The 57,942-nt window shown below is 37.4% G+C and overlaps 1 long non-coding RNA gene across 2 annotated transcripts; it reads right to left on the bottom strand.

Moving 5' to 3' along the window:
- Positions 1-23,899: 23,899 nt before the first annotated feature.
- LOC116125951 lies at positions 23,900-26,715 on the bottom strand. 2 transcript variants are annotated; one of them, XR_004127417.1, is made up of 4 exons: positions 26,702-26,715; positions 26,499-26,623; positions 25,679-25,943; positions 24,288-25,565 (listed from the first exon to the last, which is right to left on the bottom strand). It is a non-coding gene; the product is annotated as an uncharacterized LOC116125951 (long non-coding RNA). The 2 variants fall into 2 exon arrangements; XR_004127418.1 differs by lacking the exons at positions 26,499-26,623; positions 26,702-26,715 and adding an exon at positions 23,900-24,248 and having other exon boundaries at positions 25,453-25,565; positions 25,679-26,374.
- Positions 26,716-57,942: the final 31,227 nt, after the last annotated feature.

Below are 57,942 nucleotides of genomic sequence, written 5' to 3'. Positions count from 1 at the left end.
CTCAAACATGCAGTCAACCACACAAACAATTAACTAAAAATAAAGAGAACTGAAGCAAAAAAGATGAAAAAGTTTCACAATCGGTTCACGCTAAAACTTTAATGCACACGACACACTGCAGTATTTTCCCAATAGCAATCTTCCTATAAAATAAAAACAAACACGAATTAAACTGTCCTAATGAAAATTAAAGAACGTAGAAAAATTAAACATAAAGTATTTACAAACCCAAACACACACAAAATCAAAAGCACGTTGCTCTCCGATAATGGCACCAAATATTGTCGAACTAGTCATCACAGCCACAAAATAAAACCTAAGTATCGTAGTTAGCGGTAAGCATGGTCGAATCCATAGGGAGCAAGATTAACAACCTAGTGTATATTTGACTTAAGCAATGGGAAATTGGAAAATTGATTAATTAAACTAATTAGGAAACTGACTAGTAGCAGAAAATCAAAATTACTAACTAAAACACAATAACAAAGGCATTGCCTTTACGGATTCGGTTTGACCCAAGACTAAGTCCCACAATTCCTCTCCCCGCACTTAAACTTCCTAAACCTACAAGGCTAGGCAAATCACATAAAATGTTTTTCCGACAATTTAGGTATAATCTATCTGGTCTCTCCCTATCGTCTTAGTTATAGATCGATTGGTTAAAGATTATCATCGACTAACGAAAAGCTCTAACAATTAAATAACACTAGTTGGTATAAAGCCAACAAGTAAAACCTATCAACTTTGTATCATCCAATCAACCTATTACACAACAAATGCATTCCTAGTAGAAATAATATTAAACGCTAATACAACTTGATTGCAATCAGCATCGAAGCAATTTAAAGTCATAATCAACATTCAATAATCTCAAACCGAAATTCAATTATACAAAAAGTTGTATATCAACAAACGTTCTCAATAGACATTATCAATTTAGCACGTTAAGCATTAGAATAATATTAAAGCATTGCAAACAAACTGAAACAAAAGCAAATATAATCTGAATACAAGAAACTTAACCAAATGTCCAACATTCGGGCTCATCCAACTAGTCAAGAACTGCTGAGAAGATCCGTGAGTGTCGATCCTGATCTCGCCTACACATAACAAGCAACCTGGAGCTCAACCGCTCATGGTGGCGTTGACAGAAGCTGGAAAGTCAAAAGTAGGGTTGGTCATGGCAAAGAGGATGGAACCGACAACAAGATGGTATGCTTTGTGGCTGGAGAAGATGAAGAGTCACGACTTGTCAGATTCTGGTGGCTTCCAATGGTGGTCGTTGGCGATCGGTGGCAAAATGATGATCCAAGGGTATGGAGAGGTAGTTCTCGAGCTGTGGAGTGAGGATCGGTAGCTGGGGAGGTGCAACATCACAGAAAAGTGAGCGAAAACTCATCTGGAAGGTGAAGAATCACAATATGCAAAGTGATGAAACTTGTCAAAAAAACAGCCAAATCGATGGCAATGGAGCTTGACGAAGATGGAAGGACCCTAGGGGAAGATGACCCAAAACTTGGAGAGCTCAAACTTCACCGAAAAATGGCAAAATGTGGCTAGAAATCGAAGGGATGCGAGTGGGAGGCGAAACGTTGTCAACCGGAAGTCGAATCGACGCCAGGATGATGGAGAGGAAGATGAATCGAACCAAAGGTGGACCTAGGGTGGTCAGAAATGGCTAGAATCCTGTGAAGGGTAAGGGTTTTTCAGCTGCGCCCCTCCATTTTGCAATTTCATTTTCTTTTTATAGTTAAAATGGCAAATAGCATTTTGGTCCTTGCATGATTGAAAATCTACAAAATCAACCCCAAATAAATATGACAATGTAACCCCTTAATAGCATAAATGAACAAAATCAACCCTAATTAATAAATCACACCTAATATCAACTTATATACACAATCCCAAAATTCATTCCAAACATGCACAAATTGTAAGGAAAAATTAAAATGTGATTTTTCATGAATAATCCTATAAATTCTTTAATTGCCTTACTACGATTTCATTATTAAGCACAAATAAGTATTTTGATCATCTTAATAAAGTCATTTTCATGAGTCTAACAACAACCCACTGCCACGGTCCCCCACTTAAATCGGAGATGCTCAGATGAGAATTGAACTTGAGACCGTACGTCTATTTACATTATCCTCAATTCACCCTAACCATCTAAGCTACCCATAAATAGGTTTTTTTTTTTATTTCAACTATACACTTTTTGATAGATACATATTCCGAATTCACCATCAAACTACCAACAGTATCTATCTACCAGATTTTAGTTTTGACCTAAGTGACAACCCTTTACTCAGAAAAGCTAAAGGTCCTCCTTCTTGCATAAGTGCAGCCCCTAATCCAATTCTTGATACATCACTTTCAATCACAAACTACTTAGAAAAGTTGAGCATGGCTAAAACCAATACACTAGTCAAGATACGCTTCAAGACTTCAAAGGCTCCTTGAGTGACTTCATTCCATAGAAATGAGTCTTTTTTTTAATAAGGCTGTGAAAAGAAGTGTTAGTGTATATTAGTGTATGCCCTAAAACCATTCATGTTGTCGGTTTTAGAGCATTTTGTCTTGTATCAATATATCATAAGTAATAGAAGAAAGAGTTTTTCAATTCATATATATAAATTGCTTCCTTTATTCAGTCATGCATTTAAAATAAAGTATGTATATGAATTGTCCAGATGATTCATTTAATCGGTAAATGAATTATCGAAAAGGGTTCCCTACGGAAGCAATATAATTTGGGCAACTATATTGCATAGTAGGCATACTAGATGTTTTCGGAAGATATCATGAGTTGATAAGTACGGATGACGATGATAGTCATGTCACTAGGGCATTGGTATGGATTAGCGGTTGGTGAACTATTTTTTGAATGTGACCGAATAACCACAAATCACTTGGAAAAGCATATAGTCAATGATTTATCCTTTGGTTATATCAGTGCACGATGTAGTCCTTTGATTTGAGACATTGTGGTCGAATCCGATACGAATGTGTATGGTTCATACGGTGTATGAGTAGGAGACTAGTCATGTTTCGTATAATAAAGCCTATTTGGTCATGCGTTGTTCATATGCGAAAACAAACAATGTTCAAGAAGGGATCCATTGACTCGAAAATATAGGATCAGGAGTATCGCTGACTCCATGTGAATTCAAGTTCCTGGATGAACGTTGATAAATGTCGGAAATCAGAATCTCTGGCCAGAGTCTATTATTAGTCATAAGAAAGTAAGTTCATGATGACGAGTTCCGAACATATTGATGAACGATTCGGTAGAAGATCGAGTTTAGGATTTTGGCATTCCATGAATCTGTACTCGATCAGGATATATCAATGCAGGGACTTTACCTGCATGGTACATATGATCTAAAATGGGTTCGATGAAGTATTTCTTCATCGTGGTTTAGAGACTATGGCACATTGCTAGATGTTTACCACAGTCGTTGGGCCTCCGGACAGGTTTTCGGATTCATCTAGAACCGCTCACGGCTAATCCACGGTGTACCTACATGGTCACACTAATAGCCTTGAAAAGTTAGAGAAGAATAAAAGAGAGAAATGATTATTCAAAGGGTAAAATAATAAATACTTGGGCTCCTTTCAAAATAAGATTTTATTGGGGCATAGAAGTGAAAAACAACTAATTACAAAATGGTCCATGTATATATAAATGCAAATGGTTGCATTTTAGGTTAAGGATTCATTTTGTTCACTCAAAAGAAAATCAATCTCCCTTTCTTAGGGTTTAGACTCTCTCGCTCTCTCAAGATGGTGTTAAGTGTGGAGGATTCATCCCTTTGAATCTTGGCTTCATCAACCTTAAGCAAAGGAAAAGGTACAATGTTTTCAAGCTTTGTTTGAAATTTTTTTGAATCCTACTAATCCAACCCTCTCATGCTTTCAATCTACATTTTCCGCCACCTCTTCATGTTATTCTTTCAGGAAGTGCCAATTTACCATAATCTTGGACAAATCTTTTGTAGTACCTAGTTAGCCCAAAAGACCTCTAAGAGCTCTCACATCTCTCGGAATTGGCCAATTGATTATACTTTCGATTTTCGATGGATCCACAGCCACCCCTTCGATTGAGATTATATGGCCGAGATACTCTAACTTTATTTATTCAAAGAAGCACTTTTCTGGTTGGCTACTAAGTGATGTTCCACCAAGGTTTGAAGGGTGATTTGGAGGTGTTGTACATGTTCACTCATTGACTTGTGTATACTAGGATGACATCGAAGAATACAAGTATAAATTTTCTAAGGTACGACTGAAAGATCTCATTCATCAAGGCTTGAAATTTTGAGGGTACATTGGTCAAACCGAAGGGCATAACCATGAACTCATAGTGCCCTTCGTGAGTTCTAAAAGTTGTTTTGTGGGTATCTTCAGACCGCACTCAAATCTGGTGATAGCTCGATTTTAGATCGAGCTTCGAAAATACAGTTGCTCCCCCTATTTCATCGAGCAACTCATCAATCGCTGGAATAAGGAACTTATCAAGAATAGTCAACTTGTTCAACAATTTGTAATCAACACAAAATCGCTAGCCCCCATCGTTTTCTTTACTAATAGAATTGGGCTCGAGAAGGGGCTCACACTAGGCTTAATATGTCCTGTCCTAACATCTCCCCAGTGATCCTCTCAATTTCATTTTTTTGGTAATATGGGTACTATAAGGTCTAATATTTGGTGTTTCAGCTTCGGGTAACAATCTTATGGCATCATCTTGTGGTCTGCAGAATCGTAATTCGGACAACAGCTTAAAAATGATCTGAAATCTTTCTAACACTAGCAACAGTTGGCTATCCACATCTTTCTTATACTCAGATTGCTTTTGTAGCTGACCGAACTCAACCATACATCTTTTCCCTTCACTTTGCAGTATCTTGATCATTGCTTTCAAGGACACCATCGTTTTGCTAAGGGATGGGTCACCCACTAACTTCACAGCATCATCACCAAGCCTAAACTTCATAACTTGTTCCTTCCAATCCATAGTAGTTTCTCCAAGAGTCTCTACCCAAGCAGTTCCTATCACAACATCTATGCTACTCATTTCAAAAGGAACAAAATTATGCACGACAGCAACCCCTTGAAGCTTCAAACACACCTCTCAACACTCACTGTCACTCTTCACTCTGTACCCATCTCCTATTTAAGCCCGATCAATTGAGTCTTTGTAACTGGAATTCCCAATTTTTCAATTATCTCCTTTCTAAGAAAATTGTGCGAAGCCCGACTATCCACCAACACAATCACCTATTCATCTCGTATATACCCCTTCAATTTCATCGCCTTCGACCCTTTAATCCCTACGATGGAACTAAGAGAAAGCTCAACACCCTACTACGGTGGCTTTTTCGTATTTTCAAGACTATCCCTCCAATATTTTGCTCTGTAACATCTTCATCTTTGTCAACCAAGATTATTTGATATTGCTTGTCCCCACATCAATGGCTTGTAGCAAATTTTGCATCACGCCGAAAACATAAACATCTTTCCTTCTTCCTCTAAATTTTGTTCTCTATCATATGCATGAAGGAAATATTTCATCGAAAATAGAGATTGAAATCTAGGGGTCTTTGGACTGATGCACTACTGCCACGTTGATTGGTGGTCAAAGTCGTGCTTTGTGGTCTTTCGTTCCATGAACAAAAGTGCTTGTGAAAGGGTGGAGGAGATCCTCAGTTGTTCATTGAAGGAAGTTTGCCTGGAGTTATTTGCAAACTGGAATGTATTAGAATGAGTCCTAGACCCTATTTCAACTTACCCATGTGCTCTACCCTATCCAAACCCAGTTGAATTAAAAGCTTGACCCAGTCCACCTTCAAAAGACCCTAGCCCAGGCTCATCTTTCAATTCCTCCAAAGCCTAGTTTTTCTGCTCTATCCTTTGGGCCAAATCCAATAATTGAACTAAATTTTTAGGTTGGGCTAACCTGATTTTGACCCGAATTTTAGCCTTTAGTCCATTAAAAAAAGTTGTCATCAATACTTCTTCTTTCTCTTCCACCAATTTTGCAAATATAGCCTCAAATCTTTGCCAGAATTCTTCCATTATCCCATTTTTCTAGATTCCCATTAGAGCTTCATAAGGGCTACCCTCTTATGAACCACTAAATCGATGAAAGAAGCTCTTGTTTGAAGGTCGGCCAAGTGGTGATCGGAGCTCTCGCTTCCATCCATTGAAACCAGCTGACAACATTGCCAACACATACATGGCTACTGCTGCCAATCTTTCCAGTTCTAGTATTCCATTCACAGTAAAGTAATGCTCCATTCTAAACACCCACCCATAAGGGTCATCACTCATGAAAATGAATATTTCCAATTTTTGACCACCCACTTCTATTCGATTATGACCTATGTTACCGGAGTTTCCATTTTCATTCTAATTTGGTTCCCTATTGTTTTGGTCGTCAACCCTCCCTGAATTTCTCGACACCTCTGTCGAACCATCTTTCTCCCCTTGTTCAACTTATTCTTCTTCTTTCCTCCTCATCCAAGCCTGATCTTAACCAGATGTTCTTTGATGGTACCCATTTCAACCCCAAGTTTTGATATCTCTCTTTCAACATCTTCAACTCTTGCCTTCATTCTCGTAACCCCCAATTATGCTCTGATACCAATTGATAGATACCTATTCCGAATCCACCATCAAACCACCAACAGTATCTATCTACCAAGAACAAACACAGAAATACACACCAAAAAACTCACACAACCCAAAAGATAAACAAAATATGAGGATATTTGTATTGATGTCAATGAAACTACACCAATTAACACAATTTCAATTCATCAAGAAATAGAAAACAGAACAATGAAAATAAAATCAAAACAATAAAGAAAACATAGTCTGCTGGACTATTAAAGTCATGAAAATGACTCTATTAAGATGATTAAAATACCCATTTGTGCTTAATAATGAAATCATGGTGAGGAAATTAAAGAATTTATGAGATTATGAACGAAAAATCACATTTTAATTTTTCCTTACAATTTGTGCATGTTTGGAATGAATTTTTAGATTGTGTAAGTTGATATTAGGGTGTGATTTATTGATTAGGGTTGATTTTGTCTCATTTAGGCTATTCAAGGGTCAAATTGTCATAAATATTAGGGGTTGACTTTGTCACTTTTCATTTGTGTAGGGACTGGAATGATATTTTCTAGATTTAGTACAAAAAGAAGGTGAAAGCTCGCATTTGGGCGCAAGTTGCCACCCTCACCTCCCTTGGCCGCCAGCTGGCGACGTTTCACCTTCCCTCATGCTGGCCAAGCTATAGTTTCCATCTCCTCCACGCCGTGACTTTTCATCTCCTGCCGCTGACGACGTTTCACCTTCCACAGCCACGACTCTTCACTTTTTCGACAATGTTGATCCTTCCTGGTAGCGGGTCGACCTTCCCCGATCTCCACAGAAGTCGATCTATCACTTTTCGGTGAGAAATGGCACAACTCTTCACATTCCCATTTGCAACTCCTCACCTTCTTCACCAGTTTTCGCTCCTTTTCCGGCGTCATCTCGACTTCCCATCTGCATAGACAGACTCCCCAACTTGTAGCTTTCCATCGGTACCTTTAAATCGCATTTTTGCCATCGTTCGTTGAAAAACCCATCAAAATCTAAAGTTTTCTAGTGACTTGCTCTTATTCGTCTACCGGGCATTACATTGGTCGTTTTCACCCCTTCATCACATCATCCTACCGTCGGTCACCTCCTCTCCACCATGACCAGCTTCNCGGTAAAGTCAATAGAATATGTTTTTTTCTCTACATATCATATATGCAATATTTATAAAATTGGGGAAAACCCAAAAGTTGAGTTGTTACACAAATCAATAAAACTTTGACACATTGTGTTGAGATTTCAGCAATATTTCTTGAATATTTTAGGGTCTTCCTATTTTATCAGTTTTAGGATACTCATAATATTCTTGATGTCCTGTAATCTCTTAATTATGTCTGTATATTATAAATGACATAATTAGGAGATTCCGTAGATTGTATCTTCCCTATATAAAGTCTGTAACTCTTACTGAAATATCAATGAATTGAAACAAACAATTCTTTAAACAAATATGGTATCAGAGCCACTCTCTGAACTAAAAAATTGCTCATTGTAGAGCAACCGTCAGAAAATTCACCGGCAAGTAAACATTCATCCCATCATCGTCAATCCGAAAAGGAGAAAACAACCACAACCAAGCAACCCACACAACCAAACCACCATTGCTATTTTCGTCTCAATACCATCAAATTATCCCAACTAAAAATCTACTCCAGCCATCAACACCAATTATCCAATGGTCTCCACCCATATCAACCACCAAGTAAGCGAATCTCTAAAATTTTATTTTATTTTATTTTATTGCACCACCAAAATCAACGCAAGCAAATCAACCTCAAACCACACCATCAAATTGACATCTCAACATTACCAAATTCATCCAATCAACACAAGCAAATCAAATTCAAAATAGCAAACAAAAACACCAAGAAAAAAAAAATCCCCATCATCACCAATTCAAACAAATACCAAACCCAAACCCAAACCCAAACCCAAACTCCACCTCATCTGATTTTCTAGAAAAACTTTGTCACCAACGCTGATGCCGATTTGCCTCAGCTACTGCTATTGTCACCTGTCCAGCAATAGAAGAAGTCGACTGATCGCGGAAATCCCAAAGCTGATGACGAAACCCAATCTTCTTTGAGATCAATGACATGACTCAACAAAACCCGAGCATAGACAAAACCTAATCGTTCTCGCTAACTAATCGTCAAATCAGAATAATGATCTGCTCCAGGCGATGCCAAGACAAAATGCGATCAATCAATCGTCGCAACTCATCCACCTATTGCCAAAAAGTGATTGCCAATTGTCATCGTTGCTTCTTTCCTATGCCAATTTGCTGCTATCGAAAGTTGACATTGTTGATCTGAACCCGGCTGGCTACTGCCAAGAGGAGACATTAATGAACTTTTTCTTTTCTTCTTTGAAAGTACCTTTTCTTTTTTTAAATTCTGTCTTTTTGCCCTTTTTGTTTTTTACACAAAAAAAAAAAAAAAAAGAGTGAAAAAAAGGGTCAAAGAAGAAAAAGAGAAAGAAAAAGGTCAAAAAAAGATGTGTGAAGAAATTCTACGAAAAAACCTGGTTTTAAATTTGGAAGCAAGTTACTCAGAGATTAGACGAGAAGAGGTAAGACAAACTAAACTCGGCATGCCCAACAATGACAAAAAGAGAAGTTTTATTCCTGCTATTGTGGAAAAGAAAGCAGATGTTGAACAGTCCTCATCATTTATAGCCACTATTGAAAATGATGGTAAATCTTTACACATGTGTACATCTATTTCTAATAGTGCATGGATAATTGATTCTGGTGCTATCGATCATATGACATTTGATTTTAAGCATGTTTCTAACCTTAAACCATCCTTACAAAACTTTGTTTCTACTGCCAATGGTGAATCTAATTGGGTCATTGGGGAAGGATCATTAACCCTTAGAAACTCTTTGCACTTAGATTTTATCTTAGTTTTCCCATCCCTAAATTATAACTTGTTGTCAGTCTCCAAAATAACTAAATTCTTATCTTGTGTGGTGATTTTTTGGCCTAAATTTTGTGAGTTTAAGAGCATTCAAACAAAACAGAAGATTTGTCATGGTATTAGACGAGGACAATTGTATTACTTGGATTTAAAGTAAAAAACCTCTTCCATATTACAGTAGGCTTTGAAGGTTGATTACTCTAAAAGGGATAAACAAAAATTTGACATTTGGTTATGGCATCGACGTCTCGGACATGCTTCGTTTGATTACTTGAAGACACATTTTCCAAGTTTGTTTGAAAAAAAATGATATCAGTAACTTCCGCTATGACATTTGTGAACTATCAAAAAGCCATCAAGTCCCGTTTCCAATAATATTAAACAAAAGTCTAAGTCCTTTTATGCTTATACATCTGGATGTCTGGGGGCCATCACAAGTTACTACTTTAGATGGATCTCACTGGTTTGTTATTTTTATTGATGATTGTTGTTAGAGTCATGAAAGTGACTCTATTTTAATGATAAAAAGACCTTATGTGTAATTAAATTGAAGTTATATTGAGATAATTGAAGAAATTATGGAATTATTAATGGAAAATCACATTTTAATTTTTCCTTACACTTTGTGCATGTTTGGAATGATTTTTGGGATGTTGTGAGTCAATACTAGGTTATGATTTATTGATTAAGTTTGAATTTGTCTCATTTACTTTGTTCAGAGGGTAAATTGTTATATTTTTGGGGTTGATTTTGTCAGTTTTCATTCATCTAGGGATTGAACTAAGTTTGCCAGACTTAGTATAAAAGAAAATGAATAGTTCTAGAATACGAAGCGCTGCTCACCCCAAACCCCAGCTCTACCATCAGTGACCCTACTCCCATTTTCAGCGACTCCCCAACTTCCCCTTGCACCGATCTCCACCATCCACCACCCTCCCTGCTACACGACGCTTCACCTCCCCTCACCGGTGACGTTTCAGCTTCTAGTGGCTTTTTCTCCATTTTTCAATGACAGTTCATCTATCCAGGAGCCGATGCACATTCCTCAAGGTCTGATCTATCCTTTCCAAGCTTCAATTGCTGCCAAACTCGTTAGAATCACATTGCCTCCACCACGCCTCTTCAACTTCCCGACATGTTTTTGCTCCCTTTACGATGACGTTGAACCTCCCCAACTACCAATCCTCACTCCCTAGCTTGAGAGATTTCTTCCCATACACTTGGATCTCCATTCTGCCACCACTCGCCAAGAACCACGGCTAAACACTAACATTTTTCAACGAGCTGCACCCCTTCATCTTCTGGGTACTTTCAACGTCTTCTCCAGCCATGAAGCACACCATCTCGTTGTCAGTTACATCCTCTTCACGATGACGAGCCCCATTTTTGTCTTTTTAGCCTTTATCAACACCACCATGAGCGATTGAGCTTCTGATTGTCTGTTACGGTGTAGGTGAGATCGAGATTGACACCCATGACTCTTCTCAATATCTCTCAACTTGTTGGATGAACCCAATCGTTGGACATTTGGTTTAGTATTATGTATCGAATTATATTTGTTTTCGTTTGATTACGATACTTTAATATAGTTTCATGCATGATTTGTGATTATTGGTGTTGCCCATTGAGATTAGTTGTTGATATAAAACCTATTGCATGATAAATGTTGGTTTGAGATAATTAAATGTTGAGTATTGCTTTAAATTACTTCACATCGATTGTAATCGAGTTATATTCGCATTTAATGCCATTTCTACTTGTGTTGCATTGATTATGTAGTTGGTTGATTGGATGATACGTGTTGACAAATTGTATTTGTTAATTGCGTACCAACTAGTGGTATTGTCTTGCAGTGTTGTCGGTATTCAATGATAGTCTTTAACTAATCGAACTTGAGTGATAGGGTGCGACAAGATAGATTATACCTAGAGTGTCAGAAAGTGATTTCATTGGTATACCTTGCCTTGTAGGTTTAGGGGATCGTAGAGTATGGAGGAGAATTATGTGAGTTGGTCTCTTGTTGAACCAAAACCGTAGCAACAACGTTTTTATTATAAAGTCTTAATTCATTTTAATTTCAAGCTTTTATTATTTGCATTTAGTTTTAACCAATCACTTTGCCATCTTACGTTTGCTTACTCAAATACGCATTAGGTTGTTAGTCTTTGTTCCATGTGGATTCAACCACCCTGCTTACCATCAACTACGGTAATTAGGATTAATTTTGTAGCTATGATGACTGGTTCAACAAAATTTTGGCGTTGTTGCGAGGGAACAAACAACATGCTTTTGATCTTGTGTGTTTTTGAGTTGTGATTAATTCTTTTTACTTTAAGTTTTTTGCATTTTTATTTTATTTTATTTTACTTCATTTCTTTTTCATCTTAGTTTCAATCGAATAGATTCATTTGTGTTTTTTTTGTGTTTGCCAGAAGTCTGCAATTGGGGAAACACTACAGTGTGTCGTGTGAAGTGAAGTGTTGGCGTGAACCGATTGTGAAGTTCTTTCATCTTTTTAGTTTTGGTTAATCACTTGTGTGGTTAATTGCATGTTTATACTATTAGTTAGTAATTGTTAGTTTTCCTATTGTCTTGGCATATTTGTTTTTATTCCTAAGATCTAATTTTTATTCTTAGTATTTATTTCTTTTAGGTTGCATTGATAGCTTTAGTTTTGATTTGTTGGGTAAAGTTTTATTAAATTTTAGTTTTGTTTTGTGTGTTTATTGAATTTGCTTCTTAGGGTTTGCATTTAGTTATTTTTCTTTGAAATTGTTGTTACAGTTGTTTGTTGAGCCTTTTGTATGTTTGATTGATGAATGCAAACTAGAATGTCTTGTAATGAAGAGTTATTACCTTTGAATCTTGAAATTGAACACACTTGTAAGAGGAATAGAAAACAAGCATGTAGGATGGTTGACCAGGATGCATCCGCACATGTACCCCTTAGCCAACATTTCGCACCCACCACCTACACTTCAGCCTCATGTATCTATATTCCCAACGTCCAGACACGACACTGTAAGATCAAAACTAGTGTCATCCAATTGTTGCCAATTTATTATGGGAATTTAAATGAGGAGCCATACAAACACTTAGATGAATTTTTAGAGGTTTGCTCCACAGTTAGACTTTAAAATGTGAATGAGGATGTCAAGCACTTAATTTTATTCCCATTCTCACTTAAGGATCGAACCAAACAGTGGCTCAATTCTTTGGCCGTAGGGCCCGTTACCTCTTAGGCCCAAATGCAACAAGGATTCCTCAAAAAGTATTATCCCATTGCTAAAACCAACAATATAAGACGGGTCATCACTAGTTTCACTCAACTAGGTGGTGAGGAATTTTATGAGAGTTGGGAACGTTTGAAGGAAATGCTTAGGAAGTGTCCCTATCACACAGTCCCTAAGTGGCAATTAGTTCATAGTTTTTATGACGGACTGACTGAGAGGCATAGGAATATGGTAGACCTTTTTATGGAGGAACATTTATGCACAAGGATGAGAATTAGTTATGACAACTCTTTGAGACCTTAAGTGAAAATTCAATGCACCATATTTTGCATCTAGAATGTCTATCTTAGGGTAGACATCCAAGAAGGGTGGCGTGTATAAGGTGTCACGGTTAGATGACATTAGTTCCAAGCTAGAGGTGTTGGCCCACTGGTTTGACAAGTTTGTATCTATCCAAAGGTAGCCCTCTACACAATCATCTGAGAATAAGGCGAACCGGTATATTTTTGCCATGCACTCCACTTTTGACCATCCAATTGAGGAACCCGTCCTCAACCATTTAGAGGAGCAAGTGTAGGTTGCATAAGGCTTCCAAAGATGGAACGATTCATAGTCGAACACGTACAATCTTGGGTAGCATAACCACCCTAATTTTTCATGGAAGCCATAACCACCTTAGAATGTCCCTAATAATATATCATACAAGAACAATCCTTCCAATCAGCAAGACAATTATAAGGAGCAACCTTCAATCCAACCACCCACCAAACCTAATATCCTACCTCCCGTTCAACAACCCACTCTAGTGCCCAGTTCACTAGAATAAATGATGGCTCAAATGCTCCAAACCATGCAAGAACAAAAAGCCGACATGAATGCTAGGTTCCAAGATTTAGAGCAAAATACCTAACTACTACATTCTCATTCCCAATCCATTAGTAAGCCAGAGACCTAGATTGGTCAAATAGCCGAAGCAGTCAATAGGAGGGAATAAGGCCAATTGCCTAGTTAAGTCGTAGGCAACCTAGTGGTTCTTCTCAGCAAAGAGGGTATTCCCAACAAGCTAAGGTCGTGATGACTCTTTAGAGCAACTGAGAGAGAAGTAGAAGTCTATGGTAGAGAAGAGGAAAGTCTACGTGGAGACCAACCCAAAGAGACTGAATGTGAGCCACTTGTAGAGTCAAGTGTTCAGAGACTATGTAAGGAGAAAGTTGGGGAGAATGAACTATCCCTTGTATCATACATTACGAGAGCACATTTTCCTCAGTGCTTAAAGCCCCAAAATGTTCTCATTGCTAGGAAAAGCGTTGGAATGGAGGAAATGGTTGAGTTGTTTAAGCAGGTACAAATTAACATTCCACTTTTAGATGTCATTAAGCCAATACTTGCTTATGCCAAATTCCTCAAAGACTTGTGCACGCAAAAGAGGTGAATGAAGCCTCACACACCTAAGACTATACATTTACCAAAAAATGTAAGTGCAGTTGTCTGAAATCGCCTCCCCCCAAAGTTAAAAGATCCTGGAGCTCCTATTATTTCATGTGTGATAGGTAATGTCATGATTGACAAAGCACTCTTAGACTTAGGGGTGAGCGTGAACTTATTACCTACTTATGTGTATGAACAGTTTAACTTAGGTGAGCTTAAGTCTGATGAAGTGATCCAGTAATTAACTAACGGATTGGTCAAAATGCCTAAGGGCCTAATTAAGGACATGTAAGTTAAGGATGATGAACTATATTTTTTGGTGGATTTTCTTGTCTCAGACATGGAGTGTACCAGCAGTAATGCCATTGATTATTTTAGGAGACTTTTTTTAGCAACAACAAATGCTTGTATTAACTGTGGACTGGCAGAGATGGAAGTGTTCTTTGGGAATAGGAAACTGAGACTTAATGTGTTTAATGTTGGTTCAGGGCCGATGCATGAGGACGATAATGAGTTTTTCATGCTTGATGCTATTGACAGTCTAATAGAGGCTCATGCCCCACAACTGTTATATGATGATGTGATTTACACTCTTATAAATCTGTCTATTGAGAAGATATGTAACTTGAGTGTTGTGTCTAAAATTCAGGAGGTTAGTGCATATAAAGATTACTCTAGAACGTAGACCTTGGACCATCAGGCATGAACCTTTACCACATTTGTCTTAGACGACACAATCGATGTCAATTGAGTCTTCAACAGTGTTAGAGTTGAAGGCCTTACCTAATACTCTCAAGTGTGTTTTCCTAGGACCCAACAAGGCCTTACCTGTGATCATTGTCGCCAACTTAGATAGTGAGCAGGAGAAGAGATTAGTAGCAGTCTTGACAGAACATAAGGAAGCAATCAATTGGTTGGTAGCCGATTTGCTAGAGATTAGCCCTTTTTGTGCATGCATTGCATATTTTATGAAGAGAATGCCAAATCGGTGCATGAATCTTAAAGAAGGTTAGACCCGAACATGAATGAGGTGGTGAAGAAAGAGGTAATCAAATGGCTTGATGCAGGTATCATCTTCCCCATATCCAACAACCAATGGGTAAGGTCGACCCATGTTGTACCTAAAAAGAGTGGTCTCGCCGTTGTTGAAAATGAAAGAGGTGAGCGAATTCCTACCCATACTCCCACTGGATAGAGAGTTTGCATTGATTATAAGAAGCTCAATCTAACCACTGGGAATGATCATTTTCTACCCCTATTTATCGACAAAATCCTAGAAAAACTTGCAAGGCAGACTTTCTATTATTTTTTGGATGGCTATTTTAGATATAACCAAGTACCATTTGCCCCTGAAGACTAGGAAAAAACAAGTTATGCAATGCACTGGCAACGTTTTAAAGGTGCATGTTATTGATATTTTCTGATATGGTGAATCAATTCCTTGAAGTCTTCATGGATGATTTTTCTGTATTTGGTATGCCTTTTGATGATTGTCTCAAAAAGCTTGCATTGGTGTTGAAACAATGTAAAAAGACAAATCTTATTCTTAGTTGGGAGAAGAGTCGTTTCATGGTTCAAGAAGGAATTGTCTTAGGTCATGTGGTTTCCATGAAGGGGATTGCAATGGATAAGGCAAAGGTGGAGTTGATTTCTCAACTGCCACCGCCTTCGTTGGTCAAACAAATTAGATCTTTCCTCGGCCATGCAGGATTTTATTGACGATCCATCCAGAATTTTAGCAAGATCTCTAAGCCTTTGAGTGATTTGCTTGCTAAAAATGTGCAATTTGTATTTGAGGATTCTTGTATGATTGCCTTTACCATTTTGAAAGAAGCACTGATAACAACACCCATCATGCAACCTCCTAATTAAAATCTACCTTTTGAAGTGATGTGTGATGCGTCGAACTATGCCATTGGTGTAGTCTTTGACCAATGGGTGAATAAAAAGCCCGATGTGATCTACTACGCAAGCAAGACCCTCTCCGATGCTCAATGCAGTTACACCACTACCGAGAAAGAGTTGCTTGCAGTAGTGTTCTTCCTTGATAAGCTCCGGTCTTATTTGCTTAGATCTAGGATAGTTGTCTTTACAGACCACGTTGCAGTTAGGTATTTGTTAGACAAGAAAGACACTAAGCCTAGACTAATTCGATGGATTTTGTTGTTGCAAGAGTTTGAACTATAAATTAAAGATAAAAAGGGTAGTGATAATATGATTGCTGACCACTTGTCTAGACTTTTTACAAAGTATGTCCTCGGTCAAAGTTTGAATGACTTCTTCCCTGATGAGCAATTATTTGCTATATCCAAATCCAAAACACCTTGGTATGCCCATATAGTTATTTGGTTGTAGGACAATTACCATTAGGGTGGGCCAAAACTTAGAAAGATCATTTCTTTCCAACCATCAAGCATTATTATTGGGAAGACTTGAACCTTTAAAGTGTGTGTGCGGACTAAATTGTTAGGAGGTGTGTTCTCGACCACGAGTTTAGTAGTGTATTTGTATTTTGTTAGTCTTATGCTTGTGGTGGTCATTACAGTGGCAAGATGGCCGCTTTAAAGTTACTTCAGTGTGGTTTTTATTGGCCTAATCTTTTTTGCAATGCATTCTTTTATTGCCTTGCTTGTATTTCATGTCAGAAAGTAGGAAATATTGGTAGACGAGATATGATGCCCTTTAATCCTATTTTGGTTATGGAAGTGTTTGATGTGAGGGGTATTGATTTCATGGGTCCATTTCTCTCATCTTTTGGCTTTGAATATATCTTGCTTGTAGTGGATTATGTGTCTAAATGGGTAGAAGCCATTGCCACTAAGACGAATGATCATAGGGTGGTCGTCAACTTTGTCCAATCGCACATATTTAGTCGTTTCAATTACCCGCATGCCATCATCAACGATGGTGGTTTGCATTTCACTAATAGGCAATTTGGCTCACTATTGAAAAAGTACTCAATCACCTATAAAGTTGCCACACCTTATCACCCTCAAACTAGTGGAAAAGTGAAAAGTGGATCGTGCTAATAGGGAAATTAAGACTATCTTAGAGAAAATGATACAGTTCGATCATAAGGATTGGTCGATGCGTCTGAATGAAGCACTTTGAGCCTATCAAACTGCTTATTATTCCCCTATTGGCATGTACTCTTATCAGTTAGTTTTTGGGAAAGCATGTCATTTACTTGTAGAACTTGAACATTGAGCATATTGGGCCACAAGGAAATTCAATTTTGATATAACCATGGCCGGTGAACATATAAAACTTCATTTTTCGGAGTTGGGTGATCTAAGACACAAAGCTTATGAGAACTTTCGCATCTCTAAAGAAAGGGCTAAGGCTTTTCATGATAAACAAAAAGTGTTAGGAAGTTATTCTCTCTTAATCAAAAAGTGTGGCTCTTTAATTCCAAGCTTCGTCTCTTTCTGGGCAAGCTTGGGTCACGATGGGATGGCCCTTTTATTGTTGTTAATGTTTTCCCTCACGGAGCTGTTGAAATCAAAACCCAAAAACAAGACTAGTTTTTAAGGTGAATGACTAAAGATTTAAACCTTATGTCGATGGCAATAATGATGGAGAGGTGATTGAGGAGTGTTCTTTGTTAGATTCACATTAGCCATTTAAGTGTACTAAGTCTAGTTGAAGACTCTAAACTTAGTGCTTGTGGGAGGCAACCCACCTTTGTAAATATGTCTTTTTTTTTTTTTTTTTTTTTTTTTGCTTTGATGTTTTTGTTTTTGCAGGAATTGTCATGTTTGGAAACTCATTAACTAGTCGAAGGTTACGCCTTAGCATTCTCCACATACTCCGTTGGAGACAACCCAACCATTGTTCCTCAAGTTGTATCTCTCCACCTTATATGCTATTATTGTTAGATATTTTCTCAAATATGTTGGATGATTTTAATGTTATTGATCATATTTTCATTTGAGATCATTTGATGCTAAGTTGGGAAGGATGATATGTTTTGTGAGTCATTGAGGACAATGACATATTAAGTTGGGGAGTGTTGATAGATTTTTGATTTTGTGGAGTATGTATGTTTTTTATTGAAGTGTTGTTGATCATATTTTTGTGGAGATTGTTTTGATGATGTGTTTTGTCATGGAGAATGCATGCTTTTATGATGGTTGTGTGATTGAATGGATTATGCTTAAATTTTGTGGCATGTTTATGTTCTTGTTGAAAATATGTTGATTCCTACTCTTGTAAGTTCAAAAGTGGTAAAAGTGAGCATTTTTTTTTTTTTAATTTTTCATGAATTCATGTATAATCACCATTTTAGAAGCAATTAAGGTGATAGTTGGAAGGTTTTTCGAGGTTTTTGAAAATGGTTGGTTGCAACATGGTTTTAAACATTGAATTATTGTTTTTGTTATGTGCTAAGTTTGTCCATAATTGTGGTTAGATACCGTTTTGTGTGAATGACATGTGCTTTAATGTTTATGCAAGTCTCCCACATACGTTACATGCCCATGAAGGAAATTTTCATTTATTATCTTGCATGTGCTAAAAATGCTAATCTTTGTCTTTGGAAGTGCTTAAATGTTGCTTGATGATTTGGTTTTGATTTGTATCATAGTTGACTTGAGTAAGTACGCCCGAGGGGTGTTCTACACCTAATCCCCTAAAGCTATCTAGCTTGGGAGTGGTTGGCCCAGAGCTCGTTACACAGGTCCTCTAGAAAGCTTAATAAGTCATTACATAGATCAAGGGCTATGTATATATATAGTCTTGACTTGTAGCCTAGTTGGTTCGGGTGAGTAAGTTCGAGGAGTGTTCTACACTTAGTGCCTTATAGTTGTCTAGTTTGGGAGTCATTGACCTAAAGCTCACTTCACAAACCTTCTAGAAAGCTTAAGAAGTTAAGGCAAAGATAAAGAAAAGAAAGAAAAAGAAAAGAAATCAAGTGATAAATGAAAAAGAAATTATATGTCAAAATCTTGTATGGAAAATGAGCATTATGTTGCATGCACATGAGTTGGGGATTTTTGCATGACACTTTGGCATCATGATATGAACATAAGATGTGTGTTTGAGAAGCTTGAATGGAGATAGGCAAATCTTGACAGAAACTTTAGTTCTTTATTTAGGATTGTGTTATTTACTTGTTATGTTCAAATTCTTCACTTTACCTTTTGATGAATGTCTTGATTGTCGATGAATATGGTTGTGTATGGTTTTGTGAGAATGTTGAAAGAGTTCCTTTAACTTTACTCGAGGACGAGCAAAGAGTAAGTTGGGGAGTGTGTTAGAGTCATGAAAGTGACTCTATTTTGATGATAAAAAGACCCTGTGTGTAATTAAATTGAAGTTATATTGAGACAATTGAAGAAATTATGGAATTATTAATGGAAAATCACATTTTACTTTTTTCTTACAATTTGTGCATGTTTGGAATGATTTTTGAGATGTTGTGAGTCGATATTAAGTTGTGATTTATTAATTAAGTTTGAATTTGTCTCATTTATTCTGTATAGGGGGTAAACTGTCATATTTTTGGGGGTTAATTTTGTCAGTTTTCATTCATGTAAGGATTGAACTAAATTTGCCTAGACTAAGTATAAAAGAAGATGAATAGTTCCAGAATACAAAGCGCTGCTCACCCCAAACCCTAGCTCCACCATTGGCAACCCTTATCCTCCCATTTCCGGTGACTCCCCAGCTTCCCCTTGCACCGATCTCCACCATCCATCACTCCCTGCTACCGCACGACGTTTCACCTCCCCTCATTGGTGACGTTTCAACTTTCGGTGGCTTTTCTTCCATTTTTTGGTGATGGTTCATCTACCTAGGAGTTGATCCACCTTCCGCAAGGTCTGATCTATCCTTTCCAAGCTTTAGTTGCTGCCAAACTTGTCGAAATCACATTGCCTCCACCATGCATCTTCAACTTCCCAACATGTTTTCGCTCCCTTTTCCAACGACGTTGCACCTCCTTAGCTACCAATCCTCACTCCCCAACTTGAGAGCTTTCTCCCCATACCCTCGAATCTCCATTCTGCCACTGCTTGCCGAGAACCACCACAAAACACTAACATTTTCTAATGAGTTGTGCCCCTTCATCTTTCGGGTGCTTTTGTTACGATGAAGCACGCCATCTCATTGTTGGTTACGTCTTATTTGCGATGACTTACCTCATTTTTTACCTTTCAACCTTCGTCGACCTCCCGGTTATCTGTTATGGTGTAGATGAGATCGAGATCGGTACCCACGACTCTTCTGAACAGCTCTCGACTAGTTGGATGAACTCGATCGTTGGACATTTGGTTTAGTATTGTGTATCAAATTATATTTGTTTTTGTTTCATATTTGATTACAATACTTTAATGTAGTTTGATGCATGATTTGTGATTATTGGTGTTATCCATTGAGATTGGTTGTTGATATAAAACCTATTGCATGATAAATGTTGGTTTGAGATAATTAAATGTTGAGTATTGCTTTAAATTACTTCACATTTGTAATCGAGTTATATTCGCATTTAATGCCATTTCTATTTGTATTGCATTGATTATGTAGTTGGTTGAATGGATGATACGTGTAGACAAATTGTATTTGTTAATCGTGTACCAACTAGTGGTATTTCTTGTAGTGTTTGTTAGTATTCAATGATAGTATTTAACCAATCGAACTTGCGTGATCAGGTGAGATAGGATAGGTTATACCTAGAGTGTCAAAAAGAGATTTCATTGGTCTACCTTGCCTTGTAGGTTTAGGGGATCGTAGTGTGTGGAGGAGAATTGTGTGAGTTGGTCTCCTGTCGAACCAAAACCGTAGCGGTAGCGTTTTTATTATAAAGTCTTAATTCATTTTAATTTCAAGCTTTTATTATTTGCATTTAGTTTTAACCAATCACTTTGCCATCTTACATTTGTTAACTCAAATACACAGGTTATCCTTTGTTCCCTATGGATTCGACCTTGCTTACCACTAACTACGACAATTAGGATTAATTTTATGACCGTGACAACCAATTTGACAATTGTACATGGATGACTTCGGTATGTCTAATGAAATCCAAAGGAGAGGTTAATTTGCTCTTTCAAAGATTTCACAAAATGGTTCATATGCAGTATAATGCACAAGTTCAGGTCCTCCAAAGTGACAATGCAGAAGAATAACAAAGTTTAGATCTTCAGTCATATTTGGAAACACATGGTATCATTCATCAAACTACTTGTCCCAACAAATCCCAATAAAGTGGTTTTGTTGAGCAGAAAAATCGGCACTTATTGGAGGTTGGTAATGCCTCATTAATAGAAGCTCACATGCCATTATCTTTTCCAGGAAAAGCACTCACTTCGATTACCTACCTAATCAATCGGGTACCCTCTAGTTCTATTGAGTTTTAGACACCTTTTCAAGCTCTTAGTAAAGTAGTGAATGCTCCAATGGTCACAAACTTATCGCCTCATGTTTTTGGTTGTGTCGCCTTTGTTCATATCCATAAACATCAATGCAACAAGTTGTCCCCTTTTCCATTGAAATGTGTTCTCATTGGGTATGGTGTTCATTCATAGGGGTATTGATGTTATCATCCTCCAACTCAACAAATTTTTATGACGATGGATGTTGCTTTCCATGAAGATTTAATATATTTTTCTTCTAAGTCTAAACTTCAGGAGGAGTATTGTCAGGAAGAAATTTAGACTCTTGACTATACTATTCAAGATATGGAAGTCCGTGACTCATAAAATAGGCATGTTGATCGACAAGAAGATCCAATGGATGATGAAAATATTGAGGTAATTCCAAATTCGTCTGAAGAATCTTCACCTCAGTCCAAGTCCCTCATACCTGATATGCCAAAACAATCTCTTATGCCGCAACCATCTCTTGCTGAGAATGTTCGTGATTTGGAGTCTAAACCAATTAGGAAACAATTGCCATTACGTAGTACTAGAGGGATTCCTAAACCAACATATCAACCTGAACTATCTAGTAAGGTAAAGTACTCATTATATGTCTAACCATCGTTTATCAGAATCAAATTTTTCATTTGTAAATCAATTATCTGTTATATCTATTCTTAATAGTGTGTAGGAAGCCTTATTTGATCCAAAATGAAAAGCTGCTATGAATGAAAAAATGAGGTCTTTACAGAAGAATGAAACTTGGGAACTTGTTGATCACCCACCAGGAAAGAAGACTGTTGGATGTGAATTGGTTTACACTGTGAAGTATAAAGCTAATGGTACAATTGAGAGATTCAAAGCTAGACTAGTAGCAAAAGGGTACACCCAAAACTATGGGACTAACTATACATAGACATTTGCACCCATAGTTAAAATCAACATGATGCATATCTTATTATCTTTAGCTGAAAACGTAGATTGGCCCTTACGACAATTTGATGTGAAGAATGCTTTCTTCTATTGAGAATTGTTAGAAGATATTTATATGGATCCTCCACTAGGGTGTATTTCAGTAGAGAAGCACAGCCAAAAGGTATGTAAGTTAAAGAAATCTCTATATGGGTTGAAGCAATCTCCGAGTGTATGGTTTGGGAGGTTCACAAAAGTTATGACGTCTTTTGGATACCATTAGAGCAATTCAGATCACACATTGTTTCTTAAAAAATAACAATGAAAGATCACTACACTTATTGTATATGTGGATGATATGGTGGTTACAAGAAATGATTCAGAAGAAAGGAAAGCTCTACAAAATACTTGTCAAAGGAATTCGAGATAAAAGACCTAGTTTCTTTAAAATATTTTCTTGGAATCGAAGTGTCTTGATCTAACAAAGGTATCTTTCTATCACAAATAAAATATGTCTTGGATGTGTTGTAGAAAACTATTATGTCAACATGTCAAGCAGCTAATACACCAATCATACACTACAACAAAAATGGCTTACAGTAACATGCAAAAAGTGTTACCGTAGGTAATTTGTAGCATTTATAAGGATGCTATGACAACCCATGTTACTAAAAAGCAGACATTGGTAACACTTTTTGCATATTACTAATCATTTCAGTAACTGTCATAAAATGTTGTTGTTAAGTATATTGTAGCACTTATTCATAGTTACGAATGATTTTTGGTAACATTGCATAAATGCTATAAATAAGTTTTTTGTAACATTCTTAACGTGTTACAGTTTAGTTTTCTGTAACATTGTCAAAATGCTATAAATAAGTTTTCTATAACATTTTTAACCTGTTATTGTTTAGTTTTCTGTAACATTCTCAAAATGCTATAAATAAGTTTTCTGTAACATTCTTAACCTGTTACAATTTAGTTTTCTGTAACATTCTCAAAATGCTATAAATAAGTTTTCTGTAACTTTTTTAACATGTTACAGTTTAGTTTTCTGTAATATTCTCAAAATGTTATAAATAAGTTTTCTGTAACTTTCTTAACATGTTACAGTTTAGTTTTCTGTAACATCTCAAATTGCTATAAATAAGTTTTTTGTAACATTCTTAACTGGTTACAGTTTAGTTTTCTGTAACATTGTTAAAATGCTACAGAAGAGTTTTTAATAACATGTTAAAAGTGCTACCACAGTATCATTCATTGCATTTAGTAAACGTTACAAAATTATTTTCCATAATATTTTGAAAGTGTTATCAATGTGTCTGTTATAACATATATAAAATTGTTATCGTTGTAATTTAAATAATACAAATTATAAACAATGATACACTAATTTTCCAAAGAACATTTCATTGATGGTGAACCTTCATATACAAAAAGTTTGCATATATGCCTAATCAATAGGCACCCAACATTCTTTACATCCATAAAATCTAATATGCTTCATATACCATATCACATTTTGTAACATATAAACCTTCATATACAAAAAGTTTTATATATGCCTAACAAATATGCACCTATCATTTTTACATTATAATATCTAGATGATTAGAAAATTAACTATGAGCAATAGTTAATACCTTCCACTCATTCAAAAAATTCTAACAAAAACCATCATGCAAACCATCTTCCATTCCAAATTGTACTTTAGCAAAAAAGTAATTTTGCATTTTCACAACCTACAAAACCATTAATACAAAAAAATCTTCAAATCCCATGTATATTCTCAAAGATAACAACACATATATATTGTAAATTCAAAAAAAGATCAAGACAAAAGCACCCCAAATATTTAATGCAAAACAAAGAGGAAAAGAACATGCTTATATCTCCAACTTCACAAGCATACTATGATAACATACTATGATAATAGTTCCAGCAGAAAAACCTAAAGCCTTGTTAATGAAATATTGTCAACATAGGCACAAAAAATGGTCATGAGAAATACATATTTTACTGTATTAAACAAGAAACAAACCTAAAGCCTCATTAATGATATACTGTCATCATTGGCACAAACAATGGTACAAATTACAAAGTTAATCACGTTTCTCCACCAGCAAAGTCTCATTTATCAAACCCCAGGTTTAGAGGCTCATCAAATTTTAGTTCTAAAGAATAAGTTATCACAAAATCATTCCTAGCCAATAAAAGAGTATAAAGCAAAAAACTATTCCATCTTTGGAAACTGTGGTTACTTCACTACATACTGCAAGATGACCAAAGTTAGAACCATACAAGGAAACATAAGGATTATTATGGCAAGAGAATTGCAGAATGCAGTATGCAAAATTACATACTGCAGTATGCAATTCTGCATACTGCAGTATGCATACTACAGTTTGCAAACTGCAGTCAAAACTGTGGTTACTTCACTGCATACTGCAAGATGACCAAAGTTAGAACCACACAAGGAAACATAAGGATTATTATGGCAAGAGAATTGCAGACTGTAGTATGCAAAATGTAGTATGCAAAACTGCAAACTGCAGTATGCAAAATTGCAGTATGCAAAATTGTATTCCACCTGTAATCTCATTGCAACAATTATAACATGATTATTTGCTCATCCGTTACCAATCATATGAAACGGAGTTTTATGAATCATCTTTATGATTAAGTTATTAAAATGACAGTCACCTAATCAATATTATTCCACCTCTAAACTTGCTTTTCAATTTTTTAATCAACAACTAAACTGGTATCGAACCCTATATGATTATGTTGAAAGAGAGAAAATGCCAAACCCACAAGAAAAGAAATGCATAATGTACATCTGTTCACCATAAACTGTTAAATGGTCTTGCCTCAACGAGAGAATTGATGATTTCTTTGCCAAAGTACCAAACACCAAACGTAGATTCTTAAGTTAAGCTAACACACCCTTAACTGGAAAACCCCAAAAAGCAAAGATGGGGGTCTCGAATGCTAAAAAGAGTCTGCAATTTTGCAAATTGTAGATTGCATATTGCAGTTTGCACACCATCAAGAATCTCCTAGTAAATGAAGAAAAAGAGAAAATAAGTCTCACTTGCAACATAAACCAACTTCACTAGTTACTAGACTCAAAACAAAAACGTATTAGTTGCTAAAATGGAAAACAAGTTACCTAAAATTGTTTTCGAAAAGGTAGGACAACTTTGTTAGAAGGCCAAGCAACTGTACTCCCAACAACATCTTCAACAAAAACCATTTCGGATGCAGACCTCCACAAAAACACATTAGGGACATTGGCTATATCAATCCAAACTCTCATAGCATTAGGTCCAATAGGAACATGATGAACAAGTGCTTTTGGATCATCTGGTGCATAGTGTACACATCAAGTACACTACCACCAATTAATCTATTAGTGTTAAAAACTCCAGAAATGTCTATCAAGACACCAAGGTCCAATAAGAATCAAACACAACAATGAGAAACTTAATAATAAAGTACCAATCATCCAACTACAATAAAACAAGCCTTATAGTCAGGAAATTTTTTTATAATATCATGGCGATAATATCATTTTCTAGCAAATAAAATTGAAGTAACTCCTCTATGGAAAAGTCTGTGCAGATTCCTGTTAGATGCCTCTGAGAATTTAATTAATCCCAATTCAACGGCTATAGCTATTCATCAAACATCAAAACTTGCCTAGAAGAAAACTACTTCAAATTAATTAATTTAGATGTCCTTGTATCAATTTATGGAAGTGGTAGCAGCTATCTAACCTAATGTCTCAAACTACATCTTCAATCATTATGCAAACATGAAGAAAAAAGACAAGTGTATCTTCATTGCCAACTTTAATAAAACAAAACTCAAATTCCCAAGGTAGACAATATTTTCCTTATTAAGGGGCTCGTGTTGAGGTAAAATGTTGTTGAGTCTGCAAGCACACAAGCTACAAATTGAAATTGCATAGAGATGTACAATACTGGTACCTTAATATAGTTGTTTGTATCCAATGTAAAGTGGTGATAACAGCCAGCAGGTAAAACGATCATTCCCCCCTTCTTTACCCATACACGAATCCATTTGTCATTACGGTCCCTGATATCAAAGTAACCTTCACCAGAAAAAAGACCACTAAGAACTTAAATTAAGGTAAGTACTAACAGCAAACCAAGCACCAAAGTAATCCTACCACTTCCTGCCACACAGTAGCGTATCTCTTCATCAGTATGCAGATGTTCTTCAAAGAAATTTTTTATCTTCTCTTCATAATTTGGCAGCTTATTTGGGCAAACCTCACAAAAGTCCTGCAGAAAACTTATCTGGTTAAAATTCCAACACACTTGCAACTCACTGTCAGATGGCAAACATAGTTAAGAACTTATCAAATTCATAATTAAAATTAACTGACTTTTCTTTCTGTAGTCTGCAAACTGCAGACTGTAGTTTGCACTGCAGTTTTGCAAGCTGCAGATTGCAAACAGCAGTCTTCAGTTTGCAAACATGGTCTGCTTTGATTACGGGTTATTCTCAATATGGAGATTATGAAAAGGCATTGTACTATTTCAGGAAAATGCATATTGAAGGCAAGAAGGCAGATCCTATTTTGATTGCCAGTGTGCTGGTTGCTGCTGCTCAATCAACAAATGTGTGGGCTGGTAGTGTGGTGCATGGTTATGTTAGACATCAACTGATCTCATGCCATCTATAGCAAAATCTGAATAGATACTTCTTTCACACGTCACAAAATATGCCTGAACTTTGTGATCTGCTTATTGTCTTGTACCAGATTCAAAACTCATGTTAATGATTATATCCTGATGGGTCATTCATCACTTTTCAAATTACTTTTAATGTTATCTGGTCAATTTATCTTTGTTATTATTGTTTCATATGCTGTAACTGCTCACTTTCTTTTCTTTTGATGGTATGTGTTACATTTATAAGGATACTTAGATCAACTTCCCAAAGGACATGGAGTGCCTCTTAAAATCTGGATGATTCCTTAACCTTGTGCTTTATGCCTATACCTCAAATTAATGTGGAAAAACAGAAAGAACATATGACTAATATTGTATAGTGTTAGTAAATTATTAGATTTCAAGCGACTTGGGCTTTTTACAATTTATTCACTGGCTCAATAAACTAAATTCCTATGGTGATAGTATTTGTATGATGTTGCTGATCTTTTCTGGGAAGGAAGGCTGTTAGATTGACAATTATGAACTTGCAAATGAGTCGCAGTTTTGCAAGCTTAGAAATCTAAGATTTTGTGTTAAACATGTAGGATTTCCCAAAAGCACACAGCAAAAAGCTTGCTTTCCCAAAAGCACTTAACTTTCCAAAACAGAAAGTAGAAAAGAGCACCACAATAATTCATATCACTAAGTTTAGTTTAATGTTAAGTAAAACAACTTTCAGCACCAAAAAGAATAAATCAATCTTATTAAGCACCACAATCATTCATTCAAACAGTTCAATCATTATAGAAATCAAATCATTGATTTGGCTGAACCGTAACTTATGAAAAATGCAGAGCAAAAAACGCAGAGAAAAAATGCAAGAAAATGATTCACCTGAACCGTAGCTTCACTGATTTGCCTCTTAAAGGATGAGGGCTTCCATTTAGGGTTCAATAGGTTATGGGTATTGGAGATTTTAAGCTAAAATTTTGATGAAACCAATGATTTTCACTAGATTTTTACTGAATGAAGATGATTAAGTGTAGGGTATTTTGTTTGAATGAGTAGGTTGGATGAGTTGAAAATGCTTTAAGTGTAGGGTGGCTTTATTGACATAACGAAAATTGTGTTAGAAAGAAGCTTGGAGCTGAAATTTTAGTAAAGAAGCAAAATTGAAAGTGGCGTGAATTGGAGAAGATCAGTGAATAAGGACAAAGGTACTTGGTATATTTTATTTTTTTTTGGGGGGGGATTTTTTTTCTTTGGCGGGTAGAGAAATTTTTTCCCGGTTAAAGTTTAGGAAAATAAAATTTGTTATTATATTTTCATTTAGTAACACTGTTAAGTGTTACAATATTTTAATTTAATGAAATCAACATTATTTCAATACACGCAAATTGCCTACGGGCCGGGATGTGCTGCCCCTTGCACCCCTACCCATTAACCAGGCAACGAGACACCCAAATGCGTACATGTGACAACTTATTGTTGAAATGATGGACAACTGCAACACTTGGGAGACGAAACGACACAAAAAAGTGACGAAATCACACCGAGAATTAAGGTGAAGAGTCAAGATAGTGAAATGACTTTTTCAAGTGAGATTTTGAGTCAACCAAGCTTACGAAAGGTGGATCTGACTTTAGGGAGTATAGACCAGCCCCTAGGATGTCTAGAAGTTGCCAAAAAACTAAGAAATTAAAGTCGTCGAGAAGATGAATGGTCACAGATGGAGGAAGCTTAATGGTCGTTGGAATCCAGGAATGTCTTACGTGATGATGGCCAGCCATTGGAGAAGGAAAATGCTCGTTAAAGGTGGAAGCTGGACGATCTCTAAAAAATGGATGAAGATGGGTGGACGTTTTTTAGCTTTGCATTTAACCTTCCATCTTCCTTTTATACTATTTGTAAAAACATTTGTTTGGTCCCTACATGAATGAGATCTAACAAAGTAAAGCCCAAATAGTAAATTTGACCCCTAAACAATAAAAATGAGACAAAATCAACCTCATTTCATATTAGCGGGAATAATATTTTATTTTCCGATAAATAATTGGGTTTATAATAACACTTATAAAATGTTACTGTATTTTTATTATATGGTAACATTATAAAAAAGTTACTATATTATTAGATTTATTGTAACACTTTAAAAATGCTACTGTAGATATATTTTCCATAACATTTACGAAGAAAAGTTACCATTGATATAAAATGTGTTACAAAAAGTTAAAGTGTTACATATAAAAATTGTTGTCGTAACATTTTAACATCAAGTGTTACTATAGATAGTCTGCAGTAACACTTTAAAGAAAAGTGTTACTATCCAGTGTTGCCGTAGGCCATTTTTGTTGTAGTGATAGAAGGTTTGAAATTAGGAGTTGAGACTGATCACGTACCAGTTGATAAAGGGAGATACTAGAGACTTGTGGGAAGATTGATGAACTTATCACACACTAGGCTAGATCTTGCTTATGCATTGAGTATAGTCAATCAGTTCATGCATAACCTAGGGAACAACATATGAATGTAGTTATGCACATCTTATGATATTTAAAACATGCTCCTAGAAAGGGAATCATAGTTACTAAAAATGAGGACTACCAAAATATGAATGCATATACTGATACTAATTCAGCTGGAGCAGTAAATGACAGGTAATACACTTCTGGTTATTTCACTTTTGTAAGTGGTAATCTAGTCACTTGGAGAAGCAAAAAACAGAATGTTGTAACACATTCAAGTGCTAAAGCAGAATTTAGGGGAATGACACTTGGGATTTGTGAAGCTTTATGGCTAAGATTTCTCCTGCAAGAGTTGGGCCATAATCTAATCAACCAATCCAATTATATTGTGACAATAAAATAGCATGTGACATTGCTCACAATCTAGTTTAACATGTACGAAGCATGTTGTAGTGGATAGATTTTTCATCAAAGAAAAACTAGATGACAGGATTATTGAATTGCCCAAGATTCAATCAGAGGATTAATTGGCCGATATTCTTACCAAGACTATCTCCAAACATATTTTCTCACAAGTTTTACACAAGTTAGGCATGTGTGACATCTACATATGCACCAACTTGAGGGGGAGTGTTGAGATTTCAGCATTATTTCTTGAATATTTCATAATCTTCTTATTTTGTTAGTTTTACGATCCTTATAATGTTCTTGATATCCTGTAATCTTCTAATTATGTATGTAATTGACATAATTAGAAGATTCTATAGATTGTATCTTCCATATATAAAGCCTGTAACTCTTACTGAATATCAATGAATTGAAACAAACAATTCTTCAAACAAACACATTAAAATTAAATGATAAAATTGAGGATTAAAATCAAACGACATTGATAGTGTTTTTTTAATTGATTTTCCAACAAAAAGAAAATGGCATAGGTAAATTAAGTGGTTCGTTGCTGATAGCAATGAGTGGCCGCGTGAAGCCCAACATCACTGCCTAACAGTCAACCTAGTATTATACTACATTGTGTCTCATGTTGGCGGCTAAGCGTGACTAGGTTTCTCAGCCTAAGACTAACGTCCTAGTATGGTTGGGCTTCATTTCGTATTTTGCTAGCCACCACCAAATCTCATCCTTCCATCATTGAGCACAATGCTTGCAACCTATATGACCCCTACAACCACCACCATCTAATGCAACAGAATAAGATAGGCACTAGATACACTCTAGCATAGCGGCTCAAATCCACAAAGAATAACTCTCGAATCCACCAGAAGATAACAAATCCATAGAATCATTTGAGAAATTTTGTTAATAATTCATTGATAATTGGTTGTAGGATAACAAGCATATTTATGGTAAACTAATCCTAGTATTACTAGAACAAGAAATAAGAAAATCCTAATACTACTAGAACAACAAATTATAAAATAGGAAAATCAAACTTAACTGAAAAAGATTCTTCCTAATTGATTTAACAGAAATTCTAATAAAAAACTAAACTTCAAATTAAAATCTTAACCAAAATTAGAAAATATAATTGACAAGAAGGAAAATAAAAACTAATCCTAATTTAGGAAAATCTGTCCTACATCATACTCCCCCTCTTAAAATGTTATGCCTAGGAAAACAAGGGTTGACGTGGAAAGTCACGTGATGCAGTGTGACCTACTCCCGTCAGAACGGTAGGTACACGTCAGGCCTGCCAAGCACTATGGAGCTCCCACGCGTCCATTTCCCTGCAATAAATCGCGTGAAATCAGCTTGGGAAGGGGGCAATGGGACGTAAAGCCGGATTATGTCCTGACACTCACACCAACTCATGGATTTAATGATGACTACACGCCCTCATCTGGTTATAAAAAGAAGAAGACCCCTTCATTAAGGGGATTCGGCCATTTTTTACACTGGAACTCTCTCTCTCTCTTGCAAACTCTGTATTTACTTTTCCTATTCATATGTAAGTTAGTCCGCTGTTGCGACCTGACCCACATTACTAATACAAATCAGTGGACGTAGGACTTGCTACCTTAGCATCCGAACCACTTTAAAAAGCTTTTATTGCATTTATTTCACATTTTCGGTCCATAATCACGTGTGTCTCTTGACCAATCAACGTTACACACATGTCGATTAGTTGGTGTCAGAATCACGCATCAATAGTTTGGCGCTAGAAGGAGGGCTGATTGAGTGTCTACCCTTCATCAGGAGAATCTTCGACCTACTGGTCCTACAGCAACAAATGGCCCGCCAATCTGAGCCAGAGCAAGCTAATCAGTGCGCTGAAGGAGTCCCCTTGATCCAAAGGGATACCCCCTCTAGGGTACTTCCAGTTTCGCAAAATGCTACGGGGGATATCCCGGCAGCTTCGCAACTCGACCCCGCCATCAGAAGCTACCTGGAGAGGTTTGACAATACTCTCCAGACGGTCAACTAAAGGTTGGACCGTTTGGACCAAGGCATGTCATCTATAACAGCTGGGGTGGTGCAACCGCCCTGCAGGTCGCGCGAAAGCGCGGCAAAGGGCAATAGCCCATGTCGCGAGCACTGTAGCGCGTAGACGTAAGGGTAAGCAAGTGGCAAAAGGTAAGCCTACGGGCTCCCAAGCACCAGCGAGCACAAATCGTGCCCCAAGCAGGGTGCCGGTAAAGCTGAGACTCGGCGAAAAAGTGAATCCCGAGCTGTCCCATGCCACGTCGCAGGCGAACCCAAGCAAAAATGTCGGGCGCGATGATTCCTATCACCGCTAGCAGAACGATCCCGATCATTATCATGCGGGTGGCCCCCACACCTCGCGGGGCGGTTCGTACCACCGCGAGGGTCGTGAAAATGCCCCGCGTAATCCATCCCCTTCACACGCCTCTAGCCAGCGTGTGTCGAGTGCGGTCGGAAATGCTGGCCGAGGCAAAGAGGAATCCAACCTCCGGACTTTCCTGAACCGTAATCAAGAAGGCCGGACTCGCATGGTTGAAAGCAACCCCCAATTGGCTCCGTTACCACAAATTGAGGAGCTACAGCGAGCCCTGGATAGGTTAAGGAAACAGCAAAATGAACAGGCACAGGTCACCTCTGCATCCCCTTTTTCTCCCGAAGTGCTAGTTGCTCCACTCCCACTGGGGTTCAGAATGCTCGATATGCGGCCGTTTGATGGGAACCATGACCCGCAAGATCATTTGTATGAGTTCAACGACCTGATGGAGCTCCACCAGGTTTCGAACCTTGCAAAATGCCGTTGTTTGGCCGTGACTCTCACTTCTCATGCCAAGCAGTGGTTAAGGTCGCTCCCAGCGGGATCGATCAGTTCGTAGCCTCAGATGAGCACGACGTTCCTCCGGCATTTCCAAGCAAATCGAAAGTTTTCAATGCCTTTGAGCTACCTCAGCAACATAAGGCAAGAAAGAGACGAATCCCTGCAATCTTACATCGACCGTTTTCGCAGGGAACTCAACAAGGTAGCTCACGCTCTAGAAGAGTCCATCCGAACACTTATAATAGCTGGAGTTCACCCGCAAACCGACCTATAGAAAGAACTGCAGGCTGAGGACGATGTTTCCCTCACTAGATTTTAAACCTTGCAGAAAAATATCTCCGAATAGAGAATTAATTGGCGGCACTCCGCCGTCGCGATCACAGCACTTCCAGCAGTATGTTTGGTCGGGGAGAAAATAGGAGAGCTGATCGCAAAGGAGACATTGATGATCAGCGAAAAGGGAAGAAACCACGCTACGAGCACAAAAAGTCCTATGCTCCTGTTCCTCGTCGCGACCGTGACAGAGCTCAATACACTCCGCTGAACGTATCCATATCTGCAATCCTTGACAAATCCGAGAAGGCCAGCCTACTCGGTGAGCCGAAACCAATGAAAACTCTTGCTACGACCAGAAACAGCAAAAAATATTACCGTTACCATAGGGATAACGGGCATCACACTGATGAATGCCGAGCCCTAAAGCAGGCAATCGAGGAGCTCATCAAGAAATGGCACTTCAAGGAGTATATTGATGACTCTCCAAAAGAGAGCCAAGGGGAGCAGAAGAAAAAGCGTCGTGATCGCAGCGGGTACAGCAGTGTTAACATAATCTTCAGAGGTCCGCACCTCGCCGGAAACATGCGAGCAGCGTAGGAAAGGTGTGCTCGCGAAGCATATCACGACCCGATCAGGGTAATGAACACTTTGCAGCGACCGTAAAAGGCTTGAAAGGAGGAGCCGATCACCTTCTACGAGAAGGAAGCAGCTCGCTTGCACCATCCCCACGAGGACGCCCTAGTAATCACGCCCCTAATAGGGTGCCACAATGTCTGCAGAATGCTTGTGGACAACGGAAGCACTGTGAACATCCTGTTCAAGACCGCTTTCGATAGAATGAACCTAGACGAGGCCGACCTGAAGCCAGCCTGGATGCCTCTTTAAGGTTTTACAGGGGATCACCTGATCCCAAAAGGAATGATCCAGCTACCAGTCACGCTCAACAACTACGACGAGGTGACTAGGGTTACTGAATTTTTGGTCGTGGATTGCCCATCGGCCTTTAATGGAATCTTGGGGCGACCTCTGTTGAGAAGCTTCAAGGCAGTCACTTCCATATATCACCTCAAGATGAAGTTCCCCACTCCAACGGGGATAGGGGAAGTGAGCGGATCGCAGAGCGCATCTCGCAAATGCTACATAAAAGCGGTGCAGATGCCAGGCAAGGGCATTATGAGATGTGTGCCTCACCAGGCTATGGCGATCAGCCAGATCGAACCACAGCCTGGTCCAGCGGAGGATAACATAGATCCGCGAATCCAGGAAATCCCTCCCAGCGGCCCAGTTGAGGATCTGTTCGAAATTTCAGTTGATCCAAAAGAGCCGAGCCGAGTGTTGAAGATTGGAAGCTGTCTCAGCCCTCAGCTCGCTTCCGAGCTGATGAGCTTCTTAAGGGAAAACATTGACGTGTTTGCCTGGTCGCATGCAGATATGGTCGGGATCATCCCGAACATTATTTGCCACTTATTAAACGTCAGCAGTGAAGCTAAACCGGTTCACCAGAAAAGAAGAGCATGGATCCGGAGCGGTACGCCGCACTAAAATCAGAAGTGGAGAACCTCCTCCGAAACAGGTCCATCCGAGAGGCATTATACCCGACCTGGGTTGCCAACCTGGTCCTGGTAAAGAAGCCAAACGGCAAGTGGTGGACTTGCATAGACTTCAATGACCTCAACAAGACTTGCCCGAAAGACGGCTTCCCTCTATCGAGAATCGACCAGCTCATTGATGCCACCTCAGGGCACGAGCTACTAAGCTTCATGGATGCGTACTCAGGATACAATCAAATCCCGGTGTATGGGACAGACGAGGAGCATACATCCTTCATTACGGACCGGGGGCTATACTGTTACAAAGTCATGCCTTTCGGCCTCAAGAATATGGGCGCGACCTATTAGAGGTTAGTCAACCAAATGTTCTCCGACCAGATCGAAAGGACAATGGAGGTCTATGTGGACGACATGCTGGTCAAATCCTAGGTCGCCTCAGAACACATTGCACATCTCGCTGGGATGTTTGACATCCTCCGACTGTACAGAATGAAGCTAAACCCTCTCAAGTGTTTGTTCGGGGTGTCATCAGGAAAGTTCCTGGGGTATATGGTTAATAAGCGGGGCATAGAAATAAACCCCGAGAAGATTCAAGCTCTGCTCGATATGGAGAGCCCGACCAACAAAAAGCAGGTCATGAGTCTAAATGGGCGGATAGTGGCACTTAGTCGCTTCATATCGAGATTAACAGACCGCTGCTTACCATTTTTCAATGTTCTGAAGGCCAACAAGAAATTCGAATGGACTCCCGAATGCGAACAGGCATTCTGGAGTATAAAAGAACACCTTGGGAAGCCACCTCTCCTCTCTAAGCCTTTTCCACAGGAAATCCTGCTCATCTACCTGTCCGTATCTCAGTTCGTAGTTAGTACAGCTCTGGTACCGGAAGAGGAAAAGGCGCAATGGCCAGTGTACTATACGAGCAAGCGCCTGTCGGATGCCGAAATACGGTATCTGGAAATGGAGCGACTAGCCTATGCTCTGCTGATCGCATCAAGAAAGCTGCGACCTTACTTCCACTCCCATACGATCCACATAATGACTAATTATGCCCTAAGGCAGGTCCTCCAAAAACCAAAAGCCTCGGGTAAACTGCTCAAATAGGCCATGGAATTAAGCTAGTTCGACCTGAAGTACAAGCCTAGGTCGACCATTAAAGGGCAGGCTGTTGCAGACTTCATCTCAAAATTTTCCTATCTCCCAAGCGAGCAACAGCCTAGCGAAGTCGTGCAAGAAAGTATTCAGAACCTGTCGACCTGGAATCTCTACGTCGACGGGTCATCAAACAGGAAAAGAGCTGGTGCGGGTCTTCTCCTTGTAAGCCCCGAGGGGGCTCGAATTCATGGTATTCTGCGGTTCGGGTTTAAGGCGACCAACAATGAGGCAGAGTATGAAGCCCTGCTCGCCGGGTTGCGACTTGCCAAAGAAATGGGTGCAACCATGATCAGCATTTACAACGACTCTATGCTGGTCGTCAACCAAATTCTAGGGAATACCAAGCCAAGGAAGAGAATATGATCCGCTACCTAAAAGAGGCTAAGACCGCTCTGGGGTCGTTTAAGCACTTTAAAATCACTCAGATCCCCAGAGATAGCAATTCTATAGCGGATGTCTTAGCAAAGATAGCCTCGTCGTTGGACTCAGAGGCTCCAGACAACATTCCTGTTCGTTTCGTGGATGCTCCAACTATCAGATCAGTCGAGCAGGTCGTAAATGTGACTCAACAGGATTCCTGGATGATTCCCATTGTCCAGTACCTCAAGGACGGGACCTTGCCAAGCGACATGGTTGAGGCAAGGGTCCTGCGAGCAAGATCTGCTCGTTACACACTCATCGGGGACCAGCTGTACAAGAGAGGATTCAATGCCCCTCTCCTCCGATGTGTAACCAGTGAAGAAGTAGACTACATCATGAGGGAAATTCACGAAGGGATCTGCGGAAATCACACAGCCGCTCGATCTCTTGCGAACAAGGTTGTTCGTCAAGGATATTATTGGCCCCGAATCCAAGAAGATGCGCACAATTTTGTCAAGAAATGTGACAAGTGCCAGCAGTTCGCGAACATTCCGCAGCCCCCTTGCACGAGCTGATAACAATATCTAGCCCCTGGCCATTTTCCATGTGGGGGATCGACCTTATCGGTCCCATGCCAGTTGGAAAGGGAGGGGTCAAATATGCCGTGGTCGCGGTAGATTATTTCACAAAATGGGTGGAAGCTGAACCGCTAGCCGCGATCACGATCAGAAAGCTGAAAGACTTCGTTTTCAAGAACATAGTGTGCCGCTACGGAATTCCCTACACCCTCATCTCGGATAATGGAAAGCAATTCGATAACGAGGAGCTCAAGCAGTTCTGCGACGAGCTGGGCATTCATAAAAAATTCGCCTCAATCGCCAGACCGCAAGCGAATGGCCAAGTTGAAGCTGTCAACAAGACCATCAAGCACACTCTGAAGGCCAAGCTTGGGGCAGCCAAAGGAAATTGGGCTGACGATCTCCCCGAGGTCTTATGGGCGTACAGGACAACTCCAAGAACCTCCACCTCAGAAACTCCCTTTTCGCTAGCCTATGGCTGTGAAGCAATGATTCCTGTGGAGGTGGGAACTGGTTCTCTTCGGAGGGACTTGTACAATGAGGTCGAAAACGAAGCACTTATAAGGGCAAGTTTGGATCTCGTTGAAGAGCACCACAGCAAGGCTTCGCTAAGGATAGCAGCCTACCAGCAGTGTGCAAAGAGGTTTTTCGATTCAAAGGTCAAGCGAAGAAACTTCCAGGTCAGAGACCTTGTGCTAAAGGAAGTTCTCCTTGGGACCAGAGAGCCGAGTGCGGAGGTACTAGGACCTAACTGGGAAGGACCGTACCGGGTCGACAAGGTGATCAGACCGGGGACTTACCATCTCAAAAGATTGAACGGTTCTAAAATACCCTGAGCTTGGAATGCCGAGCACCTCCGGCCATACTATCAGTAATATAGATCAGTTTTTGATTTTGTTAGTTCCCCCTTTGTTGTAAAGTATTGTTCTGTTCGCTTAACTAGTTCGTGTTTATTCTGTTCGCTTATGCAGTTCGCATTTATTCTGTTCGCTTGTAACGATTCACATGTAATATTGCTTATGTAAAACTGAATTGTAAACTGCACTTATGTATAAAAGAGCGAGCAGCAATTAAAAGCAAAATGTATTTTCATTTATGTACAAAAAAATTAAGACCCTATCTCCATGGAGTCAAGACTCGTTATACTATGGCTGGTCGGGGGGATCCTTCGAAGCAGGACCAGAACTCCTTGCCTGGTTGGATCATCGGGAGGCCGCTGCTGCTTGGTCATCTTCCTCCGCCAGAACCCGCAAAGTCTCTTGCCACCCCTCTGGGAGGTCGGAAATATCCAGATTTGGGTTCTTTGGTCGCAGGGTATAGATGGACCCAATTGCCCAGTCGGCGGCCTTGTCCTCGGTCTCCTCTGCCTGGATCCGCATTTCTTCAGTCAGTGAAGCGATTTTTTCCCGACTCTCCTGGAGCTCGGCCTCTAGAGCTAGCCTTTCCTTTTTGGAAGCCTCCCTTTCTTGTTCAGCTCACCGAGCCCATACAGAGGTCATCTGGAGCTGCTGGTCCTTCTCTTCGACCTCCTTAGAGAGCCTGGCGGTTGTCCTTTGAAGTTCCTTCACTTCCTCCGCACGTCGTTCGAGCTCCGTCTTTTGGAAGTCCACTGTTCGCAAAGCAGCATCCTTTTGGTTCAGATACCTGTTTGCCGCTTCGAATGCTTGTGTTCTTTCCGCTTCGATGGACTCCAGGCTCTGTTTGAGCCTCGCGACCTCCTCCTTTAAGTCGCTTGTCCCCTTTATGGCCCCTAGCCAAGTCTTCTCCATAGACATCCTCATCGCAAGCAAAGCCTGCGAGCAAGAAGTGAATTAGAATAAAGAATAAAAATAAAGACAGCGGACAAACTTTAAGAGCAGCTTGTTTACCTTGCTTAAATGCTGGAACGACGTGGTCATCCAGTCGTCGCCCGTATCAGCGAACTCATCATACGACTCTGATAGCCCACACTCGAGCAGAGAATAGACTATCGATTACAGGTATTCGGGCAGACTCCCCAATGAGTCTAGCACTGGTGCGTCCTTCACCTTGTCGGCAGTGATCGCCTCGCTCACGGGTTCCTTGTCCGACCTCCTTGAGTCCTGTCGCGACCTCAAAGGTTCTTCCTTAGATTCGGTCTCCGACTCGTCGGCCTAAATCTGCTTCCTCTTCTTTGACCTCTGGGCCGGAGCCTTCCTCCTTGGGCGAGCAGGTGGTGCCTGAGCGACCTGTTCTGTCCTGGTCGCTTCTTGCATAGGACAGGGCTGGGAAGGCACGGCTGTTCGCACCGGTTGTGCCGGAATGGGACGAGCAGCTTTGGTCACTCTCTCTCTCCTCGATCGAGGGAAGACGAACGGTGCTCGGCGAGGCTGCTCAGACTCCTTCGGAGGCATAGTTGCTGCATGCAAGTACATTAGTAAACAAAATTATTCTGCGGCCAGAAGGAAATCAGTGTAACTTACCTTCTAGGGGCTCTAAAGACGCGTTGTTACTGATAAAACCGTACTTTCGCAAGTTCACGGTTGTCACGAGCTTCCTCGCATCCCGGCTTTCCTCGGGAATGACTCCAAAAGACACGAGCCTATCCGGGTCGTTAAGCAGGTCTTGGCTAGTCGTTCTATTAACTACAAAAGAAGAAAGCAGGCCGTTATTATAAAGCATGCGAACAGACAATGAACCTAGCGAAGAAGAACCTACTTTGTTTCTGAAAGCGGTAGTAGCCGTCATAGCAGAAAAAGAAGAATCTTGTCTCATAGGCCCCCACGTTGCTGGGATAGCTATGTATCCCATCGGCGATGGTAGGTCACCGGGACAAGTAATATGAATCCTTGTCCCTACTCTTTTTAAGATAGTAGGCGATACCGAGTTCCACCGCCGTTGGCTCGCCCAAGCCACTCTCGCAGCATGTGATATACATCGCGGCAGCGATGACATACGCGTTTGACGTCAGCTGCATTGGTGCGATCCCGAAGTGATCCAGGACCGACCTGATGAAAGGATGGAAGGGAATCATCCCTCCACCCTTGAAGATCTCTTTGGAGATCGCAGCAAGGCCATTTGAAGGATGCCGTGACGACCGGGTGTGGTCGAGGAACACCTCTGCACAGACGTCAAATTGTCTTTTTATCCTATTGAACTCTTCTTATGTGAGAACCGAGAAGACATCAAGGGATGCGTCCTCAGGAACATCCCACGAGGACGAGCTAGCTGCTTCCTCGGGTCTGGACGTTGACGGTTCCATTCCAGTCTGCAACACCAACAGACGGGTCATTTAAGCCATCACACGTTGTCCCGCATGGCGGCATGGGACAAATTCCTTAAACCCTAATAGTAACTCGAGCCGCCATCCACGGCTCGAATCCGACGACGGCGTCGTGCCTCTGGTGAAACACCAGGAGACCCAACGCCATTGCCCACCAACCAAGCGAAAAGGAAGAAGAAAAAGGATCTTACCTTCTGGGACGCGTGACCAAGGTCGAATCTTGTTTCAGATATCCGAGAGGCACCAATCGGAAAAGAAGAACTTCCGATTTGCAAAGGCTTGTCACTCGAGGCAAAAGGGATTTTGGTGGCGTCATCTGAAAAATGTGGACTTTTATATGGACTGCGAACCGACGGTTACCACCTCTCGGAATTGAAACGACAGCTCTCTCTCTCTCCGCATTAAATGCGCCCCACATCGCATTCAATGCTGTGATGATGGTCGCCGTTTCAAATGTGTTGTGCAATTAATGCTGTCAAGACGATGCCGCGTCAGCACGCAACGCATTTAATGTGCCTGCCAGACGCTTTAACACGTGCAGAGCGCCTGACAGCGTGGAAACAGGTTCATTGAATCTCCAACCCTAAGGCACGATAAGAAACGTCCGACGAATCCAGGTCACTGGGATGATGATTGTCAAGTCGCTTGGGCAGAATGCAAGGTCGTGTTCCCAAAAGGCCCTGTCCCGAGCTTCTTCCGTTCAGGTCGAAATAACCAGAACCTCCAATCGCGGCATGACTTAGTTTCCAAGATTCGATCCTCAAACCTTGAAAACTAGGGGACTTCTGTTATGCCTGGGAAAACAAGGGCTGACGTGTAAAGTCACGTGATGCAGTGTGACCTGCTCCCGTCAGAATGGTAGGTACACGTCAGGCCTGCCAAGCGCTATGGAGCTCCCACGCGTCTATTTCCCTGTAATAAATCGCGTGAAATCAGCTTGGGAAGGGAGCAATGGGACGTAAAGCCGGATTATGTCCTGACACTCACACCAACCCATGGATTTAATGATGATTACACGCCCTCATCTAGTTATAAAAAGAAGAAGACCCCTTTATTAAGGGGATTCGGCCATTTTTTACACTGGAACTCTGTCTCTCTCTTGCAAACTCTGTATTTACTTTTCCTAGTCATATGTAAGTCAGTCCGCTGTTGCGACCTGACCCACATTACTAATACAAATCAGTGGACGTATGACTTGCTACCTTAGCATCCGAACCACTTTAAAAAGCTTTTATTGCATTTATTTCACATTTTCGGTCCATAATCACATGTGTCTCTTGACCAATCAACGTTACACACGTGTCGATTAGTTGGTGTCAGAATCACGCATCAACATAAAAAAACTCATCGTCGAGTTTTGCAATCCGACAGGTAATACTTGAAATAAAATAGTAAATCATCCATTAGAGCACAATCTTCATGTTGAATATCGTTGACAATTCATCCACTTGACAAATTGCTTCAAATTGCTTCACCTCAACTTCAATGTCTTCTTCTTTATTAGTCTTCGCCTCTAGGACAACTTGCTCTTGCTCAATCTTCTTCTTTGACATCTTGCTTAACTTCAATGTAAATTACATTCTCAACCTCTTTTGATGTGTGATCTTCAACTTGCACCATCTCGTGATCTTTGTTGGTTTCAAGAATTTTTATAGTAAGTGCTTTAGGCATCTTGTCTTTGTCCATGATTGGTGAGGCATGTATTTCTGAAAACAATTTTTTCTTCTAATTTTTAGTTATGATTCAACCTGAAAAGCTAATTTGAGGACATCAAGTAATATATGGTCAGGCTGTAAATCAATTTGATCTCGTATATTTGTAGTCAACCCATCAAAGAATCTCAAAGCTATTAGATATGCAGGTTCATTATAGTCAATGTAGAGTAACAACTGTCAATATTAAAAAAAAAAAAAATTCTCGAAAAGATCTTTTACCTTGATGACAACTCACATATTGATATAACAACTCCTAAACATACTCACGAGAAAGAAATTGTTCCTTCATAGCATGTTTTATCTTGTACCATAATATTTAATGTAGTTTATCAAGCTACATTAGTCAAACTTCTAATTATTTCCCCATTCTAAAACATATCCTTTTAGTAGATAACCAACAACCTTCATACGTTTCCATGCTAGAATATCCATATCAATTAAAAAATCTTGAATAGCTTCAACCCAATCAGGAAAAGCTTCACTATGAGAATAAGCTTCACTATGAGAATCCCATTGTAAGTTGGAAGGTGACAACATTGGTTGCGAAGATCGTCTAACGTATTCACAAGTTTTGGAATTCTCTTTCTCTCTCTTCTCTTTTTTTCTTTTTTCTTTTTAAAGAGCACAAATAGAAAGACTAAAATGAAAAGTAATGCCATTGATGGACTTAATGAGAAACAATTGATCAAACTGGATTAAACTAAATTTTAGTGAAACAAGGTATGAAGTGTAATTTTCCAACGTGGCTTGCAAGAAAGAAAGTGGGCGAGAAATCTTCAATGCCAGGTTTTGTAAAACACACCACTTTTGTTTCTTCTAAGGCTTTTTCACATTTTAAGAAGCATATCATTTCGAGACCTTTCATTTGTGAAGCTCATTTGAAATTAGATTATATTCCCGAGGTTCTATCTGTGTTGTCATATAGAAGTTGGGTTAAGTCTGTTGAAGGGTTAGTGATTCCTTTTCGAACTCTTGTTAAAAAGTTCTTTGCAACTTTTAGTAAGGAATTTGACAAGTTTTGACCTCATTGTAACAAGGTTTTTTTTAGGGGGATTTGGTTAGAATTTGATGTTGAAGTCGTTAGGAGTATACTTGAGTTGCCTATTTGTGAAAATGTTGATGATTTGCAAGAAATAGATCTGGATTATATGTTTTTACACTGACTGGAGAGTCTTTTAGTCATTGGCCTCAGTGTGGGTACATTTAACCAAATTTTTTGACACCCTTTTACAAGGTTTTGTTCAAAATTGCCTTGATCAATTGGTCTCCTTCGTTGCACAATTCTTCAGTTAGGTTAGAGAAGGCTCAATTGATTTTTGGGATAGGTATTAGTAAGAACAAATATCTTGACTCCTTGATTTATACTCATATTAGAGATGCTGCTGAATCCGGAAGTACCTCTCAAGCCTTGTCATTCCCCTGCCTTATTCATAAGGTTGTTGCTCCTTATAAACCTAAGAGGTATGCTAATGAGACTTTCTTGAAGCTCAAATTGATCTCTTCAAGCTCTTTTAGAACTTAGTCAGTGTCAGCCCTTCCACATCAAGGGCTACTCCTTCATCATCTTCTGCTAGTTCATTTAAGCTTAACTTTTGGCAATCCAAGTTGTTAAGTGATATGCAGGCTTTAGGAAAATTTGTTGGTGCCATGCATCAAGAAATGATGAAGCAAATGAGTGAAGTGCAATCAAGTCTTGCAACTCACATGGATCTGATGTTGTCAAGAATTGATCATCTTGAAGATTTGTTGAAAAAGAAGAAGGTTGATCTAGCTTCCACTCCAGTCTCTCACGAAGAAAATATATCTGCAGCTTAACTAGCTCCAGTCCCTCCAGAATCAGATCCAAATGAGCCTCCTCAAGATCTAGCCTCTCCAATTCCTCCTGCTTCTGATCCTATTGCACTTGCTCAAGCTCAAGTCTCTACTTCTTCTCCACAACTATCCCCTGCTTCTCCCACAGGCAGAAGAATCAAGAGGACATCTATGAGAGCAAAACTCCTTGAAGACCTAGCCGTTGTTAAGGTTTGCCTCAAATCTTATGAACAAAGATGGAAAGTAGTTTATACAATGTTTTTATTATTATTTTTTGTTGGTAGTGAAGATGGTGGAGTGTGAAGGATTATAACTCAAGAGGAGTTTCTTCTACTCAGGGGGAGTTTCTAAATTTGTTTTTAAATTTTACGTTGGTATTGAATTTTGTAATTGTTTCTGCTCAATTTGTTTATGTTTCCCCTGAACTAAAATTTTTATTGTTACATGAGTTTGTTTCATATCTCTATGCTTGTGATGTTGATATTGTTTGTGTTGATAAAATGTTTAAATTGTGTTTTGTTCATAAGTTTGACAAAAAGGGAGATTGAAAGTGTTTTATCAACTTATGAAGATTGTGTGCAAATTTGTTCTAATGTATGGACTTTTGGTTTATTAAGCACAATCATGTTGTTTGCACATGTTTTGACATATAGTTATATGTGTGCGCATTCTTTTGTTCATATGGTCGTATTGAACAAATATGTGTACACATTTCTTCTGATGTGTAAACGTTTTATTAATCATATTTCATAATACAGGTGTCTCTCTCACTTTACCCGTTAAGATATTTTATCTTATTTTTATTCATGAAACTTGTGTGAAATTTTACTTTACAGGTGTCATTCTCTTCACGATAGGGGTTTGTTAAAAAGTGATTGAGGTTGTTGTTAAAAAGTGTTGGCTCTACGTGTACTGTTAAGATTTGCTGAGCAAGGATATTTAATATCATCTTCTTCTTCCTTGCTCCTTGAACCAGAAATTTCCATCTTTTCTTCTTTGAATTTTTATAGAATATATTCAATTAGTCAGGTTTCTTATTGTTTATTGCTCATTTCTTTGATGGTCTAATATCTTGTTGTTGAGTACTGAGGAACGTGGTTCCTTTGTTGAAGCTTGAAGGAAATTCAAGCTCATTAGCTGAAAGGGGTTTTCGATTGTCCTAGTTCAAGTGGAGCTTGAGCTATTCAAGTGGTTGGATCCAATCAAATCGTAGCTGGGCAATTGCTCAATCAAAAGTGTGGAATTAAATTTTGTAAACAGGGAGTGTTTACTTTTTGATGTATTTAATTTAAGCTTTCTATTGACATTTGTTGCTATAGTGGGTTTGATTGAGCTAACTTGGTCCATAGATATAGGCTTAAATGGTTTTTAGCCAAACCATGTAAAAATCCTTGGTGTGCTTTATTTTATGTTTTAGATGCTTGACATTGTTTTGATGTTGATTGATCATCCCTCCAAAGCAGTAACGAACTCAATCTAACCCATTCCACTAAGTTTAATGAATCCTTTAAACACTTTCAAAAGCAACCAACAAATCACCCTTAAAGACCCTAAAAATAATTACCTCTAAGAGAGCTGTCTAGATTAACTTTAGAAAGATCACCAGTGTTGACCTTTATCCAAGTTAAAATAGGAGGGTATACACAAACGTTAAGAATTTAGGAGTCTCATGAAAAATTGGTGAAATATCAATTTTTTTTAAAATAATCTTATTTGAAGATGAATACATGTAATAAGCAATCAAAATCAATTATTTCTTGATTTTTCAGTTCTGATAAAGTTGTTGTGTTAATTATCTGTCTAGTGTTAACCTTAAATACTAGTGTTGACCTTAACCTATCAGTTAAAAAGTTTTTTTAGCCAAATGATTACTTAAAACAACAAATATATATGCAAATCATTCGAAATTCACTAAATAAAAATCCCACACAATAAAGACTATATATATAATTAATTCTTATTGTTATAACTATAGCATGAATACATGCATAAGCAAAGCTAGGTTTACATTTTTATTTAATTCCCACAATGCCCTCCTGGACCTCCATAAAGAAATCTAGTTCGCCAAGTTTGCTCAGAATCAGACACGTTTTGCAACCCATAACAATCAGATGCCTCATACCGATGGCCCGTATTGTAATATGAAGGCCATCTTCTGATGAAATTGTAAGCATAATAAGTAAGATTTTTGAAATAAGCTGCATGGTTATATTGGCCATCAGGCTTGTAGCCACTGCCCATTGGAGGGCTAATTTCGTCATTTGCTTTATATGCCACTCCTCCCCATGCAATAAGTTGGGCTCCATATTGTAGAAGTGGGAACAATTCCTTTGGTAAATAACCAACTATGATATCTTTTTCTGAATAATAGAGAATCCAGTTTTTTGTTTCTCTATCCTGGAGAAAAGAGAGAAAAAAATATCATTGAAAGTAATAATATAAAAGGGTTTGACTTTAAATGATTCGTCCAAATCATTATTGATCCAGTACAATGATTGAAGTTTAAGTAAAAGAGTTAAAGTAAGGTCTTCTCTTAATCTAAATCACTTATGATAGAACATTAATGTATGTGTACATAAAGTGGGTTCCTATTTATGTAACTACTAACGTATAACATCAAAATAATTATAAGAAAATATCATTATTTATCATATCATCTTATAATTAATATGGTGTTACACACATCAATAGTCATTTAGTAACAAACTTATACCTATAGTCACCAAGGCCGGCTCAAGGGGTAGGCAGGTGAGACACCTGCCTAGGGCCCCCTAAAAATAGCAGTCCAAATTTTTTATAATTTTTGTTTGAATATATTACAAAAATGAATACTGTGTATAACATTTTACCTAGGCCTAAGGGACCCCCAAAAAAAAAAGCCAAAAAGACCAAATTTATTATGAACCGTTTACATATATTATCACCTAAAGTTTGACGAAATAGCAAGTTTATATCTCTAATTTCATATATTCTAATTTACACCCCTAAATTAACACATTGAATTTCTTTTAACAATAAAAGGCTAAAATAGTCATTTATGTGTCTCAAATTACCCACCCCCAATTCCATCCCAGAATTTGACATTCACATAAATCATCTCCACCCTTATTCCGCCGCCAGCCATTTGGAGTTGATTCCAATCAATTTTCTCACTAAAATCGATCGGAATCATCACTTTATCATTTCCCAAGTGTTTTCCTAACCTTGATAGCTCTCGATTTGGCCAATTTTTTACGAATCTTGCAACCCAACTCCATANAATAAGTAAGATTTTTGAAATAAGCTGCATGGTTATATTGGCCATCAGGCTTGTAGCCACTGCCCATTGGAGGGCTAATTTCGTCATTTGCTGTATATGCCACTCCTCCCCATGCAATAACTTGGGCTCCATATTGTAGAAGTGGGAACAATTCCTTTGGTAAATAACCAACTATGATATCTTTTTCTGAATAATAGAGAATCCAGTTTTTTGTTTCTCTATCCTGGAGAAAAGAGAAAAAAAATATCATTGAAAGTAATAATATGAAAGGGTTTGACTTTAAATGATTCGTCCAAATCATATTGATCCAGTACAATGATTGAAGTTTATGTGTTGAATTTTCTTTTAAAAAGAAATAATAACAGGAGTTTTTGGATTCGATACTATAACTTATTGTTGATGAAAAAGAGTTAAAGTAAGGTCTTCTCTTAATCTAAATCACTTATGATAGAACATTAATGTATATGTACATAAATTGGGTTCCTATTTATGTAACTACTAACGTATAACATCAAAATAATTATAAGAAAATAACATTATTTATCATATCATCTTATAATTAATATGGTGTTATACACATCAATAGTCAATTAGTAACAAACTTATACCTATAGTCACCAGGGCCGGCTCACCTGCCTAAAATAACGGTCCAAGTTTTTTATAAATGTTTTTTGAATATATAACAAAAATGAAAGTTGTGTATAATATTTTATCTAGGCCAAGGGGCCCCCAAAAAAAGCCAAAAAGACCAAATTTATTATAAACCTTTTACATATATTCCCACCTAAAGTTTGACGAAATAGCAAGTTTGTATCTCTAGTTTCATATATTCAAATTTACACTTCTAAATTAATACATTAAATTTCTTTTAACAATGAAAGACTAAAATAGGCATTTACGTGTCTCAAATTACCCACCCCCAATTCCATCCCAAAATTCGATATTCACATAAATCATCTCCACCTTTCTTTTGCAACCAGCCGTTTGGAGTTGATTCCAATCAATTTTCTCACCAAAATCGACCGGAATCATCACTTTCTCATTTCCCAAGTGTTTTCCTAACTTTGATTGCTCTCAATTTAGCCAATGTTTTACGAATCTTGCAACCCAACTCCATAGCACGCAACAGCCAATTCTAACCTTTTTGGCATGTACCCGGCGTTGTTGGCCTTCCCCGACACTAACATCTTCCTCCCCTTAGCCCTATCACCAAAACCCCTATCATACCTCATTTGTTTACTCCATCAATTGCCGGACACCGATACCTTTTGGGCCGCGACTTCTCAAGCCTTTTCCGGCCAATCCTGACATTGAAAATCACATATTTCACCACCCATCGCTTCTCCAACATCTGCTCTCCAAAACCCCTCACCAACCTAACCTCATAAGCCCACTCTCCTAGTGATTTTGCATCTTAAAAGGCAAGAAAAATAAATTTGAAATAATTTTTTTAATATATGCTTATATTTTTAGAAGACCTCTAAGTAACTCTTATCTAAGATCACAAATGTTCTTGAGACGACCCTGATAGTCACCTTAATCAACTAAAAATTTTAAAATTTATATATATCAGTTCACCCCTTAAAAAATAATTTGGCTTCCCCAATCTATCAAACTCTAAACTTTGGTCCCATCAAATATAGTTTTTTAGTTCCATTATTAGCAACGAAATTAGTATAGATTCAAAGTTGAGATCCTAACTTAATAAATGTACATTACTCTATGGTCAAAATCTTTTAATTCATTATATTACATTTTATTGACAACCAAAATTTCTTTAGTATTTCCTCATATAAAAGGTTTAGATGAAGAGACATACTTGTACGAAACATTAGTGCAGGTAGAATGTAAATGTACGATATTCAAATGGATGGTTGAGTATCAATGCAATTAATAAGTAATTTACCTGGAAGACCTTGATCTTTACATCATAAATTGGTCCACCATAGGAAGAGACTGGCTCAAGTATTTGGCCTAGTGAAATCTTGGGGTCAACTTGTACAAATCCTTGACAAAACAAGTTATAGCATCCAGTTTTGTGACCTCCATCAGCCTATTCAATATGATCATCAGAAAATATGTAAACGATTAGTAATTAAAACTCACAAATGATAAGATAATTAAGCTAAGAGTTTAAACAATTCCCCTGAAGTTTCCTTAAATACATTTTCCCCTACAGGTATCAGAAATAACAATTTACCCCTTCTTATTACTGTTTTGTTAGATTTCTGTTAATTAACTAACATATTTTAAACATAATCCATTAAATTAAATAGCAAAATCCTAACGAAATACTGATAATAGGGGGTAAATTGTTATTTCTGGTACCTGAGGGGGGGAATTTTAATGAAACCTCAAGGGGACAATTTGTTAGGCTTTAAGAGCATCTAAAATGGTGCTCTTTATTTTAAAGAGCATCTTTCATATAAATAAAGAGCATCTTCATTAATTTCTAAATTTAAAGAACAAAAATTTTATTAAAATCCAATGGACTCTTTAAATTTAATGAAGATGTTCTTTATTTTCAAGAAAAAGACTTAATAGGAGAGAGAATTAATAAATAAAATGCATAGAAACTTGTAGTTTATTAATTAAAATTATGATAGAGAGTGAATTTGACTCTCTAGATGTGAAGAGTCAAACTCACTCTTTAATTTATATTTAAACGATAAAGAGTCTGTTGGACTCTTATTTTTATGGATAAACTCTTTATAATAAAGAGTTTTGATAATATAAAGAGTCATTTGAAGATGTTCTAAGCTAATTATATATATAATTGGGCTTCAATAAATTAGAAGAAAACTTACTGTCCAGTATAAGTACAATCGAGGGATAGAATCACTTTTCACCTACAACAAATTAATGTTTAGATTAAAAAAGTTAATTATCTTCATAATTTGACTAGAATTTAATTATATTAATTGAGCGGTGTACAAAGGAAAAAAAAAAAATCTCAAGCACAAACAACACAAAAAATGAATTACAAATCATGAAAAAAATGATTTTACCGAAACGATAATCTCTCATTAACTTATTCTCTACTAATGAAAATGACTTAATAATCACTAGTATTATGAGAAATAAACCCTAACAAATAAATAATATGGTTTTGTTATGTCAGTAAATTGTAGTGATGGGATTCTGTCGCATGCAAATATTGTCTTGATAGTTTATAACAAAAATTAATCAAATTTGTAGTGATTATAACTTACCATCCATCCAACATTAATCATATTAAGAGCATTGTAGGGCCATTCTCAATCCACATATATTATTGGGTGGTGTGGAAAAGAAAAGAAAAAAATATCTCCGAGCACAAGCAAAACAAAATATGAAAACAAAGCACAAAAAATATAATTTTGCCGAAAAGATATTAATTAGATGACTTGTAATCACAAGTATTCTAAAAAATAAACCCTAACAAATATATCACGCGGTTTTGTTATATCAGTAAAGTGAAGTGACGAGAATCCATCGCTTGTAAATATTCTTGATAATCTATAACAGAAATTAATTAGAAGTTTAGTGATAATTACTTACCATCCAACCAACGCTAATCATATTAAGGGCGTCATAAGGACCATTCTCAATCCACACAGTGGCTGTGCTGTATTGGTCTCTATTGGTTATATTAAGACTATGCACCGAAATTACTGCACTGGCTCCATGATATCTTCTTTGTTCCAATTTTTGCATATACACATAAATCATCTGGGTCACGCATAATCACAATTTGTTAGTAAGATATATTGCATCCATTCAAAAGGTAATTTTCTAAAATATTGCAAAACTATTCAAAACCCATAAATTTTAGAAAGTATTATAAACTCAATAATAAACACTGTTTATATTAAATCGGTTCTTTGAGGCTTTTAATACCTTTTCGAAAGTCCTAAATGCTAATGGATTTTTTTTTTTTTATAATCGTGATGGGTAATATATAACATTAGACTTCATTTTAAAATCTGAACTTTTGTTTACTAATGCTTGTAAACATTGAAAGAAAAATATTTTTGTAATTTTTTATACAAAAAAATTGAACTAAAATTTTGTCTTTTAATATTTAGTATTAATGTAATAAAGTGTAAACGGATGCTAATAAATATACTGATCTAAATATTTTAAAAATATAAATGTCCAATCGAAGAAGGAATAAAAAAGAATCAAATAAAAAGAAGAAAGTAATTACTGTTCCATGAGGTGAGTTAGCATCAGAGGCAGAAATTGCTTTGTGATTAAGAGCTCCTGCCATCGCCAATTCCTCCTTTGTGGTTCTTCGAATAGGAACTGTTCCAATTGGGCAAGCTTGGTCTGAAAACCTTGCACTTTCTAGCTCTTTTATCCTTCTTGTTACATAAGATTGTGGTGGCATCTACGCAAATAAATGATATTAATAGAAGGAAGTAATCTTCAATGAATAGAGGGATCACGTAAAAGTAAGAAGTTGCATTTACAGGGTTCAAAGTGTTAAGTTTTTATAAAGACAAAATCAATAAATTTCTCTATAAATTTGTTTGGGGACCGGATTTACTATATACATTGAGCATCTATGTTAATAAAAGATATTTATTTAGAGTACTATATATATATATATATATATGAAAGTCTGTACCATGTTTGGGTATTATATATTAAATGTTATTCTATGTGTGGATACTATATATTAAAGGTTATTCTTTGAGTGGGTATAAAACTCTTGATATTAAAGCATCTTTCTTAATTTTAATCAATATTCTCGAGGAATATTAATAAGATTAATATTCATGTGACGTTATATATACATTTACATCACATTTAAAAAAAAAAAAAAAAGACTTCTTTGAATAATGAGTAATATTGCAAGAGAAATGCAATATAATATTACCTGGATCTTGTGATCTTTGAGCAAAGGATGGTCGAATGCAGGCTGTTTATAGAAGTCTACGCAATCCACAACGTCACCCCCCACGAGCTTTGAAAATTGATTAATTCAAAAAAAAAAAAAAAATTGAATGAAATTTTTACTATTAAATGTCTAGAACAGAAAAATATTTCCCTTGAAATTGTTAAAATATATTAAAAATAAATATTTACTCAAAGTAATTTAAAATAATATGATCAGAGATTTTGTGATTCTTTTTCCACAAAAGTACTACTTAGAGAATATTTTAATAGAAAAAAAAAATTATTCAAAATTGCTTTTCAGAAATTTAAAAAAAAAAAAAAAGGGAAATCCACAATTAATATTTCTCTAAATAAATGCTTTGCAATTGAACATAAATAAATTCAATTATTTTGCATATTTATTCTAAGAATTAATACTGTACTTACCCGAATGGTTTGAACAGGGGGATTGTTAAGAGCTTTCACCTCTTTTGAAAGACTTAAAGAAACACATAGCAATATCAACAGTGATGCCATTTTGAAGATCATTGAGCCTCAATTTTTTGTTTCCAAGAATTTAATTAGTGCTTCTCTCTTACACAGAAAAGTCCTCAATTGTTTTACTTAAATACTAGTTGACATAGTAAATATCTAAAATACTTTGTTGGAAAGATACGCTAAAATTTATTATAGCATTAATTATGGAAGGAATTTTCTTATTATAGGAAGAAAAATATTTCAATTTTAACCATTTAAATTAAATTTTTAGTAGTTTTATAGAATTTGAAGGAATCACATAACTTAAAGAATCATAAATGCTTCTTTGTCTTGACAACAATATTTTCTATAGAAAATCCTACCATAATTAGTTATCTGTAAACTTACTTAAAACATAATTTATCTATGTTTTTATAATAATAAATTTCTCTCGTCCCACCAAGGTTTCTAAAAAAAAAAAAAAAAGCCTGTTATTTTAAATATTATATATTTTTATAGGATATATTGTATGGACAATGTGTTGGAAAAATAGCTCATTTAGCAAATCACATGGGGGTAGAAGTGATAATGGAAAAAGGTTTTGGGACTTATATGTAATAGGCCAAATGTTAGTTTGTCCCACATTGCTTGGGAATAAAAAGTAGGAAACTTTTGGGACCTATATATAAAGACCTAAATCATTGTTATTTGTATCCCAAGTTATAATTCCATTATACTTCTTTTGTTTAGGGTTCTTTCTTTAAGGACCATTTAGTTTGCAAGTTTTATTGTATCTCCCCTTTGTTTTGGGTATTTGTTATATTGCCCAAAAGTTTGTAATATTGTTTGGAGATAGTGGAGTTTTCTTTTGTAGCGCCCGAGGACGTAGGTTTCAATACCGAACCTCGTTAATTCCTGGTATTCTTCATTTTGCATTTAATTTTGGCTATTTATTTATGCTTTACTAATTGTTATTATTATATTCAATAGCTAGCGTTAGAGTTTATGTTTCCATTACATAACAAGTGGTTTATATGGGCAATGATGATGCTTGTAAAACAACTGGGATAGGTTCAATTCGGTTGAAGAATCATGATGGCTTGACTAGAGCTCTGACAGATGTTCGGTATGTACCGAAGTTGAAAAAGAATCTCATCTCTTTGGGAGCCTTGGAATCTAAAGGCTTCACGGTGAATATGCGAGATGGAATTTTAAAAGTTTCTTCAGGTTCTCTTGTGGTAATGAAAGGCACAAGGAGAAACAACTTGTATTACTATAATGGTAGTACAGTTATTGGAACGACAGCTGCAGTCGTACAGGAGGATGCAGATTCAGAAATGCTCAAACTGTGGCATATGTGTGTGGAGCATACTCGGCAGCAGGTGGAGTTTGAAACAACAGTTGAACCAGATAGTGTCCACAAGACAGAAAGTGATTCTGAGGTGACTAATGTGGATACTATTGATGAAAAGGAGATTTTACCCCAAGAATCTCCTCAGCAACAGGAATCGATTGCATATAATAGGTCAAGACGAGAAATTCACAAGCCTGTTCGTTTCGCTAAGATGGTGGCTTATGCACTTCCAATCATAGGTGATGATATTCCTACTACTTATAAAGAAGTAGTTAGGAGTTCAAATTGTGAATCATGGAAACCAGCCATGAATGATGAAATGCGATCCCTATATAAGAAGGCGATTGGGTGCAAATGGGTGTATGCAAAGAATAAGGGATTTCCTAATAGAGAAGATGTTTGGCACAAGGTTAGGTTGGTAGTAAAGGGATACACTCAAATGAAAGGATTTGATTATAGTGAAGTGTTTTCTCCTGTGGTAAAGTATTCTTCCATTCTAATTTTGCTAACCTTGGTGGCACAGTTTGATTTTGAACTAGTTCAATTGGATGTGAAAAACGCGTTTTCACATGGTAGTTTGGAAGAGGAAATCTACAAGACTCAGCCAGATGATTATAGGGTTGTTGGAAAGAAAAATTGGGTTTGCAGATTGAAGAAATCGCTATATAGTTTGAAGCAGTCACCAAGACAGTGGTACAAGCGATTTAATCAATGTATGATGGGCCATGGGTACACAAGGCCTGATATTTCACAAGCGGTTAGTATGGTGAGCAGGCATATGCAGGATCCTGGTAAAGGACATTTGCAAGTTGTGAAATGGTTTCTATAGTATATTTTATGTACTATAGATATTGGTTTAGTTTTTGTGTGGGATTATATTGAGAATGGGAAAATGACTCTCCAGAAGATAGTCCTACAGACATGTTGACTTCAGTAGTGACAAGGGTCAAGTTCATTTATTGTTTGAACTTGATCAACATCCTACAAGCTTGACTGTGCCTTTTGACGCATTTGAAGGTGTTGCAGAATTTGACAGAAGAATACAAAACTTTGAAGGTTTGCTAATTTGCCAAGGTGGAGATTTGTTGGAAAAATGGCTCATTTAGCAAATCACATGGGGTAGAAGTGATAATGGAAAAAGGTTTAGGGACTTATAGTAATAGGCCAAAATGTTAGTTTGTCCCACATTGCTTGGGAATGAAAAGTGGGAAATTTTTGGGGCCTATATATAAGGACCTAAATCATTGTTATTTGTATCCCAAGTTATAATTCCATTATACTTCTTTTGTTTAAGGTTCTTTCTTTAAGAACCCTTTAGTTTGCAAGTTTTTTGTATCTCCCCTTTGTTTTGGGTATTTGTTGTATTGCCCAAAAGTTTGTAATATTGTTTGGAGATAGTAGAGTTTTCTTTTGCAGCGCTCGAGGACGTAGGTTTCAATACCGAACCTCGTTAATTCCTAGTATTCTTTATTTTGCATTTAATTTTGGCTATTTATTTATGTTTTACTAATTGTTATTATTATATTCAATAGCTAGCGTTAGAGTTTATGTTTCCATTGCATAACACGATGAATTGATTGAAATTATACATATGGAATCAGGTGTGGAATGTTATCATTATAAACTGGATATACTTATTTGTTGTTCTAGGTTTTCTTTTTAATTCATTCAGTGATGATATGTTTGTTAGGAGATTGCACAGCGGAAAACATATATTCAAAATAAATAACATAAGATTAAAATCACATCACATAAAAAGACATGATATTTACGTGGTTCGGCATAACCCGCTTATACCCACAATTGAGAGAAACTCATTATAGTTTCATGAACATAATATACAAGAGTACACAACACCATAAACTCAGTACATAAAATAGAGTGATGCTCAACCTAATACCTACAGCAGAAACAACCCCAATTTCTAAGACACTCTACCCATGGTGTTTAGTAACCCTTGCATCAAATACCATGTGTTCTTACGTTCTCTCATAACTTTGATTGGTTCTCACTCATATATTTATAGGTAGTATATGTGATATTTTATTTCTAATAGGATTCATATTTCAATTCCTAATAGAACTCCTAAATTATATTCCTATTTACAATTGCATTATTTATTAAAAAAATTTCCTAAAGACATACAATTTTACATGAAAACAAATAGGAAAGTGAGTCACAATATCCCAACAATCTCCATCTTGGCGAGATTTCCATCACAGATAATGCTTCACCATCACAGCACCCAGGTCACACAGTAACCATGTCGAATTTTGCAGCCAAGATTTGAGAACCACTCCACGTACAACTTAAACTTGTTGTAGTTTGTCTCTTGTGTGCATCCACCATCTTGAAAGAACTTATTTCCCTAAGTCGCAACTTTGAGCTCTGATACCACTTGTTAAGAGATCATGCAACAAAAAACATACATTCAAGAAAAATAAAATAAGATTAAAATTACACCACACAAAGAGACACAATATTTACATGATTTGACATAACCCGCCTACATCTACGAATAAGAGAAATCCACTATAGTTTCATGAACATGATATACAAGCGTACACAACACCATAAACCCGGTACATAAAACAGAGCAACGCTCAGCCCAATACCTAGAGCAGAAACAACCCTAATTTCTAAGACACTCTACCCATAGCGTTTAGTAACCCTTACATCAAATACCTTATGTTCTAACATTCTCTCATAACCTTAAATTAGTTCTCACCCATATATTTATAGTTAGTATATAGGATATTCCATTTCTAATAGGATTCATATTTCAATTTCTAATATGACTCCTAAATTATATTCCTATTTACAACTGTATTCTTTAGTAAATATATTTCTTAAAGACATACAATTTTACATGAAAACAAATAGGAAAGCGAGCCACAATATCCCAACAATGTTCAGTGTAAGAATTAAAATGAGGTTTTTTTTTTTTTTTTTTTAAGGCTATGTATATGTCTTCTTCTAACCCTTCCAAAATAAATATGATTTTGAAGCCTAATTGTCATTTGCACTTATTCATTGCTTCATTTTTAACTCTGTCTCATTTATTGCTTAATATTGTTCATCCTTATTGTTTAGCATCATTCTCACTTATTGTCTATCATTGTTGGTGTTGTTTGTTCATAACTTGTTTTGGGTTGGTGAAAGTTTTATTCTGCAATTATTTTTTCATATATGGTTTTACATAATTCATGTTTTAGATAAATATTTTATTTCATCTTAAACATTTAATGTAATATAGCATATTTTGTTTTGCAATATACAAATAATCATTACTATGTGAAGGCAATTTTCTTAAAACAAGAATTAGAAAAATTATAATTTATTGCAATGCGGGGTTTATTCTTATTTATAAATTATCCCAAGTTGGGGCCATCTGTTTGTTCACAAAGTCTTTTACAGTCCTTTCGAATTATAAATGGAGGAGATTAGAAGAGAAAGTAATGTATTCACAGTGCCAAGTACCTGAAACCAGAATCAGAACCTATGTTTCAGGTTCTAGTTCCAGGCGTTTAGGAACCGAAAACGACTGATTCCGATTCCATAGGATTTGGGTAGGTACCTGGACCCGCCCACCCCTAGTTAAAATGGGTTCTTTAAAAAACCCTTGGAAAGCCATCTTTATGCAATATCCATCATTTCTTAATCATATTGTTGGTCATGGGCGATGGGAAAGATATTAGTTTCAAGAAGATAAAGAGATAGGTGAGGCCACTATGGGTGATAAGTTTCCTCGCCTTTATAGGGTTTATCCTGATTGAAACTTATCTATTCACTCTTGTATGGTTTTGTCTCCAAATTCTTCATCATGGATTTCAAACTTCAATTTCAAAAGGACTTTGAATAGAAGAGAAAGAAGTGATTTCATTGAGATGGTTTTGTCTCCAAATTCTTCATCATGGAATTCAAACTTCAATTTCAAAAGGACTTTGAATAAAAGAGAAATAAGTGATTTCATTGAGATTGTGGAATTATGGGACATGTAAACATTGACGAGACTAAAAAGGATAGAAGAAATTGGAAATTGGAAGCTCCAAGCAATTACTCTTGTAAATCCTTCTATGAGTGGTTCCTTTAAATCTTTCAAGATGATATGGAAGATTAAAGTCCCTCCCAAAGTTCAAGTCTTTTATGGGCTTTAGCCCAAGGCAAAATCAATACTAAAGATATAATTCATAGAACACATCCGCCAATGTGCCTATCTCCATTTTGGTATGTGATGGGTAAAAAAAGTGAGACTGCAAATCACCTCTTCCTTGGTTGTTCTATGGCTTCAAAACTATGGCTACAGTTTGGAAATAATCTATATCTTGGGCTATCCCAAATTATTGTGAGACTTTACTTATTGAGAACGTTTTTACTTTCAAAGAGGAAAGAA

Source organism: Pistacia vera, unplaced genomic scaffold, assembly GCF_008641045.1.
Source record: "Pistacia vera cultivar Batoury unplaced genomic scaffold, PisVer_v2 Contig174, whole genome shotgun sequence".
Classification (NCBI taxonomy): Eukaryota; Viridiplantae; Streptophyta; class Magnoliopsida; order Sapindales; family Anacardiaceae; genus Pistacia; species Pistacia vera.
This window is presented reverse-complemented; position numbering and strand designations above follow the sequence as displayed.